The 56,727-nt window shown below is 45.1% G+C and overlaps 2 protein-coding genes across 2 annotated transcripts; one reads left to right on the forward strand and one right to left on the reverse strand.

Annotated features, from left to right (window-relative positions):
• Nucleotides 1–1,086: 1,086 nt before the first annotated feature.
• On the reverse strand, nt 1,087–3,297 carry LOC133222449 (cygnin-like). Its single transcript, XM_061372137.1, has 3 exons — nt 3,176–3,297; nt 2,414–2,501; nt 1,087–1,301 (listed from the first exon to the last, which is right to left on the reverse strand). Exons 2-3 carry the CDS (start codon nt 2,469–2,471, stop codon nt 1,168–1,170), a joined length of 192 nt encoding a protein of 63 aa, XP_061228121.1. The 5' UTR covers nt 2,472–2,501; nt 3,176–3,297; the 3' UTR covers nt 1,087–1,167.
• Nucleotides 3,298–18,190: 14,893 nt separating this feature from the next.
• Nucleotides 18,191–42,935, forward strand: MTMR9 (myotubularin related protein 9). Its single transcript, XM_061372236.1, has 11 exons — nt 18,191–18,269; nt 18,767–18,956; nt 21,801–21,909; nt 23,562–23,687; nt 31,644–31,817; nt 33,391–33,608; nt 34,429–34,590; nt 37,031–37,172; nt 37,769–37,989; nt 40,280–40,431; nt 41,130–42,935. Exons 2-11 carry the CDS (start codon nt 18,772–18,774, stop codon nt 41,279–41,281), a joined length of 1,641 nt encoding a protein of 546 aa, XP_061228220.1. The 5' UTR covers nt 18,191–18,269; nt 18,767–18,771; the 3' UTR covers nt 41,282–42,935.
• Nucleotides 42,936–56,727: the final 13,792 nt, after the last annotated feature.

The following is a 56,727-nucleotide window of genomic DNA, read 5'->3' on the forward strand; positions in this document are numbered from 1 at the left end:
TCTATATGCAAGGTTGTACTGGGTTTGTTTGGTGAGATTTTGGTAGCAGAGGGGGCTACAGGGGTGGCTTCTATGAGAAGCTGCCAGAAGCTTCCCCCATGCCGACAGAGCCAATGCACTCGGCTCTAAGACAGACCCACCACTCGCCAAGGCTGAGCCCATTGGTGACAGTGGTAGGGCCTCTGGGATGATGTGTTTAAAAAGGGGGAAAAAATGCGCTGTGCAACAGCAGCTGAAGAGAGGAGTGAGAATACATGGCAGCTGCAGTCCTGCAGACATAAGGGTCAGTGAGGAAAGAGGGGAGAAGCTGCTTCAAGTCCTGGAGCAGATATCCCCCTGCAGCCCCTGGAGGACCCCACACAGGAGCAAGAGCATGTCCAAAGGAAACTGTGACCCTGCAGGAAGCCCGCGCTGGAGCAGGCTCCTGGCAGGACCTGTGGCCAACACAGATGAGGATGGACAAAACCATCACAGCAGAAAAAGCTGCTGCAGATAGCCCCTCTACAGGCCCAACTATGGCTGCTGTATCCATAGGCACCTGTAAATGACTCCAAGAGATGCTGTTGTGGGTTGTCTCAACAGAGAAGTGTTTGGGAACTAGGGGACAGGAATTATGTTCCCCCAGAGGTCCTTCTAGAGAAGATCTTTGTAAGATTCTGAAGAGAATATGTAAGCACTGCAGCCACCCCTTCCTGCTCGTTACCCAGAAATGGTAACAAGTGTCTTGCCTAGATCCCAGATGGATACTGGTTTCTTGAGACCCAGGTCTAAACCAGGCTTCTTCCCACATATGAGACCCTTATGTTTTGCCATGAGGCTCAGGGGTGTTATTCCAACCAGACCTTTTTCAACCACCATTGACAGAATCCACTCTGAGAACCAGAGGAGAACTCTATCTGTTTAGCACTTTTCTGATGACTTCTGTGCAAAAAGAACAATGAAATGTGCTGCTAATGGGCCTCTTGGGCTGTGTTTGCAGAACCTGTGCTAAAGCTTTCTATGGGATCACAGGACACCAGTAACCACACCACACACAGAAGTTCCATCTCCTTTTTTTCTCCTTTTATTTATAGAGAGGAGGGGGTGACAATTGGGTTGGACAGGTGAAGAGCTGCTCCCAAAGCCACCACGGTGCCTCCTCTTCCCCACGGGCTTCCTTTGCAGCTCCTATTTTGCCTTCCAGCCGGGTGGGAGGCAGCAGTAGTACTTGCAGTCAGAGGAGAAGGACCACACATCCACCTTGGAGCACTTGCTGGAGCAGTAGCCCACCTTGGGGCAGTACTTCCTGATCTGCCCATAGCCTGTAAGGGGAGACAGAGGGAGAGTGGTTGAGTCAGAAGTGCCTCTGTGTCACTGTCTTGCCCTCCCATCACCTCTGGGTATAAGTGTGCCACAAGCCCAGCCCCAAAGCAGGAAAGGACCTTGAAGAGCACAAGCCTGAGAAACCCTTGGTGCATCCCTCTCCCTGCAGCTGGTGACTAAGGGCTGGTTGGTGACACATATGTAGTTTGGGAAATAGGTGCTTCCCAGGAGAGCACATTCATTCCCCTCCTGAGAGACAGCCCAAAACCAAAGTTCATAGGGATGCTCACCTATGCAATGCTGCACAGGTGTCTTGCACCTGTCATTCAGAGACAGGATTAGAGCAAAGGAGCAAAACCAACACCAAAATAGTTTCAAAAAACAGAGTTGGTGATCCAAAATGTATGGAGGGTGTCTCAGGTGGCAGCTTCTGTGGTAACCAGAAATCTGACCTGTGTGTGTTGAAAGAGGCTCAAGTGCCAAACACTAGGCGCCAGGTGGGAAACTGTTGTCCTAAAATTGCTGGGAAATGATGCCCAGTGTGAAGGGATATTGGACTGGGGACCATTTTGAGTCCCAAATCTCCCTTTTGTTCATTGAAGAGGGAGGTGAGAACCAGAAGTGGAGGGCTATTTGTCAGCTCTGCACTTTAAAATTACTGGGAACTGGACTGAAACATCCAAGCAACTGGTGTCTATAAAACACCCAGTTCTCACTTGATGCTCCATGGCTAAAATCACTTCAGTAGGACTCAGCTCACCTTGATCTAGAGGCATAAAAAACTTCTAAAACATCCTAAATGTACCCCTGACAGTATTTTAAAGTGATTTTGTTTTTCTTTAAAGATTCATTTTCTGCACATAAACATAGAGCCCAATGTAAGATAACCTAGGGGTAACCAAGTCACCTGCATGCTTGCAGGAGGCCAGCACCCATCTGCATATAGAAAGGTCTAGACACATTTATACAGGGAACAAAATCACAGCCTTTAAAGGCAACGGAAGATCAGGTTTCTTGAAGCTGCCTATTGAATGTGTCGCACTCTGACCCCCATCACTCTGGTTCTCCCACCCTTGTCCATCTCACCTTCCAATGCAATTCACCCCCTTACCTGGGACAGCCAGGGAGACCAGCAGGAAGACAGCGAAGACAAGGCAGAGGAACTTCATGGCTGGAGTTGATGCAGGATCTCAGCGAGGCTGGAGAGAGGAGGATTGGAGAGAGCCTGAGCTGGACTCTGCTGAGTGGCAAGGCTGGGGATCCTCACATTTATAGTGTGTTTCTGGGCAGAGGATGGGGCTGGGGGAGGTCCTGTTGCGCATGGGACCTCTCAAGGTTCACTGCACACCCACCAGCCCTTGCACCCTATACCTGGGTATGTTATCAAAACTCTGCTCTCCCCACATCTGGTATCAATACCCAATTCAAATGAAAACCATTGAGTGTGACAGGAGCGAACCGTGAGTATATAGAACAGATCTGCTGGGGCAGAGGGACCTCTTAAGAAACAAGATCAATATCAAACGGCTTCAGGCCTTTCTCAATCTTTGGCAGGGATGCAACTGCATGTAATAGAGCTGAGCCATGGACACAACGTACTGATAAACTCTTCCTTTGTTGCTTAGGCCTGTCTCCATGAGGGGCTGGACAAGCTGAGAGGGGCCCTGGTGTGAGTAGCCTTGGCTTGGGATGGACCTGGTGTCCACGTATCACCCTTTCAGGAGCCAGGACTGAAAAATCTCTCTGATAAATTTAGCAAACACCATGTTCAATGTGGCCTGTTCTGTCAGCCCCTCTCATGCCACTGAGGAGCTGAGAGCCTTTTCCCAGGAGCCTGGATGAGCCAACCACTTGCAGACACTTTGATCATCACCTCTTCTTCATAAACCCTCCAGACAGACCTGTGGTCTCAAGTGTTCTTAATTTCTGGGCTGGAGATAGGCTGATCCCTGCTGCCTGGGGAGCTCTGATACTGACAGAAGGTTATTCAGTGAAATGAAACCTGACTGCACTGGGTCTGCAAGGCAAAAGTATCTCAGCATTGAGTGGCAGCATAAGGAGATAAGACCCAGTGATGGCAAGCTTACTTTCACCTTCCAGGAAAGAGGTGCTCCCAAAGAGCACTTCAGACAAAAATCACCTCTGTGTACAGAAGCAGTTGGGAAGTAAAACTGAGTATTAGGATTTGCTAGAATGGGCGCTGACAAAATCAGTGGGTCGCTGTAGCAGTTTTGAGGGTACTTCATGCTATGTACTGCGCATGCTGCTGGTGTCCCTGTCTCCACACACATAAGCAGGACAAGAAGAGGTACAAAGGATGGTAGCAAGGATGGTGAAAGCTGGAGACTTATTTTCAGACAAAGAGATAGTAATTATGCTGGGACTGTTCCACTATTGGGGGAGACGAGTGTGTGGAGACAAGTGACAGCGATATCAAAACTGTAAATGTCCTTGACTAAGACAGAACTATGAGATGACATACAAAAGTATGATGCATTGAACAAAGAAATTATTCTTTCATACTGCATACAAGATGGTGCAATTCATTGCCATGGATATTGCGGAGGAAGAAATTGTAAAGGTGTTCCAAATGCAAGAAAGGCAGTCAATCTATGAAGTTTGCTCTGCTCTGAGCAGCTGGCTGGACCAGATGACCTCCAGAGCTCTCCTCCACCTTCTATTATTGTATACGTCCATGGAATCCATAAAATTAAATGAGGGGCATTCAGCACAATGATATGGATCCACCAACTCAACAATACCCAAACCTCAGACTGCTGGAACTGAATGCACTTCCAAACACATGCTAGTGCATGTTTGCCATGTTCTTCCACTCTTCTAAGCATCAGATCTTCACCACTGTCAGACTAAAGACACTTGGCTAGATGGTTCCCTGCTACACAGGGAGCAACAAAGTTGGTAAAGGGTCTAGGGCACAAGGCCTATGAGGAATGGCTGAGGGAACCAGGGTTGTTTACCCTGGAGAAAAGGAGGCTCAGTGGAAACTTTATTGCTCTCTTCAACTGACAGGAGGTTGCAGTAAGGTGGGGGTCGGTCTCCTCTCCCAGGTAACAAGCATAGTTTGAGAGGAAACAGCCTCAAGTTGTACCAGGGGAGGTTTCAGTTGCATATTAGGAAAGATTTCTTCAATGAAAGGGTTGTCAACACTGGAACAGGCTGCCCAGGGCAGTGGTGAAGACTAGAGTGGAGTTTAATACTAGGGATGTGGCCAGTTATGCCCACTGGCCTCAGGACCACACAGTGGGCCCTTGTACCATTCAGTTTACCAGCAAAAACACAACCATAATGATTTATTCTGTCTTGTCACCAAAAATGCAGGGAACTGTAGATGCCCTTGTGAGAACTGCAAGCTGTCCTCTTCCCGCTATGTGGATAGTTGAAGAAGAAGAAGAATCGCTCATAGTGCACCTGGGTCTTGAGCAAGCCGGGGAGTATTTGTGTGCATGGGTGCAAGGGCGGGCTGGGAAACAGCCTGGGGAGTGATTGTTTATAGAACAGAATTTATAGTGACTGTAGACAGTCTGCGACTGATGTGGTCTCTGTTTGGCTTCATAGTTCAGACCTGTATCTGTATGCTATATATTACCATGCTATAGTGAATAAAGAAGAACTGGAACTGGAACTAGAACTAGTTGTGAAAGCAGTGTGTGTGCATGTTTAGCCCCTTTCTTTACAGATGCTGCAGTCCTCAAAATCACTTCTCCACATCCCTAAGGCAGAGCTCCTTACAATCATAAATCACCCATCTCAGAAATGTTAAACCTCTTGAGGAATATCACCAATAACTGGTCCTCCATATCATTCCACCTTCTTCAAGATACCATGCTCCATCCACTTGAAATGCCATCCTATAAACAACACTGAACTTCACTGTTGTGGTTTCAGTCCACTGTTTCTCATCTGAACCTCCCTAGTCATGGGGAACATATTATTCCCTCCCCATGTACTCTTTATTCCAGATTTGGGGCATCACGGGTCCCCCTTCCCCTCCCCATCATCTCAATTCTTCCAGATTTTTGTTACAGATCATATTTTGTTGGTCTCTTAACAATCTCAGCTCTAGGCTCTCCCCAGCCATCATCTTCAAGTATGTTGCCCTAAGCTGTAAACACCACACTACCTGAAAGTCTAGCAGTATGGAACAATAAATGGATTAATTTAAGTGCCTGACAAGCGATTACCCGTTGTTTGTTTTGTGTTTTAGAAAGAATGATTTCTGCCTTTTCCATAACAGAACGACATTGTACCATTATGTGTAACTTGCTGCCCGCTGCAGCCCCATACCTTTCCTGCAGAATCTCTGCATTGCCAGATATTGCTTATTCCACCTTCACCAATTGTTCCTGTCTTTTGCAAAATAAATGCCAATCTCCAGTGTTTTCCCAAATGCTGCAGCCCCTTTCAGCGTCCTATTTACAAATGCAGTAAATAACAGTCTTCATTCCATTATGCAATTTGTTAATGAAAACCCTGTATAGTTCAGAACTCAGAACAGCCTTCTAACATGTCCTTCTACCATCACCATGGTAACTGGAAATTTATTAAATCCTGTTCATAAACCATTTTCTCTTTCATTTCCTTTAGGCCATGATCAATACTGAAAAGAAAACCAAAACTGAGAGAAAAATACCAAATGAATGTGATGAAAATGTTGCAGAGTACCACATTTGGGGGAGACTCTTGAGGAATCTCACTGCCACCAGTCAGGGATGGATGCACCCTGAAAACTAGTCCCATGATGGATCTATTCCCGCTATTGTTCATTGTGTCTGTGCCTGGCAGACAGTGTCCAGGGCTTATCAGGAAGGTGCCCAGACTGAATCCCTGCACCCCTGGGCAGCAGCTCTGCTGTGGGCAGCCTCAGCTGGCACTGGGTCAAGCAGAGCTGAGCCTGGTGGCTGCGTGTGCTGGCAGTGGAGTCCCGGCAGCCGGATCTGGACAAGGGGGAGCTATCCCGTGTGTCCGGGTTGGTGAACATGGCTGGCAAGTTGTGAGGAGAAGCCACTGGAGCATGGACCTGGCTGCCAGGTGCCTTTGTGAGCAGGACCAGTGGGTCGGGGTGACATTGCACAGACCAGCCAGCAAGCAACACCTCCTAGGAGATGGGTTTGCTCAAGCTTCTCCTCCTGCCACACTGCTCAGGCAGGAGTCCATCTCTAAGCACCACACGTCTCTATCTTCCTTTTGGATGAGCATTGTTCTTTGTTCCCATGCACCAAGATCTTCCCTGCCCTCAGACATGATCATTTTCTACAACACTGTTGTTCTACTGATCCATGGCCACCCAGGATACATGGCAGCTAGGAAGCCATAGAGGACAGAAAGAACTAGAATGTTAAAATCAGGAAACACAACCTTCAGAGTCTTTTCCTGGACAGTCTGCAGTGGGTCAATTTTGAACAGAGACTCCAATGGCCTTAAATGTTGTATGTTCAGATTTCTGAAGAGTAAACCGGAGAAAGACTCTTCCTAGTCTCTCATCTGTCACTCATTTTCCCCCTTTCCAGATTTCTCCATTTCTTCTCTCTTTTTTGTTCTTCTCCCCAGCTATTTGCCACTACATTCATACCCCCCTAGCCCCCTCCTTCATTCTTTGTTTTGTTTTCCTTTGCACTTTACTCTCTCTTTTCTTGCTTCCCATGACCACTACAGGGAGGTCATTTCTGCAACTGATCATTCACAACCTTTTAAACTCAATAAATTAATTTACTGGAATTTTGAAAGAAAATAAACTGTTACACTAAGCATCTTCTTTTTACTCTTGACAAGCAACCAGGTTTTTTCAGCTGCAGAGTTTATTTTATAGCTATTGAACGTGTACGCTTCTATAAATGTTCAACAGGGAATCCCTTGTTCAAGCTATTCACATTTGAATTCAAACAAACACCACCACTCATTGCTAATGTTGGCTCAGCATGAAGAGCTGCAGTGTTTGTGTGGATTATTTCTTTTCTGGATGCAAAACCAACAGCTATAATTTACTCCTTTGAGTTAAGGCACAAGGATCAGAAAGGATGAGCTCGGATGAGTCTGCAGACACACGGAAGAAACCAGTGCCGGGAGATGCTGAAGCACTCTGCACCACAGGAGAAACAGCAGAGCTGGAGAAAAGCCAGGAGAGGAGGGGAAGGATCTTTTCTGTCTCTTCACAAAACATATTTTTTACTGTATTTTTGCACTGGTATGATCTACCCTTGATGTATTTACTTTTTTCCCCCAGAAATTCTAGAGCCATTTGTCCCCAAGCAGATCTGTCACCTTTCACAGATGTTTTCATGGGGCTTATTTCTTTCCAGCTTTTCCCTGAAGAGACCTTTGTGCTCCTTGTGTTGTTTACCCGGGCTGCCCCTGTACCAGCGCATTAAACATTCTCAACAGAGGTAATAAGGAATGAACAGTCCATCATCATGATATAAATCTGGATTTATTTTCCCTTATTTGTTACCTTGCAATTACCAGTTTTTGCAAATCTTTCCTGGTATGCTTACCAATGAACATAGACTTGGTCTCGCCTACTTCATAGTATCAGGAATGAAGGATTTTTACTTCACAGCAGTGGTAACTGCCATATGAATTAGACTCATGATAGTGCTAATGAGGTGCTCCAGGAAAGGGACATGCAATGGATGCAGCTGTAGAAGGTGGTACCTTGACAACTAAACAAGAGATAAATTATCCAGCAAGGTAAATAATTATGGTCTTTGCTGTTTTTTCACCTGTATTAATTATGTTGGGCACATTCTCAAGGGGGAAAAAATGCAGTATGGAAACTGCCTTGTCGTACCCCATATCCTATTGCCTTTCAAGTGATTCAGATAACTATGAGCTATCTGTGAAACTTCCATTATAAATTTTCATACAAGCAGATGGAAGTCCTCACCTAGTTCTTCCAAAATGCGTTTTGGTTTTGTGCCTTATGGTGCCCAGAGGACCTCCCTTTTCCACTGCTCTTGGTTCATCCAGAAGGGGGAAAAGACAACAGGGTGAATGGCTCAGACAGTGAGCCAGCAAAGGAAACGGAGACCTCCTGACTCCTCTGGCTCTTTGCGGTTGAAAATGTGAAGCCAAGTCCTTGGCATGTCTCAGTCAGCTGAGCCTTATGCTGTGAAGCAAGGAGATGTCAAAAGTATAACTTAGCTCATCTGTGGAGGCAAGGACATTCGCAGCATTGGTTCATTTTGCTATCTGTTTTTCTGCTGAGCTGCTCTTCACTAAAGTGCATTTGATGATACCTGATGCTTTCTCTTCGCTAAGAAACCCTATTTCATCAGGTTGGTCTGTTGAAATATATTCAGCACAGAACACACAATGCATTTTCTTTTGTGTCCTTGCTCACCTGTTTGTTCTCAAAGCCTTGCATAGTACTGAGATCAGATCATAGTCACCTGGGTGATTTTGGTTTAATCCTCTCTCTGAACTGTAACACTGTGTTTGCTGTTCTCAAGATTGACAGTGCAGTCACTGACTGAAAAGATTCCTGAGAAGTTCTTGTTATTCTCACTAAGTATCCCACATTTATGGACACTTCTCTGTATCTGGGGAAGGATGGCGTGGAATAAGGCTCTTCCCTTCTGTGGGACTGGCTTCCACTGTGACCATTCCCGGTTGTTTTAGATTTTCTGACCCTACTGATTCCTGAAGAGCACAGCAAAATATTCATCTGTTGGCTGTGTCAATGCTCTCCACGCAGCCATTGTATTACAATAGCAGCTCCGCTTTGCCTCTAATCTTACTGCAAAAGAGACTTTTACTCTGCTTCAGCACCGTTGGTTGGTTATAGCACAGCTTGACTTTTCTCCAGTGCTCCCTTTCTTTGTGTCCTTTTTGATTTCTGACATGGGAAGTCATTGCTTTAAATTTATACCACTATGTACAGCACAGAGTGGAACAAAAGCATGCACAGGAGCATGTCTGACCCTACTGGGCTATCCTATCTCTAATCTCTTAGTCACATATAAGCATGGGTACTCTGGCCATTTGTTCTTTATTAACTGGAGCCATTAATTGGATCCTGAAGGAAGAGATTTTCACTTCTGAATGTCCAACAGAGAGAACACTTACTCGCATGCTGAGCACCCTTTTTCCTCTCACAGGCAACGCTTTAGGCATAACCTCAAGCTACTCTAGACACTCAGCCTAGCAAACCCTAATTCAGCCTATTCATATTTGATCTTAAATACTCAGCACAGCCTAAGCAGTCACTCCCGAACTGACAATACTGGCGTGTGGTACCAGCTCCTCACATTTAAAACCATTTTCTATGTTTGAGAGGCTCATGGGAGCTGTAGACACACAGTGAAGAGTACAGAGGTGCCTATTGTAACCCAGTGTGCACAGATCTATGGATTTTGTAGGGAAATGCAGCTGTGGGAAGCGTGGCTGATACACAGAACTACTGCCTCAGGCTGGCTTGGTGGCCAAGGAGAGTCCATAGAGGAAGAAGGTGGTTGGCTGTTGATGCTGCTCTGCCCTTGTTTTCCAAAACAGGCTGTTTACTGCTCTTTCTGCATTAGACATAAGCTGCCTCATATCTCTGTTACCTCTCTTTGGGGAGGCTCATATGGGTCTATGAAACCTGTAGCTCCTCAAGTCCCCAGCCTACTCACCCAAAACTTTCTAAGCCTTTGATTCATAGAATCATAGAATAGTTAGGGTTGGAAAGGACCTTAAGATCATCAAGTTCCAACCCCCCTGCCATGGGCAGGGACACCTCACACTAAACCATATCACCCAAGGCCTCGTCCAACCTGGTCTTGAACACTGCCAGGGATGGAGCATTCACAACCTCCTTGGGCAACCCATTCCAGTGCCTCACCACCCTAACAGGAAAGAATTTCCTCCTTATATCCAATCTAAACTTCCCCTGTTTAAGTTTTAACCCGTTACCCCTTGTCCTATCACTACGGTCCCTAATGAAGAGTCCATCCCCAGCATCCCTATATGCCCCCTTCAGATACTGGAAGGCTGCTATGAGGTCTCCACTCAGCCTTCTTTTCTCCAGGCTGAACAGCCCCAACTTTCTCATCCAATCTTCATATACTTTCATGCAGTGGGTTTTCAGCATCACAAGGGCATCCTGGAATTGGTTAAATGGTTCTTCAGGTCCTATTGGTGTTGCCTGTTTAGCTGACTGTGAAATGTGGTCTGCGGAAAACACTTTAGTTGGAGACTTTCCTCCCTGTTCATCAGCGCTTTGATGAAGAACCACTGCTATATCAGATGTATCTGCAGCATAACCACAGTGCTGGATAAAACGAGAATACAAATAGGGAAGAAATGAATTCTAAAGTCCCTTTACACAACCATGACAAGCCTGTTCACTGTGTAGGGATGAACTAATAGGTACACAGGCTGCAATTATTTATGGGGCAACTTGCCAGGTTTCACCTGTTCTGATCTTCCTGCATAAAACCCTTTGGGTTTTTGAAGCAGCAGCCTCAATCAAGTCTCCATCAAGTCCAGGGGGGCTGGTTTTGAAAATATATTAATTTGCCCAGAGGTTGCCCAGAGAATCTGTGGCTGCCCCATCCCTGGCAGTGTTCAAGACCAGGTTGGACGGGGCTTGGAGCAACCTGGTCTAGTGGAAGGTGTCCCTGCCCCTGGCAGGGTGTTGGAACTAAATGATCTCTAAGGTCCCTTCTGACCTAAAATATCCTATGATTAATTTATATTTTTCATCTTTCATGATGCAGCTTTCTCAGGAATGATCTGGTAATTTCCTAAATTTGGTCAAACTCCCTGAGCTGAGCTTTGAAGTCATAAAGAATTACCCCAATGTAAGCACCTCCTAAGACACAGAGAACCCAACCCACATCTTATGGGAAAACACCCAGAACTGTATTTTCAGAGCACCACAGCTTTTAAATAGTAATATTAAAAAATGAGTTCGTAAACAATTTGTTTCATCACCTCATATTACCCTCATTTTCTCCTTCAGATACAGTTGGAAGAAAAGCTCTGTTCACTTGGATGACAATAATGCTTTCTTGTGGTTCCAGAGAAACCATAGTTGTCTCAATTGCAAGCTGTAGTCACTGTATAAATGCCTGTATGATTATTTGTCCATTTAAAACCATGTTAAAACTTAAACAGGGGAAGTTTAGATTGGATATAAGGAAGAAGGTCTTTACTGTAAGGGTGGTGAGGCACTGGAATCGGTTGCCCAGGGAAGCCGTGAGTGCTCCATCCCTGGCAGTGTTCAAGGCCAGGTTGGATAGAGCATTGGGTGGCATGGTTTAGTGTGAGGTGTCCCTGCCCATGGCAGAGGCATTGGAATTTGATGGTCTTAAGGTCCTTTCCAACCCTAACTATTCTATGACTCTACAATTCTATGATTCTATGTGCTGGTCAAGATAATTTCATTAATGCCCCCTTTTTGTATGCTGCTGTCAAATGGAAAACCCTTATAACAGCATGGGTTTCTCTTATCTGTCACTAAAATCTCTTTCACTCTATATTTCCCTCTCCACACTGACAGACCTTGGGGTCCCCAAAACATTAAGTCACATCCAGAGCTAAACTTGCAAAACCATCCATACTTCCACCTAATAAATCAGGTCAGAATCATAGAATCATAGAATAGTTAGGGTTGGAAAGGACCTTAAGATCATCAGGTTCCAACCCCCTGCCATGGGCAGGGACACCTCGCTCTAAACCATATCACCCAAGTCCTCATCCAACCTGGCCTTGAACACTGCCAGGGATGGAGCATTCACAACCTCCCTGGCACATCAGCACTTGAATTAGATATCAGACACCTACGCAGTGGCCTAAGTTGATGTTTTCTTCAGAATTCAGTATTTTTGAGTCTATGAAAAAGGTTGGGTTTTCTCCTAGCAGTTTCTGGAAAAGCCAAATGCAGACAGTATCAGGTATCCTGCCCTTCCCACACAGGTAGCAACGGGTGCTAGGGCAAGTCTGGGGAACAATTGCACCTTAGTGATTGTTCTCACTCACTCAGAATAATTGCACTGCTTTGCTATCGAGCTGTCTGTGTGCTTCAGGTGGCCAGCACTAAAGATACTCCAAGAGCACAGAGACCTGTAGATTTGCCCTTAGTGAATGCTTGGCTAACTCCATGGCAAAAACCCCGACTTTCCCAAAGTGAGGAGAAAAGAAACGCAGAGTTTCCTTTTCATTGTTCAAACTTCTCCCAGGTTGACAAATAAAAACTAAAAAAAACCACCAAATTTGAGATGGAAAAGCTCTGCAAAATATGTTCTGGATATTATACAGTGTCCCACCTTTCCTTATGACAAAATGGAAAACAATCACCAGAAACCAGCTATTCCCTGGAAAACAAAACAAAACAAATATGTATTCTGCTAAAAATAATTGATTATGGAAACTCAGGTCTGAGGAACACTTGTATCTGCAGTGCTGGGTATGTATCACATATCTGCTCTATCACATCCTGCCAGCATCCTTCTTCCTGTGATCCGACTTGCCCACTCACTCTCTGGTTGATCAGTCTCCAGTCTGATGCTGTTTTGGTTTCAGTAGAGCTAATCAGGAAGCTCTCCCACACCTGCAGGCTCCCTCTTCCCAGCTGTCAAGAGGATGAACCCGATTTGCAGGAAACCATGTGATTCAGATAGGGTTTAGTGAAGAAGTGTGCATGGTAGCTCTTGGTATACTGACAGATATTAATGGAAAACAACATACCTGACTCCTCTGTTATTGTAGCAGATTTTGTATAAACAGAGAAAATAATCTGATTCTTTATGGGAGGGGTTTGCTCTCCACCTCTTTCTCTTCCAGACCCCATGGCTACATCCACACCAGTAAATGGGGCACTGCCAGCACCAGCGAAAGAGATAAAATTTAGCACAGCATACTTGGTCTGCACAAGATTGGCTCCTAGGCAGAGCTCAGGAATTAGCACATTATCATATATATTATTTATATTATTATGTATCTATTATATATATATTAGCTTCCTAATACCCAGGAAGCTGCCTACTGCAGATCCCTTTTTGGGAAGCCAGGAGATCTTAATACCCTGTGTATGGCTTGGCCATGCCAGCTGGCCTCACGGCTGCCTTGATTTTACCCCTATGGTTGTGGTCACTGCAATTACAGATGATTTTCAGCTACAAACAACATCTTTTACCCTGTGCTTGTGGCTCTTTCACTCCCCTTCCTAGGAAAGTATCAGAGGGTAAAGCCGCTGGCTGTTTGGATAATAAGATCACAGTCTATTTCAGGAACAAAACCAAGCAAATAGAGAGCCCTAAAAAATCCTAGTGCTTGTCCAAGAGACAAATGGTCATGGGACTGCAGCATATGGAGGGTGATTCTCTGCTATTCTGCAGCCAATTACTTCTTGGATGTCACAGACAAAACCCTGCTGGTGTGAATGCATGTGGTGGTGGAGGAGAGCTTGCTTGATAAAAAGCCTAAAATCTTGATAACCACTTCGGATTTGGGGATGTGGACTCATCAGGGAGTCCAAACCAACCACATACAACCAGGGAGAGGAACCTATGGCCTGGGGTCCTTCAGGGTGATGCAGGAGGAGTGGACAGAGACCCAGACAGTTTCTGATCCTGCTCTCCAGCTGGGAAATGAAGACTTGGGAAGAGCCCCTTCTCCTGCCGAGGCCAGACAAACATCTTGGCAAACCTCTTCAGGACACGTTATGAGGCAGAGGAAAGCAGATGGACAGGCATTTAGGGGTCTGGCAGGAGGAATCTCTGGGTATTTGGCAAAGAGCACTGATTTAGCAGCATTCCCTTCTGCTTGGACACTCCTGCATGCTACTCCTGCTTGACAGGGATGTTGTTTCTTAGGAGACTTTATCAGAGCAAGTAAAAGCATACGGTGCATGGAGCTACCTTCCAGAAGCTGGCAAACCTTCATTACCCTGTCATCTGTTATCATGAACCAAATATATCCTCACAAACACCCATGTAACTTCTCTCCCTTGTGCAGGGAGGTCTGTACCCCCTTGCTGTAAGGTTATATTAAAAAAGGTGCAGTGGCAGCTGTGAGTTTTGGAGTGGGAATGCAGGACAGGATAATTTGTGCAGGATCAACAGAAAAAGTTGTCAGGCCAGTGTGGTTTTATTGCACAAGAGGCATGTTGTACTCTTCATGATGTCCTGTACATCTTGTGTTCCTCAGAAGACTGTAGTCATGTTTACTGACTGATATCAGGGCTGTATTGTGCCAGGCAGTGTTGAAATACAGGAAGGGAAGGAGCCTGCTCCAAGCGCTACTGATCCTTATTTTACAGGATGTTCCTTTGGAAGACATGAGATTCGAGTCAATTTTGTTTTTGAGTACAAGCCCTTCATCTTTGCCACAAAGCAGTTCATTTTCCCTAAAGCACATGGCAGGAAGACAGAAAAAGGCAGGCACTGAAGCCCATTTGAGTGCCAGTCACTTATCATCTTAGGCACCCCTTATTCCTTTCTCTCAGTGTAATATCTGACATGGTCTCAATTGGAGGACTATTTCTGATGCTTTTTTCCTCTGAGCTGGTAGAGAGATGATCCACTTCCACACATGGGCTGGGGGTTGCAGGGTCATCAAGACTAACATGAGAAAGCACCAGGTTTATTAGTCCTGCAGCGCACAGCCACTGCCCAAAATTTCCCTCCTTCACAGAGGCAACAGTGCCATTTCCCTGCTGGCCACGAGGCTGAAGCCTTTGCTTTCCTTTACAGGCACTCTTCAGCTGAGTATATCCCACCCCTGGATAAACATTCAAGGCCACGTTGGACAGGGCTCTGAGCAACCTGATCTGGTAGAACATGTCCATGCTTACTGTGGAGGGGACTTGAACTAGATGATCCTTAAAGGTCCCTTCCAACCCAAACCATTCTGTGATCCTACTGAGGATGCTCTTAATAAATATAACTCCCCACAGCACCATCGGTGAGATGGAGACCACCCCTCACAGAAAGAAGCTGCTCCTCGGTCAGTGGGGTCTGACTGTGCTTCATGAGGATTGTGGCTGTGGTACCATGGGGATGAACAGGGTGAACCACGAGAGTCCAGACAGTGTCTCCTAAGAGGTTCAGTGTGGTTAATACCCGTAAGTTGATGGCAAGGGAGCTGTATGGAGACTCCAGGCAACTCTCCTGACGATATCCTAAAGCACCAGCCTTCCCTATGCAATCTCAGATGGATGTCCACCACCACTGTGCATGGTGAGGGGCAGTGAAACAGCTTTTTATCTTCAGCCAGGATGAAACACAAAGATGAGCAGCACTTTAACAGTCCTGCTCATGCCCCAAAGGTGTGAGTTTATATTTAGTTCTGGGTTCATAGCAAAGGCTTCCCAGTCTGAATGGCAAAATGCAGAGAGTCCTGTGCTGCTTCCAGGATATCCCAACACTGAAGTGAAAGCAGCAATGTAGAATTGTTTTTATTGTAAGTTACATATGGGACTCCCATGCCCTGGTAGCTCCAGACCTAGGGGATACCCCTCTTCTCCTTTGGAGGGGTTGATGATACGGATCAGTGCAAGCTGCTGTAAGGGGGGAATTAATCTTCCTTATTATGAATCTTTGCATGTATCTGTGAGAATAAAATGTCATTAATTAGACTTTCAAATCACTCCCAGATATTGAAATCACCTAAACTGCCAGCATTAATAAGACATAAAAGTAACAACTTAGACAAGCTCCAAATGAACTCACCGCCAGAGGTGAGTATCATAATTCAGGTCACTGTACCCAAACACCTATTCAACCCTTCTCTTGTGCAATTGCCTAGAACAGGATGTCATGAAAAGCAGCCTCTTTGCATCTGCACAGATAGTTCCAGGCTGTTTCCATCATGCAGGGACTGAACAATCTTGAACTTGCACCATCAAAACAATCATGGGCAGGACGGTACCAAACAGCTATTCATCTCCTCCAGAAAGAGCCCTAAAAATGTCCGATGACCTGATTTTCATGCTTTGTTCTTCTTCAGACATAAAGCAGATGGAGGATAAGGAATCAGTTTCTCCAGGTGAGCAAGACCTGGGGTTCTGCATCAGAGCCCACATCTGCCTCCTGGTGTAGTGTCCCCTTTTGGGAGGTAGCCACGGCCAGCGCAGCTGACAGAGCCCCTCTTCAGGACATGTCTGGTATTTGCTGTCAGCATGAAGAGTCTTTCATCTTCTCACCACTGCTTGTAAGTTTGATTTTGCTCAAAGCACAGGGATTTGCAGGCAGCCCTTCAGAGACTCACCAACACTCTCAGGGTAAATGCTTCATTTCAGTGTTACAGCTTTGAATTTAGTTTTTAATCTTGCTAACTTACTGGTTTAGGGGAAACCCCCTGCTAGTGAGCCACAGAGTTTAGGTTGGAAGGGACCTTAAATCTCATCCAGTTCCAACCCCTGCCACGGGCAGGGACACCTTCCACTAGACCAGGTAGCTCCAAGCCCTGTCCAACCTGGCCTTGAACTCTGCCAGGGATGGGGCAGCCACAGCTTCTCTGCACAACCTGTGCCAGGGCCTCAGCACCCTCACAGGGAAGAACTTCTGCCTAAGAGCTCATCTCAGTCTCCCCTCTGTCAGGTTAAAGCCATTCCCCCTTGTCCTGTCCCTGCAGGCCCCTGTCAAAAGCCGCTCCCCAGCTTTCTTGTTGCCCCCTTTATGCACTGGAAGCTGCTCTAAGGTCTCCCCTTAAGGAGCCTTCCCTTCTCCAGGCTGGACACACACAGCTATCTCAGCCTGTCTCCATAGTAGGAGTGCTCCAGCCCTCAGAGCATCTTTGTAGCCCTATGCCAGGGTCTGTTCTCTGGACCCCAACTTAGCCTGGCCACGTGAGCTGCTCTCTGGCATTGCCTAGGTCAGTACTGCCTGCTGCAGACCACATCCCTGCCTGCACCTCTGCCAACAAATTCAGTGTGGACACTGCAGTTTCGGCTGTGCCCAAGCTCTGTGGCTTTCCTGACGGGGATGTACTTTACAGTGATAACCCAGGGAAAAGCTCTCGAGCTTATACTGGTTCTCTGCCTCCTCACCCTACCTGTGAGGTGTTGGCAGTGTCACAAGGGAAGTTCAGGTTAGATGTTAGGAAGAAAGAAGTTCTTCCTGTGAGGGTGCTGAGGTGCTGGCACAGGGTGCCCAGAGAAGCTGTGGCTGCCCCATCCCTGGCAGTGTTCAAGGCCAGGCTGGACAGGGCTTGGAGCAACCTGGTCTGGTGGAAGGTGTCCCTGCCCATGTCCCATTTTAAAGAGCTGCTTCCCAGCCGGGCAGATCCCAGCCTGTGCTGCACTCCTGGGTTGTGCTTACCCAGGTGCAAGACCTGACACAGTGGTCACTGGGATCCTCGTTGCGCTGCTGGGCCTCCTCTGGGAGCGGGGCTGCCGCCTTTCTCCCGCTGCTGTCTATAAACGGTAGAACCCTGGTGATGCCCACATGGAGGGTGCTCTGCGGGCATCCCTGCAGAGCGGGGGGCAGCCAGCTTGAGTGGAACACCGCCCCTGCCCGGTGCTCCTGGAGGAGAGCCGCCTGTGCTGCTGAGGGCATTCACAACAAGCGGGGGGGGGGCGGTAGGTCTGAATCTGGGACCTGTTCTATGAGCAAGAGAGGAGCCGCGGCAGGCACCTCTGCACAGGCCGCGCGTCGTTCCAGGCAGGTTCTGCCGACTGCCTTCGTGTGCAGCCACTGTCACCGGAGTGCTTCAGCGACAGAAACACCCCGGCTCTGCGCCCCTACCCAACCCTTGCCTGCACCAGCCCCGACTCTTCTCCTCTGCCCGCCCCCTCCCTCCGCCTGCGCTGCCCCCTCCCTACTGCCCGCCCCGGCCCCGCCCCTACCGCCCCGCCCATTCCTCTAGCCCCCGCCCCCTCTCCGGTTCCCCATCCCCATTGGCTCCCCTCCGATGAGGCCCCAGCCCCGCCTCCGGCCCCGCTCCTCCCCAAACGCCCGGTGATCCCTCGGAACGGTTGCGGTGGTGCCGCGGGGCGCGCCGGGCTTTCAGCGGCAGCGCCCTTTCCGGTAAGACAGGCGGGCCCCGGCGGAGGGTGGGGATTGGCCTCGGTGCATCACGTGAGCCCTCAACTTCCGGCGGCGGCCCGTGGTCTTCCGGGCTGTGCTGCTGAGGGAGCTCGGCGGGGCGCGGGGAGGCTCTGGGGCTGCCCTCCCGCCTCGGCCTGCCCGCAGGCTGTCCTGCCGCTGCCTTCCGGGCACCGAGCGGCTGCGGGACCCCACAGCCCCCGCTCTCGGTCCGGCACTCCGCCGCCCACGGGGAAAGTGGCCCTGTGAGGGCGCCGGCCTCCTCCGAGCGGGCTCGGAGCTGTCCCTCGCTCCGCGTTTCCTTCTCCCCGCAGCGTTTCCCCACCCTGGGAGATGGGATCGCTCTGCGCGTTATGCCGGTGCTTGCCCGCGGTGGCATAGCGCTGCGCCGTGCCCCTGTTCTCCCTCCTGCTCCTGTGCGTGTTGCTGGGGTTACCCCCATTCTCCCCAGCACGTTTTTGTCGCTTACCGTTTGCCAGCAAGCATGGAGTTCGCGGAGCTGATCAAGACCCCCCGAGCGGACAACGTGGTCTTGCACCGCCCGTTCTACCTGGCGGTGGAGGGGACTCTGTGTTTGACTGGCCATCACCTCATCTTTTCTTCGCGGCGTCATGATAACGCCGAGGAGCTGTGGCTGTTGCACTCCAACATTGATTCTATCGAAAAAAGGTATGACTGCTCGTTTCCCTGCCTGATCGTTTTGTGTCTTGGGGCTGAAAAGTGGTTGTCAGGACTGGCTTGCACATTGGCTGTCTCAAATCGAGGTTTAGAGAGAAAAAAGGACGATCAGAGCCCAGGCCAGAATACTGGCATGGGCAGTTAATTAATTCTTATTTTGGGGTATTGTTGCTTGACAGTGTTTTTTGGTCACAGTCAGAATTTTTATGCTTAAACACCTTTGTCAGCAGTTCTCTGTGTTAATTGCTTAGTGGATTTCATCAGTAGATCTTGAAACACTTGATAGAAGATGCATCTTTACCACTGTTCAACGGAGGTGGAAGCTGAGGCACTGATGAAGTGATTTCCTTGGGTCACTCACCACAGCTGATGGCTGAAGTGGACTCCAGACTTTCCCAGCCTGAGATTAGTCTCCTGCTGCTCAACAGCATCATCCCCTTCTCCAACTGCTCATGGAAATCAGTAATGTTTGAACAGCATATTCCTAATGGGAACAGTGTGGGAGAGCTGAGTTGTAGCTGCAGCACTCTACATCCCCTTTTGTTGCAGGCACTTATGGATTAATCTTACCAACACTTCTGCCTGCTCTACATGTACTGTTGCCCCATTGTGCTTATGTTGTTGAGTAGCAGTCCCACCCTGCCTGGTCGTTGGCTTTGCTTCCTTGTCTTGGTCCTTTTTTAAGTTTCATAGAATCCCAGAATGGCTTGAGTTGGAAGAGACCTCATCCAGTTCCAAGCCCCTGCCGTGGGCAGGGACACCTTCCACTAGACCAGGTTGCTCCAAGCCCCATCCAGCCTAGCCTTGAACACTGCCAGGGAAAGGGACAAGTCAAGCAGCATCAATTAAAAATATCAGGTTGCCTCAGAATCTGAGAATGGGTGAAGTACTGGGTGCTGATTAAATTTATTCCAGTGTTCCTGATATCTCTGTGCGTTTCTGAGAAATACTGCATCTTGGCCTGAGGGTGGAGAGAAACAGAGCGGTGGAAGCCTTGGGAAATCTGTTCCTGTCTAGTGCTGCTCAGTCATCAGTGTGGTTTGGCCTCATCCTCCTTCCTCGTGATAATAAACCAGCTGTAGCTGTTTTGAAAATTAATATGGCCAAGCTTTTCTTTTATTTTTATTTTTGTATGAGGTTAGTTAACAGTAGTAATGTGAGTTAATACCAAATAAGCAGATAACACTTGTAAGTTATGGTGAGGGAGCAGCACACTGCTAGCTCAGTATGTGATTTATAACAGGATTAGCTATGCCTGCAGATGCTCACAGCCTTTATTACCAGCCCTGGTTTCTAGAAGGTTTCTAGAGTAGACATCTCCCTCCTTGAGCGGAGCATTGTGTGTAACCGAAATGAAGTTTCCTATATAAAAGGATTAGAATATGTTCTTGGTGCTGAGGAGGGTAGAATAACAAGACTCTTAAACTAATAAAGGTTGTAGAATGGTCCAGTTTGGCACTACTTCAGGTTATTAGTGATGTTGTGCCAGATTCATAAAAATACCTTCTCCCTTTCACATTATGAGTGTCTTTTGTACAAAACAGTGTTTTCCCTGATTATCAGATGGTCATCAAACTGCTTCTTAAATGTTTGTAGGTTTTTAAACAAATATGACTTGTATGGTTTATTAGGGACTGGAGCAGTCTAGTGATTTCCTATAGTGGTTTTGCTTGAAGAAAACACAGCCCTGTTGGTGTGTTGTAGCTTCGCTGTCTTATTTCCTTGGAGATGTGTTAAACAGCGCTGAAGCAAGGGCAAGCCATGTACAGACTGGCTCTCCTAGAGCTGCAGAACCCTTCTGTCAAAAGGCCTGTAGTTCTTCCTTCAGCACTACCCAAATTATAGTTGGTTCTGCATGTTAACCTTTGCCTGCACAGGACAGGTAATAACCTTTCAGCTGTAATAACAATTCCAAAATAAATTACAGGCATCTTCTGTAGTACAGGTGAAGCAACCCAAAGCTTAGCAACAGGTCTCTTGGAGCGTGCACAGCCCTGCCTTTCCCTGTGCTGAGGGTCAGGCCACAAAGGACGAAACGTTGTCCTTCAGGTCTTGGCTGCTTTTGCCTCTTGCATCACCCTGGCTGCTGCAAGCACTGCTGTGATGTCTGTGAGACTCTGGTCCTTTTCCTCAATTCACTGCTTTATGGTCTAAAAGCTACATCTTTCCTGCAAATGCTGGTAGCTAGTTAATGTAAACAAAACACTGATGCACGGGCATCATCCTTTCTGGTTTGTAAGGAAGACTGGTGAGAGCATCTGTAAGCTGTGTTTGCTCTGTAACATAAAGCTTTTTCTGGGTTAACTTGTTTTGTAACCAGCAGTGATAAGACCTTAAGGTCTCTGAGGTCTCCATAGTACTGCAGGTATCAGAAATCAGATTTTCTTGTTAAAGACATCAGAGTGTAATGTAGCCAGACTGAAATGTTACCTTGAACATTAAACTCGGATGTTTTTAGCAATCCGCAGAGTTTCAGTGCATTACTTTAATGAAACTGGAAACTGCCAGCTGAAGCTTACAGTACTACCAGAAAATAACTGAATACACCTTTTCTCTTTCATCTTTTAAAGAAAAGCTGGTAGAAAAACCTGTCTCATAATACTTACATTTCCACTCACTGCTGCATCGAAGGATGGAGTTTCCCCCCCTCAAAAAAACTTGCAAATACCAAATAAAGAGTTGGTTTTGTTTATTTTTTGAAAGATTATATTGCAGGCAAATTAGTACTAATGGAGTTTTGTCTTGTAGACACATGTTGTAGGAAGAGCTGTAATACCTCGTCTTACCTTAGATGATCCTGTTCTCAAGAGGTGCTTTCTTTGTGTCTTGCTATAGGTTTGTGGGCTCATTGGGTACCATCGTGATAAAGTGCAAAGATCTGCGGATTATTCAGCTGGATATACCTGGAATGGAGGAGTGTTTGAACATTGCAAGCTCTATTGAGGTAAGAATTCATAATATTAAGTAACACCTGGGTTCTGAGATCCTGGTCTGACCTCAACCTTAACAGTGTAGCACAGGCTGGAGAGGCTCCAGAGAAGGGCCACAAGCATTTGGCAGCTGTATGAGGAAAGGCTGAGAGAGCTGAGCTTGTTCAGCATGGAGAAAAGAAGGCTCAGGGGAGACCTTCTCCCCATATTCCAGTATTTGAAAGGTGGCTACAAGGAAGATGGAGACTCCTTTTTACAAGGAGTCACATGGAAGAGATGAAGGGTGATGGATGAGGAGATTCCGCTTGGACAAAAGAGGACAATTTTTCATAATAGGAACAGTCAACCACTGGAATAATCTCCCCAGGTGGACTGTCCAACCCTGGACATATCTAAGATCCAGCTTGACAGTGTGCTGGGCCATCTTGTCTACCTCATCCTTTGCCGAGAAAGGTTGGACCAGGTGATCGCTGAGATTTCTTCCAACACTGAATTCTGTTGTCATAGTTTAAGCCCAGCTGGCAACTAAGTACCACACAGCCATTCACTCACTTTCTGCCCAATGCCCAGTGGGATGGGGAGCAGAATCAAAAAAAGATAAAATCCATGGTTTGAGATAATAAAAGTTTAATAATTGAATAGAAATAAAATATAATAATAGGAAATATAAAAAGGAATAAACAAATGATGCGCAGTACAATTGCTCATCACCTGCTGATCGATGCCCAGCTCATTCCTGAGCAGTGATTGGCCCCTTCCAGCCAACTCTCCCCATTCTCTAAATTGAGCATGATGCTCTGTGGTATGGAATGTTCTTTTGGCTAGTTTGGGTCAGGTGTCCTGTCTCTGCTCCCATCAAGTTTCTTGTGGTCCTCCTCAGTGGCAGAGCATGGGAGACTGAAAAGTCCTTGATCAGGGTAAGTGCTACCAAGCAAAAACTGTGTTATCAGCGTTATTCCCAGACTAAAGCCAAAACATGGCACTGCACCAGCTACTAGGAAGAAAATTAACTCTATCCCAGCTGAAACCAGGACATCTGTGATTCTATAAACTTTTTTTTTTCCGGGTAGGAAGGTTTTTACTGATGTTTTGGAAGCAAAATGAGAAAACAGCACAAAATACGCTATAGAAAAACAGTCCCCCCAAAAGCCCCAACCCTACTTTTCTTGATCAAATATTTTGCTGTAACATTTGGTAAAATGAAGCTCAACTTTATTATGTTGGAGCGTGAGGATGCAAACTCAAATCAGACCAGTTGAGTTTCATGTGTCTCAATGTTAAGTGACTTCCTGAGTTTAAGCTATGATTATTTAAGTAATCAGGTAAATATCATGTAGGATGTGTCTCATACTTGTTCAGTGTACATCTTTCTCATCCTTTGGGGTGTTGTTACATAGTGAAGCCTACAGAAATTATATCCTGTACAGACCTCCAATTGCAGTTAGATTGTTATAACCGGCTTTTGTTTGTGCTACTGAGTTTTATGTGTTTTAAAGTACCTTGCTGGTAATTTAATAACTCGAGCTTAATGGCTGTATGCTTTTGGGTGTCTTAAGTTTGCATCACTGATATTAGAGGAAAATACTCTTTGATGTATGGGGTTTTTTTTAAATACGATAGCAGATTGAATGAATTAAGTAGCTGTTTATTTCTCTTCCCTGCACAGGCACTTTCCACCCTGGACTCTGTCACTCTCATGTATCCCTTCTTCTACCGGCCCATGTTTGAAATCATTGAAGATGGCTGGCGCTCTTTTCTGCCTGACCAAGAATTTGAGCTGCTCAGCTCAGTAGTAAGTTGGATCTTAAGGGTGTGTGTAGGCACTAGGATATGCTTGTGCAAGCAGTGTGTGAAGTTTTTCACCCAGTAGTGCCTAAACTGGAAATCCTGGATGTTAAAAACAGCTATCTGGTGTCTGGGCGAGATGTGTGTTATTCAAATACTCTGTAAACAGCAGACGCTTCTGTTTATGTACTAAATATTCCTATTTAGCACTTGTGTTTCACCTTGTACAAATGGAGTTTTGAGGCCTATTTTAAAGTTCCAACCTTCATGTCCTCCCAGGTAAATGTTTTTGTCCTTTGGAGATGGCCCTCCTTATTGTGAGAACAAATCTAAGACCTCTGGCCTGGGTTTGTTGTACTTAGCTTTCATCCCACTCCGCTTCAGATGTAATCTTTGTCAACCCCTTAGTTGATATGAGGCTGTTCTTAAAAAAATCACTAAGGATCTCTTGGCTTTCTAGGAAGATGCCTAATTTGAAACACTCTCAGCTCTGCTTCGTGCTGGGGAAATACTGGGAGGGTTTAGACAGCAGGAAATTTCCAGTCCTGTTCTTCCAGGTGCTGTAAGCAGTTGTTGGTATTACTTTGGTACCTGTAGGGTATGAATTGTTCTTGTGGCATTGCCTGTTACATCTGTTATTCAGACTTTCCTTCTAGGATGCTGAATTTGGTGTAATGGGAACTGAGTCGGTGTAGGAGCCAGTCTGCTTCAGTAGCGCTCTGGGTTAGCATCTTTGTGTTCCAGGTCTTTGTTTCACATTAAATATGTGCACTTGCTGCATCATCTTAGGTTTCTGAGACCACATCCATTAGTACAGCACCAAAGAACATTGATTTTCCTTTTCTTTCATCTGCAGCCCAGCTTGTCTGCAGCATTTATCATTTCCTGTTTATGACTAATAACTGAGTAATATGATTAGCTTGACCAGATTCATATGACAAGATCACTAGAAAATTAAAGGAATTAAGAGATGTTTCTATTTTTGGCTTATAATCAGAGTGCTCTCACATGGCCTATCTTCACCTGCTGTCAAAAGACGTTCAAACTGACCTGTTAAAATAGCTAGCACCACAGTTTACCAGTGCTAGCATGGCTTAAAAATGCATGGGTACCTTATTTGTAAATGTCTTGGCTTTCTGGACATACACTCCTTGGAAGGCTTGCATTTAAAAACCCAGTTACTCTATAGCTCTACATTTCAAGGGCAATAATTTTAAAATATGTATGTCTAATGGATATTGGTTAATTCCTGGCTTTTAACCCAAACTTCACATGTAACTCCCTTTTTAACGAAATGGTGACAACAGCCATCATAGAATGGTTTGGGTTGGAAGGGACCTTAAAGCTCATCCAATTCCAACCCCCTGCCACAGGAAGGGACACCTCCCACTAGAGCAGGTTGGTCAAAGCCTTGTCAAACCTGGCCTTGAACACTGCCAGGGATGGGGCATGTTCACAGTATCACAGTATCACAGTATCACAGTATGTTAGAGATTGGAAGGGACCTCAAAAGATCATCTAGTCCAATCCCCCTGCCGGAGCAGGAACACCTAGATAAGGTTACACAGGAACGTGTAATGTTCAAATGATTTATGTTTCCTGAACAACAGATAAATGTGTTGTTGACCAAATATTTCTTCTTCTGTAATTAAATTGTCATATGTGACAAGCTAGAACAAGCAAATGGTTGATTTATCCTTTTTCTCCCATAAGTCAGATGAGTAGAATACAGAAGGTTACTTCCCTCTCCATTAAATCATCCATCTGGATGTGTTATTCCTTACCTTCCCCAATATGGTAATAACTTGTTAAAAACTGCATTTCAGCCACACTGCAGCTGTAGTAATGTATTCATTCCAATTTGTGTGCTACAGAAGAGTTGTTTTTAAACTGACACATTCTATAACGGCAAAGTAAAACTATAAAAATTAAAAAAAAAAGTTCAGTAGTACATTAGAAATCAGACAATATATTATGTTGTTATAATTTATTATTATAATTTATATGTTTATCTCTTGTGTTACCTAAAGGGAGCTTACAAGAAAGCTCGAGAGGGACCTATTATAAGAGTAAGTAGTGATAGATAAAGAGGAATGGCTTTAATCTGACAGAGGGGAGATTTAGGTGAACTGCTTTTTGGGTAAATCCAACATATCAACAGAGGCGTTCAGCTGAGAATTAAGTCATATTAAGAAACTGGCTCAATGCTGTACTAAATGTCACAGCAAAACTCCACCGAGCATGCAGGCTCCAAGTTACTGTACTGTGAGACGAGACTTTAATGAAACTACAGACAAATACATGAATGGAGTAAAAGATGCATGGGATAGTTCATGTTTGCTCATCCAGCTTTATATTGCCTTGTGTTTTTCTTGAGGCACTGGGTAGCACATCAGATCTGGATTCATTATAGGTATGTCAGCTCTTCCTGGACAGTTCAGTTCAGCTGTGCTCTACTGCACTGCAGCTTCTTATTTGTCTCTTATAAGACAAGCATTAACCTTTGCTTGCCTCTGTGGTTGTTTCCTGTCCATGCACAATCTGTTGCTAACAGGTCTTGTTGCCTTCTGCCTGTTCCTTGAAAATAGCTTCTCTCATTTCTGTTCTGCAGGATGCTTCAAGGTCTCTTCTTTCCCAACTCTTCTTTTAAGGCTTACTAGTAGAGCTTGAATTGTTTCACACTGTTTTGTGGAAAATGACGTCTCCTAGCAACTTCAGCTTTTAGAAGGAAGGATAACTGTTGTTTTAGCCTTTCAGTGACGTTTGAAAATCTATATATCTAAACAAGTACTAGGACAAGAAAAGCAGAAACGTAAGAGTTAATTTTGCACTGCGTTTAAGAAAATACTTGAGGCTACTTTCTTTTTTAATTGAAGCCCTCTCTCCTTTCTACTCTGCCCCAATTCTTTGCTGCTTCCAGCCTTAACTGGAATTAACTTTTTCTGATCCTGTAAAGTACAGATTTCTTTCTGGGAGAAGTGTTAACTGTGTGCTTAGAGTTTCCCACAGCATACTGGTGATATCTGAAGATGAGGTCCACCTCTTCTGCTTCACTGCAGTCCTTACTGCTTTGCATATCTGCATCTACTGCATGTAGCTGGATTGCTATTGCCTTGCTCTTCCAGTTGGTGATGGCAATTTTTGCTTTCAAGTTGCAAGACAAACCCCGAAGCAAAAGCCAAGAAGAGACTTGGACTATAAGGCTTTACTATCATCTGATGTGTGTTGTAGTGTATTTTAGTAGTCTGAAGCTGGCAAGGTTAACTGGGTCTCTGCAAAAGTAGCTGTGATACAGAAGATAAATGGTGCTGATTGTTGCTGTGCTTTTCCTCCTTCCTACGTAACAGTAAACTATCCCTGGGTGACATAACAGTCATCTGTCCTGTAGTTATAAATGGTGAGGAGGGGAGGTTATGGGCAGAGTTAAATTACCAAAGTGGGAATAAATCGGGATAATACTCTTCCATTCACAGAATGGTTTGGGTTGGAAGGGATCTTAAAGATCATCCAGTTCCAACCCCCTCCCACAGGCAGGGACACCTTCCACTAGACCAGGTTGATCCAAGCCCCGTCCAGCCTGGCCTTGAACACTGCCAGGGATGGGGCAGCCGCAGCTTCTCTGGGCAACCTGTGCCAGGGCCTCACCACCCTCACAGGAAAGAACTTCTTCCTTGTATTTAACCTGAATCTCCCCTCTGTTAGGTCAAAGCTGTTCCCCCTTGTTCTGTCCCTACAGGCCCTTGTCAAAAGACCCTCTCCAGATTTCTTTTTGGCCCCTTTTAAGCACTGGAAGCTGCTCTGAGGTCTCCCTGGATCTTTCTTTTCTCTGGGCAGAACAACCCCATCTCTCTCCATAGCAGAGGTGCTCCAGTCCTCTTACTATCTTAATGGCCTCCTCTGAACCCACTCCAACAGGTCCATGTCCCTCTTGTGTTGAGGGCTCTGGAGCTGAATGCAGGACTGCAGGTAGGGTCTCGCAAGAATTTCTTCTTATGCTAGTCATATCGTTGGCTGCCAGTGTCTCAAAAAGCATACCACGGAGTTGTGATTTTTGCCTTCTCTACCTCCTGTGTAGCAGTGAGGTATTTACCAGTTCTATATCCATGCATATTTTTTGCATTGTAAAAAAATTGCACACCATTGTATGAAATTTTCTGTTATTTAACATAAACACCCTAAAAAGCTAAAAAAAATATTACTGGGGAATTAAAAGTATGAGCTTTTAATGTAGGACCAGTTGGCCTCCCTTATGTGATCCAGAACTACTTTCATCTCCAGCTGTGACATGATTGCCAAAGGCAATTTAACTTTGCATCTGGGAGAACCTCTGCTTTTTATAAAACATAGATGTTCAGGGAAGCTGTTTTGAGTCTTTTGAATAATTAAATAAACTTACAACAGGGACAATGCAAAACTGCCTAGATAGGCTCCTGAACAGAGGTAGCAACATATGTTCTGGCTGGATGGCCGCACACAAAGAGTTGTGGTCAATGGCTCAATGTCTGGCTGGAGATCAGTAACGAGTGGTGTCCCTCAGGGATTGGTGTTGGGATTGGTCTTGTTCAACATCTCTGTCGCTGACATGGACAGTGGGATTGAGTGCGCCCTCAGCAAGTTTGCCAATGACACCAAGCTGTGTGGTTCGGTTGATACACTGGAGGGAAGGAATGCCATCCAGACGGACCTTGACACGCTTGTGAGGTGGGCTGATGCCAACCTCATGAAGTTTAACCATGACAAGTGCAAGGGCATACACCTGGGTTGGAGTAATCCCAGGCACAGCTACAGGCTGGGCAGAGAAGAGATTCAGAGCAGCCCTGTGGAGAAGGACTTGGGGGTGCTGGTTGATGAGAAAATGAACATGAGCCAGCTTCAATGTGTGCTTGCAGCCAGAAAGCCAACTGTATCCTGGGCTGCATCAAAAGGAGTGTGACCAGCAGGTCGAAGGAGGTGATCCTGCCCCTTTACTCTGCTCTCGTGAGACCTCACCTGGAGTATTGTGTGCAGTTCTGGTGTCCTCAACATAAAAAGGGCATGGATCTGTTGGAACAAGTCCAGAGGAGGGCCACGAGGATGATCAGGGGACTGGAGCACCTCCCATATGAAGATAGGCTGAGAAAGTTGGGGCTGTTTAGCCTGGAGAAGAGAAGGCTGCGTGAAGACCTCATAGCAGCCTTCCAGTATCTGAAGGGGGCCTATAGGGATGCTGGGGATGGACTCTTCATTAGGGACTGTAGTGGTAGGACAAGGGGTAACGGGTTAAAACTTAAACAGGGGAAGTTTAGATTGGATATAAGGAAGAAATTCTTTCCTTTAAGGGTGGTGAGGCATTGGAATGGGTTGCCCAGGGAGGTTGTGAATGCTCCATCCCTGGCAGTGTTCAAAGCCAGGTTGGACAGAGCCTTGCATGACATGGTTTAGTGGGAGGAGCGCATGGCAAGGGGCATGGAACTAGATGATCTTAAGGTCCTTTCCAACCCTAACAATTCTATGATTCTGTGTTTCTTGATGACTGTAATGCACGCAGTGTGTGCCTTTCTGAGTATCTTTTTCTTAGACTGATGGCAAAAGGTACACTTTTGCTATCTCCTATGCCACACTTCCCATGTTTTGCATCTACTGATGATGAAAGTGTTGTGAATCGGTTCAGCTTGTCTGTCTGATGGAAGGACTTTGCCAGCAGACCTTTCCAAATTGATCCTGGTTCTCCCATGGGCCAGTGACCAAGTCATATTTATACAACTAGGTACCAGTTAGGAGCTGTAAGGCAAGATGTTGTAAGCCTCTAGAAGAAAGGAAGGGGGAAGATACACGTATTTGTGATCAAGCTATGTAATTAATGCCTACTAAACCAACCTTCCCAAATTCATGTGGGGTTTTGTGTATTCTGTTACTTCATAATTTAACTGTTGCGCTCTTCTCTTACTTCCTGTGATATCTGCTTTATCCTACGTTTTTTGTCTACCTGAAGTTTTCTTTGAACAGAACTGAGTAGAGTTTTTTATGACAACTGAGGTATCTGCCTGCTGCAGTGGCATGTAAATGTTTTCTGGTCTGTACCAAAACACTTCAGCTGAGGAGCGAGTTAAGGTCTCGTTTACTCTGTCACACTTGTGTCATTTTAAAGCACAGGAACTAAGAGGAAAATAACTGAACTGCATTGAAAATAGCTGCCTGTTCCCTTTTCAAAAGATTTTTATGTTTTCTTTAAGCTTCATTGTTCTGGAGCTTTTATAGGTAAATTAGACTGCTATTCTGATGCTACTTCTAAGAATTTAATGCTGCTGTTAAAATCAAAGCATGCTGTAGAGGCTTCTGGGTCATTCTCCTCACCAAAGCTTCTGCTAGCAGGTTCTGTTTGCCTTAAGAAATACCTGATAAGGATGCACTGACTCAAGGACCATGAGCTAAGTTCACTGCCAAACTTTAAGCAAGGTTTTGCTCTGTGATATGCTCCTCTGGGAAAAATATATGCTTGTGGCCATCTGATGTACTTGAACGATGTCCTTAATGCAGGAGACAGTGGTGTGGTACCAGCCCAGAAGCAGCAAGCCTTCCACGAAGGCTGGGCCTGTCTGAGGATGCAAGTTAGGGGAGCTCTTCCAGCCTGTACTTCAGTAAGTGGGGACTCATATCAGTGAGGCTACTAACTGACCTCTGGTTTTGCCTGAGATGGGGCGAAGTCTTGTGTCTGACCTTGGGTATCAAGTAGCCCAAGTTCTCACACCAAGTGCTTCTGAGGGTGCAGGGTGCCAATATTCACTTCTTTCATGAGTGTTTGACTATTGGAAATAGAAAAATTATACAGGAGTTTATGATGACACCTTTGTGCTTAGATGCTGTGCTTGGTACCAGGAGGTGCATTTGGATGAAGAGCCATTATGCTTTACTTAAAGCAGAGCCCATAGAAGGAAGCCAAGCTAGGAATGTTAAACTGAAATTTTAAACTCTAGAGCTGCTTCACTCGTCTGGAATTGTTGGACATTCTTGCCTTTTTTGGCTATCTTTGTCTTTTGGGTAGTGTTGCCAACTCTGCTTTCAGCACAGGTAGAGGTTTGAGCCCATGTTACCCCAATCTAAATCTGCTGATGTGGCAATACATTTCTGTTCTGGGTTCTCTGAGAGACAGACATACTGTGTTCTTAATTCCTATGAGATCGAAGCTATCTGCAAATGCAGTTATGTTGTAGTGTGTACTGCAGACATGCTGCCTGCTGTGTCTGAAAGAATTAAAAGCCACAGTCACACATTTCTGACCAGGTGGAGTTACTCTGTGCTGTTTGTTGAGGAGGTGGATAAACCAGATGGGGAATGAGCCACTGTTCAACAAGTCCTGCACCTCAAGGAGCAGAGCCACCTGATAACTTCTTCCACTGCTTTTGGGCTTCATCTGCACACTGGGTAATGAGCTTCTGGGAGCTGCTGCAACAAGCCGACGTGGTTGCAGGCAGCATCAAGAAGTATGGGGAAAAATAATCACTCAACAGACCTATAAATTGATACTAAAAGGATTAGGCAGGAATATACCTTCTAAAATCTGTAATACGGCATCTGAGAGATAGGGGATGAGTGCACCGCAAAGACTGGGTGGGCTTCTTTGTTCTTGAACAGCTTCTCTGCCAGGTTTTTTGTTGGAGACAGGACAATCTAGGTGTTCCTGCTCCGGCAGGGGGATTGGACTAGATGATCTTTTGAGGTTCCTTCCAATCTCTAACATACTGTGATACTGTGATAATGGTGCTGGGTTTGATCTGACCGGTTAGGGTGGTTATGGTATTACAGGGGATCCAGGTTCTTGCATGAACAAACATGGTTATGCCAGTAGTGACAATTGAGCTTTCATCCGTGGTGCAAGTGGAATAGATAGTTGATAAAACTCTGAACATGGAAGGTCCTGTTCCCTAGGATGTTATGCTGTAATAACATTTGTGACCCAAAGCCTGTATGTTCTGATTTCTTTCAGACAGATGAATGGCGTCTAAGCTGCATCAATAAGGATTTCTCTGTCTGTCCATCCTACCCTCCGGTTGTCATTGTCCCCAAATCCATCGATGATGAAGCGCTTTGGAAAGTTGCCATGTTCCGCCATGGCAGTCGCTTCCCGGTCCTCAGCTATTACCATAAGAAGAATGGGATGGTAAGCTGCATTTGAGTAATGGTTCTACCAGGAGGAAGTATGTGAATCTCATTGTTTAATGAAAACAAACTTACCCTCTAGACTTAATATAGTTCATGAGATGTTCACTTGATTTATTTTCCAAGTTACTAGGTGCTTGCAGTGAAACTGGTTCTGAGTGATGGAATGAGTAATCTCCATCTTAGTAATAGCTCTTAATCCACTTGCTTATGGAGCGTATGTGGCATGAGCTTGCTCACAGCAGTAAGAGCAAGAAGAGACTTGTAAAGCTACTGCTGACACCCTTACTTGCTTTGTCTGCCAAGAGGCTTCATGCTGAAAGGATGGCAGAAACCACATTGTCCTGTCGCAGGGTGGTGGGCTGTCTCCTTCGTAATAGTCATGATGACAGCAAGCGTGCCCAGAGCCAGCCCCGCTTCTGCTGTGTATCTGTCTAAGGAGTGATCAGTACAATCTGTTCCTGAGCCTGTCAGTATAACATGTTTCAGGAGTAGCAAACTCTTGTTGTTGCACAGACTTCACCACCTTCTGACAAGCCAAAATGTAATCGAGTGTCTGATACGCTATAATTAGGAAAAGCACTTTATGAAATTGTTGAGTAATTCTGTGTATCTTTTGCTGAGGTAACCAGTTCTGAGGATGTTAGGATGTCCAGCCTGCGGCTTACAAACTTGATCCAGGCTTCTGAGTCAAATACTCTAATGTCTTCTCTCCTCCTGTTGCCAAGATTGTAAAGTTCTGAATTAGAAGACATCTAGTCTGACCTAGCAGTACCTTTGTGCTTTTATTGCTTTACTTTAAAATCAGCCTCTCACCAATTTCGTAAGTTGTGCTTTCTGCTTTTTCTCAGCCTGACTGAAAACCATTAAAGGAAGATTTATTCCATTATCTCTCTAGATTGTGTACTTTTCAAGTTATGAGGAATATAATAGAATTTGGCTAGAAGTGCTTGAACCTGTGACAGTAGTGCTTCCGTCCCTGCAAAGGTTGCGCTTAAAAGAACTGAAGGATTCAGGGCAAGGGAGAACAGCAACTCTAGGAAGAGCTAGAGGGATGTTTCTGTGCAGCAGTCAGTGCAGATCATGGTGTTCACTTGTCTGTGTCCAGTCATGGTAGGTTGAACTTGAAGCAGACGGAAGCAGGAGGTGCAGTGGGGTGAGAGCTGCACTTGCTGGTGCAACTCCACAGAGAAGCGCTGGACATCCAGGAGGACCCCACTTGGATTTTACCTCTGAACTGATGGAGGAAGCTTTTTTTAAGGTTGATCTATCTCACTCCTATAAACATTGTTACAATGGCCTGAGTTTTAAAGGAAAACAGGAGCATGCTGTATGAATTTCAGCAGCGACCTTCTCTAGGGCTGTTGTCCATGCCTGGAATGGAGACTTGGTGAGGTATTTCATCAGTTTGCAGTCTACATTTAGAGCCCCCTAAGAAATCCTCTGGTGGAGGGGTGCTCTTTGTATAGTGAGCTTAAATCTCTATTTTTGGCTTGGAGCCCAATTGATCAATTTCTTTCAGTCTTAAGTCTCTCCATTTCCAGTGCCTGATTCACGGTTCTTTGTCTCTGCAGGTCATGATGCGAAGTAGCCAGCCTCTTACAGGTACGAATGGGAGACGGTGTAAAGAAGATGAGAAGCTTATTAATGCCACCCTACGGCCTGGCAAACGCGGCTACATCATTGATACCAGGTCCCTGAATGTTGCCCAGCAGGCCAGGGCCAAAGGAGGGGGCTTTGAACAAGAAGCGCACTATCCCCAGTGGAGGAGGATTCACAAATGTATTGAGAGGTGGGTGAAATCACACGGTCTTGGCTTTGTAGGGTTATATTGGCAGATTCATGCTAGCTCCATAAAGTATTTGCTTCTGTAAGAAGTAGCTCTGAATCCTGGTTCCTGTCAACAGGGTCGTGTTAGGTTTTTTTTGCAAAATCAGGGTATGTGGATGATTAAAGTATTTGGCTTCAGAAAGCTGTGTTTGGTTTCTTGTTCTGATCAGCCTGATGCAGGTTTCAGACATTAGGCAATTTCCTTGTGCCATCTCTTTCTCTGACCGTCTGCAGCTGCACTCCAGCCTTCCTGTGTTTCACTTTGCATTAGTGCACAGGAATGAGCAAGTACCTTGTAAGAAAACTTCTGCAGGTGAGGATTTGTTCTGTGGCAGTCACCTTCCTCTTATCCAGTAATTTTCTCTGGATGTCTAGTTTTGTTTAGTCGTTTTGGGACAAGGTACTAAGTTAAATAGACTTTTAGTCTGACCTCATTCAACTGCTGTTAAGCCTTAGTTCTAGTGAATCCTTCTACACAGTCATGCATTAATATTACTGGAGCTGTTGGAAGGCCCTAGTGTTGTAATGCCTTATGAAACAATATGTTCTGAAAGGTAAGAGGCTGCTTCTGTCCAAAGAGTAGTGTTCTGCTGGCAGCTAGCCACAGTGTGGCATTACCAGCAGGAGCATGTTTGCTGACTGAGGAGATGTGACTTCTATGTAGGGTCAATTTGAAATACCCGTATAAAATCATAGTGCTTTATTTAGAGATCAGTTAAGCACATTGTCCTGATTGCTATGTTACTGCTTACATTTTCAGTAATATTTTGCTTTTCCCAAAGGTTTAACATTCTGCAGGAAAGCCTCATCAAACTTGTGGAAGCTTGTAATGACCAGTCGCACAACATGGACCGATGGCTCAGTAAACTGGAAGCATCCAACTGGCTGACTCACATCAAGGAGATACTAACTGCAGCTTGCCTAGCTGCTCAGTGTATTGATAGGTAAATCTTCAGAAAGCCTTGAGTTTCTCATTCACTCAATACAGATTGCTTGTTAAATACCCCTGTTTCCACTTTAAATATTAGTGATGACCACCATGAACTGCCTTGTACCCATGCAAGATACTGTTTCGTCACGATTAAGGAATGTTCCTCCAGTAAATCCTGCTTGCATTTTTAGAAGTATAAGCCTGAGGGAGGAAATCTTGACTAAACATATGAATATAGATAATCGAGTTAACGAGTGTTCCTAATGTCTGATGCAACCAGTCTAATTTAGTTAGTTCTATGGAAGGTTTTGATTAGAATGTGCCCATCTGAAATGCTGTTTGGTAGCCTAGTAAAGTGAGAACACAGAGGGTTTGTTTTTTTAAAGTAATCCGGTTTTAGCTGAAAGTTTCCAATACCTGACTTCTGGAGATGAAAACATTGGTGTTTCCTATCTAAGCAATCCTGTTCATCCTTTGTAAGTGCTTTTGACTTGACGTTTCATTAATAAATACTGCTGACTTGGCTGTCTTGTCTTCAGACCACAGGCTGGAGAGCAAGAGCTGTCGGGTGTCAGGGTTTCTAAGACCAAATGTAGGGCTCTAAATGTTGATTTCTTTGTGGCTCTGAGGGGAAAGCCCTTTTCAAAATACAGGGAAAACTTAGCTTTTCGTACCAGCTAGGGAGTGTGCTATATGGATACACAAATAGGCTGAAAAGTATCGTTAATGCAGTCCTGCTGTTTTACCAATAAAATAGGAGCTGCTGTGCTTTTTAAAAGCACTGACAGTGCCTGTTTAGTTATTGACCCTGTCAGAAAAGGGTTGCTCTTGATCAATTTTATCTGTAATTCTTTCATGCATGTGTGTAATGGAAGTTGTGTATAAGGAGAAAGACTGGTGATGAACTTATCTGGTTTCTTTGGGCAGTGGACAATTTCATCATTTTTGTTAACCTCAGTTTTGCTTTTTCTGTTTACCTGGAGCTATGGCAGGCCAGGTCAGCACTGGTGCCTGGCCTGCCTCTCTCAGAGCCTCGAGATCATAGCTGAGCTGACAAGGATGGGTCATTCATATTTGCTGCAGGGAGGGAATGACCGGGACAAATCTTGCAGTATCTTAAAGGTGCAAAGCCTGAAAGATGAAAGGTGAAAACAGTGTTATTCTGGTGTGCCCCACTTTGAGGAGAGCATAGGCTTGCAGTTAGCCTTTGCAATTGTGCTTGGCTGCTAAGCAGCCTCTCTGTCTGCCACCGCCTGGAAAAGGAGATAAATTATATCTGAAGATTATCTATACCTTAAAGGCACTGGGTTTGTTTTAGACATAGGACTATAGACAAAGATGTTGCAATGCTAAGGTATAGATTCTTAGGGTTTTCACTTCAAAAAGCAAGTAATACCTGCAGGGTTACTTGCTTGGTATAAAGATCTTTCTTACCCATGCTTTGTTGCATACGCTGGATCTCTGCACAAAAACAAATACAATCTGCAATTAATTTCCTTTCTAGATGTAAGGATATTTGTGGAACTGAGATATTGGGTCAAGGTTTGGGAAGAGTAAGAAGGATGAAAGGCGTTTAATGCAGTTCTTCCTTCTGGAACATACAGATGAGATTCTGATATTGTATCCAAATACAGCCTAGGATAGAGAAGAGGGGAGGAAATCGGTTGTCCTGGATAGTCCCCACTGTAGGGAGTGATGGAATGTGGGGCCCTAGCAGTGCACAAAACCTTCCTGCCCCAAACTGTCTTAGCTCCTTTTGCTCTTCACATTGTTCTGCTTCACTTGCACTGGCTAGTGAACCTTTGGCCTTGCCTCTTCGACAAGCTTTCTTGCTCAGCAAACTTAACTCAGCTGCCTTTCTGGAGGCCAGACTCTGCCTTTTCTTTGTTTCTTTTTCCTGATCTTTGTTATTGGTTTATTTTTGTTTCAGTAAAACCTATTTGAGACCCAAATGCAATTAAGATTTGAGCAAGGATCTCATAGTATTGTTTTGCACCTGGGGGATATGTCTTCATTGCAATGCTTATGGGAATATTTCAGAGTACTTAGCAAAACAGTAAGTGACATGGGCAAATTCTGAGATGCATTTCCATGCTATAACTCAAGGGGTTACCAATTCAAAAGTGAGAACTGCAGAAGAGATTTGCTGTGCATCTTCTGTCAGCATGGCAAAGGGTCTCGATTTCCAGGATGCTTAGCAAGAAACTAAGACTTAAGTGATCCAGAGCTCTGGTTAGTTTTGGCGAAGATCTTGAGTGGAGAAGGTGGTACAGTTCCATGTAGGGCAGGGAGTAAGCTTATGGGAAGGAAGACTGGGTAAAGAGCCAGCAAAACCTCAGCATTGTCAGGGTAGCAGCACTGGTGTCTGTGGGATGTAATGTCACCCATTGGCATGCATACGTCCTTGGAATGTGATGGGCTCACTCATTTTTTCCCATTTTTTTCCTTCTCAGGGAAGGTGCGTCAGTACTAGTCCATGGGACTGAAGGAACTGATTCGACACTCCAGGTAACTTCTTTGGCACAGATTATCTTGGATCCAAGATGCAGAACCATACGTGGCTTTGAATCTCTTGTTGTAAGGGAGTGGCTGCAGGTAAGACATGCCTATGGACAAAAGGCAATCTATTCCAGTGACAGTTGTATTGAGAAATAGCTTGAGAGGCAGCAGACAGGTTGGGCCTTGTTGCAGCCTTGCTAAGTGTGAATGGCTCTTTGTCCTAAGAGCAACATCATTAACTGCGTCATTTGCACCTTTATGGGGCTGCTGCCTCTCATGATGATTTGGTTTGGGGGAGCTGCCTGTTCTGCATGCTTAGGGTGAACAGCTCTTTAGAAAACACTGTTCAGACTAAACCACAAAGCCTTAGTACTCGGTGTACAAAGAAACTAAAAGACTCCTTGTGCTTTTGCAGCTAATATTCTCAGCCTGGTGCTTTGAACCTACACCGGTTTGTTCTTGGTAAACTTCTCTGATCAAATACAGGGCTCTTTACATAGCCTGAAACAGGCAGCAAAGTTGGTCATGGTTGCTAGCAGACTGTTATGGAATGCTTGATGAAATTACCATTGTAGAAAAGAGTAGTAGTATTAGTAGTACAGTTGCATGGACAGAACTAGCTTTAAAGTTTTTTTGCTACATGTGCTCACGTCCCACTACTTTGTGATGCTTTCTCTGATTCTTACCTACAGGCTGGTCACCCTTTTCAGCAGCGCTGTGCCCAATCAGCCTATTCAAATAGCAAGCAGAAATGGGAGGCCCCAGTGTTTCTTCTCTTTTTGGACTGTGTGTGGCAAATCCTTCGTCAGTTCCCTTGCTCTTTTGAATTCAATGAACGGTTCCTCATTATGCTCTTTGAACATGCTTATGCTTCACAGTTTGGGACTTTCCTGGGAAACAACGAAAATGAAAGGTTGGTAAGGATGCTTGCTTTGAAACCCTTAAATATTGGGCTGTATTGGACAAACCCAGAAAAGTTTCTTAGTTTGAAAAAGTGTGAGGGTGCTTGTGCAGTCTCCCTTAGCACAGGTGAGCTTCTTGTGTTGCAGTTACGTAGTCTGATGCAGTATTAGAGAGCTTGTTCCTCTTACAAGTGTTTCAGTGTGACTAAAGAAATCTGAGGCTCAGTGTCTTCCTGGAAACCAGTAATGAGTGGTGTCCCTCAGGGGCTGTTGTTGGGACTAATCCTATTGAACATCTTTGTTGCTGACAAGGACAGTGGGATTACACAGTAGCACACACAGTATGTTAGAGATTGGAAGGGACCTCAAAAGATCATCTAGTCCAATCCCCCTGCCGGAGCAGGAATGATTGAGTGAACCCTCTGCAAGTTTGCCGATGACACCAAGCTGTGTGGTTTGGTTGATACGCTGGAGGGAAGGAATGCCATCCAGAGGCACCTTGACATGCTTGTGAGGTGGGCTGATGCCAACCTAATGAAGTTTAACCATGCCAAGTGCAAGGTCCTACACCTGGGTCAGAGCAATCCCAGGCACAGCTACAGGTTGGGTGGAGAAGAGATTCAGAGCAGCCCTGTGGAGAAGGACTTGGGGATGTTGGTTAATGAGAAAATGAGCCAGCTTCAGTGTGCACTTGCAGCCCAGAAAGCCAACCGTATCCTGGGCTGCATCAAAAGGAGCGTGACCAGCAGGTCAAAGGAGGTGATCCTGCCCCTTTACTCTGCTGTCGTGAGACCTCACCTGGAGTATTGTGTGCAGTTCTGGTGTCCTCAACATAAAAAGGACATGGAACTGTTGGAACAAGTCCGGAGGAGGGCCACGAGGATGATCAGGGGACTGGAGCACCTCCTCTATGAAGATAGGCTGAGAAAGTTGGGGCTGTTCAGCCTGGAGAAGAGAAGGCTGCGTTGGAGATCTCATAGCAGCCTTCCAGTATCTGAAGGGGGCATACAGGGATGCTGGGGATGGACTCTTCATTAGGGACTGTAGTCCTAATAGATAGGGCAAGGGGTAATGGGTTAAAACTTAAACAGGGGAAGTTTAGATTGGATATAAGGAAGAAATTCTTTCCTTTAAGGGTGGTGAGGCACTGGAATGGGTTGCCCAGGGAAGTGGTAAATGCTCCGTCCCTGACGCTGTTCAAGGCCAGGTTGGACAGAGCCTTGGGTGACATGATCTAGGGTGAGGGATCCGTGCCCATGGCGGGGGGGGTTGGAACTTGATGATCTTAAGGTCCTTTCCAACCCTAACTATTCTATGACTCTATGTTTCTATGGTCTGAAGACCATGTTCTATGGGACTGAAGACCACTGAATGAGTAGAAGGGAAAAACAGAACTAATATTACAGATACGGAAGGCAATTTAAAACTCCCTATCAACCTCTCTGCCCTTAAAATAATCTTTGCTGAGAAGAGACTCTTCTCCCTTCTGCAGGGCTGCTGATCCAAGTTAGACTTGAAGCTAGTAAGATGAAATTTGAGAGTATAGAATGTTACATGTAATAACCTGCCTGTCACATCTGAACATGTCAGCCTGTGATGACAGAAAATGTTTGAAGTCTGATGTTAAGCTTGTGCTGTCTGGAGCATTCACAGGGATGGTGAATCTCCTGCCTGGTGGCAGTTCAATTTGCTAGCGTAAGCAGAATGAGGTCTGCCAGAATCTTGAGTATTAGAGACCCCTGCGTAACCTTCTGGAGATGGTTTGACCAAGGGAAGCAGCGCTGCTCTGTGCTCTGATGTTTTCTGCCACCAGAGGGACCTCCTCAGACGTGCCCATTGCACAATTCCAGCAGTAACACTGCTTTAATGTACTCAGAATTGCACTACCATCCTTCCCTGATGCAGACCTATCACATCCCCCAGCTCTGTGGTTGAACACAGGAGTGTTCATCCTGTGGTTGAACAGAAGAATGCAACCCCTTTCCAAACATGGCAGTTGAACCACTCTGGGGAGGTGACTGTTTCTTCATCTGGACAGAAGGCAGCTGACTTCCACCTAGCTTATAAATGTTTTTTCCCTATCCTTTTCTTCAAAACTAATTGTAATTTGCCAGGTTGAGTAAACTGTTTTAGGTTTACACCCTGTGCCATGTTGGTGAGAGGTATTGAAGGGATAACCCTGAATTGTCAGGGCTAGTAGAACATGGAAAAGCTTGAGGCCTTCTAGGTCATTGGGGTTCTGACAAGATGAGTCTTTACAGTACAGAAGTGAAAACTAACTTGTTCCTGTGGGTTTGTTAGGTCTAAACTGAAGCTGCCACAAAAGACTATGTCCCTGTGGTCCTGGGTGAACAGTTCTGAAGAGCTGATAAAATTCCAGAATCCTCTTTTTGAGGCCAACAGCCTTGTCATCTGGCCCTCTGTTGCCCCACAGAGCCTGCAGCTCTGGGAAGGTAAGCCAGGCTGGCTTTTTCTATTACAGGCAAATATATATTTTGTGGCTACTTGTAAAGCTTTTTAAGGGTTTTTTCCTGTTGTCTCTGCTCTGTGTGTAGTCTGTCTCAAGTGATGGAGGTCTTTGAAATCTGTTCCAAAGTAGTTTTGGCATGTGCCATCCCCAGAGGCATGATGCTTTTTCCTGTTGAGGTTTGGTACATGCTACTCTTTGCCAGGGAACCTTACAAGTACCATTTTACAGTACAGTATTTCTGCAGTACCTAATCCACAGATGTTCTGCAGACCTCATGCTTTTGTTCTGTATCAACCAAGACTTTCCTTTCTTTGTTACTGGCCATGTTGGCCAGGATAATCTATGTGCAGTGGGTTCCCTGCTGTAGAAACTTCCTTCATCCCAGGCACAGAGAAACAAGCAGGCTGTCATGGCAGGGTGGAACCTGAATATGGATTGGTCTGATCAATATATGAGGAAAAAGGGAATGAAATAACCTCTTTTTTTTTCCTTTATTAAGCTTGCTTAATAGAATGGTGAACTTGGGGAGTATTTCTTGGTCAGTATTTCTGAATGCTGTTTGGAGGGAAGGGTAAAATGCATAAACTGTATGAACATTACTTGAGAGCTGATGGAATATGAATAATGATTCTTCCTTGTAACAGGGAAACCTTCTGACTTGTGGTGTCTCTGGACTTTCAGGTGTCTTTCTTCGGTGGAACAGGCCTTCCAAGTTCTTGGATGAAGCCCAGGAAGAAATGATCAACATCATAAAATACAACAAGCAACTTCAGGCAAAGGTTAATGCATTGAGGAGGCAGATAGCAGAGATGGGAACAGATGATAGGATGTAGGAGAACCTGTGAGCTGGCAGGGCTTTGCCTCAGGTCTTTCCTTTCCAGTCCCCTTTATGTTAAAGACTAAACATGGAAAGTGCATGTATTGCAGAGCCCTCTGGGTACAGCTGACCCTCAGTCCTCCCACTGCTGAAACCTCCACTTCACACTATGTACCTCTCTGCTTTTTGGGAGGGCATTTTGTTTTGTTTACAGCAGACATACATGACTGGGCACAGCATCCTCCTCTCTTGACAGCTTTTGTGTCTCGATGTTGTGTACGGTGTCAGCAGAAGCTGGAACTCTTACCTCCAAGCAACTGTGGATGACCAGGATGGGCCAAGAGATGGGATGTTTCAGATTTATTTTGGACTTATTCTGGTCTTGTTGAACTCTCTAAACACTCAGCAGGATGAAAATACAAAGTTATGTGTAGATAGGTAAAGGCGTTTTGTCTGGAAGCACCTTTTCTCCAAGAGTAAGTAAGGCAGCTTAGTTCTTTAGTTTCCTTGAAAAACTAGAGAATGGTACAATCTATCTACAGGTTCTACCAGTCTATATGATACCCTCGGTAGCCTTCACATCTAACACTTGGGGTTTTTGTGTTGGTATTGGCTCGGGAGCAGTAAGTTGAATACCAAACCAGAGTGAGAAGTTTCAGTGCAATACAAAATTGAAGTAGGGATTCTGCTGCTAATGTTTAAGCCATGACCTTCAGGTAGAATTGTCTGGCATGTATGAATGTCTAAGGAATAACAAACTTCTTTATTCTACCTGGAAAGCAAAAGGGTTAAGTAGTTGGCAGAGGTGTTCACTTGCAAGACAGTGGCTCAGAGTTGTCCTTTTAACTAGAATCAAGCTGCCTTCTTGAAACTTTGAACTGCACTGACTGGTTTTCTACACTTGAACAGCTTCTCAGCATTGCTGGGGTGCAAGAGCAGGGCTTAACCTGCAGCTCAGCAAAACACTTTTGCTCCACCTGGTGTGCTTTTTCCTTCATGCTCTTGCAATACATTTTATGAAACATCAAAAGCAGAAGTCAGAAGTTAAGGTGATCTGGCACACCAGGTAGCTGCTGCAGAAGAAAGGGCCATCACTACAAAAATGCTAATGATTCAGATCATTTGTAGCTGCTAAAACTGCTTGAAGACTTTAGGGATAAGCTTTTTTGCCAAGTAACTGTATTTTGTAGCTGGTCTTTGTGGTTCTGTGACTGAAGTCTGCTTTTATAAAATCAGAGGTTTTGCTAGATAGTTTTTTCCCTTAAGAAAATAATACAGGTAAGAGGGGATCTGAAATATTAACTCACCTAGGCTTTTGTTCAGCTTGATTCCATTGGTAGCTGTACATGACTGCGAAGACTTGAATTAACGAAAGTGCACATGGGACTGTCTAAAAGGGCACTTGCTGTTAGCCTGTTCTACTGAAATGAATGGAGCTGCATCAGGTCAGCATTGATCTCTTTGGAAACTGTTGAGCTTCTGTGACAGTTTAATCTGCTTTTGGAATGAAGCCGCCTTTATTTAAAAGCCACTTCATATAAAGATAGATATACGTGAGAATGCAGCATCTTTAGCTGGCGTAGAAGTATCTGGAGAGTAATTGCAAAAGTCATGTAACCACTAAATATATTCTAAGACAAGTTCTATAACCAAGAAGCTATGTAAAGTTATGTGAATAGTGATTGCTACCTTAATGCCTTTTGCTTCAGACCTTATTTCTTTGTTCTCTTCTCAACTAACCTAAACTTAGGCCTAAAGTCATCTGGCTTAAAAAATAAAAAGATCCCTTTTAAAGTGATGTTCACTTAAGGCAGAAGAGTAATTCCACTACTTGTAATACCTATTTCTATGTAGTTTTGAAGAGTGACGGTCTTGCTCACTAAACCCAGTCTGACATTGGGAGCGCTTCCCAGGGTGGCTGTACTGCGTAACAGGGGAGGCATAAGTTGGCCATGCTTTCCTCCAAACTGTCTTCTGGAGCTGCCTTCTGGGTATAATGCAAATGTAAGCCCCTAAAATTATTCCTCACCCTTTAAAATTATATCTGTGGGATCTGCACCTGCCTGGGTGCTGTATGCATATCCAATTCAGAATTTCTACTGTTCTTGTACATCTGAAATGCATTCTCGCTAACCAGATGGGAAGGATTCAGAAGGCGTTCTTTTCCCCATAATAGACTATACATGAAGCACACTTAAAGGTTATGCAATTTCCTAACATAGTAATTATGTATTGAGCTAAATAATAGAGAAGCAAAGAGGGTTTTTTTTGATCTAATTGCTTGGCTGCTCTAGTCTCTCATGCAAACTGCAGGCATCTGAGGAAATTGGGTAACCAGCTGTGACAGCTAACAAAAGGCAGCAAATTCTCTTTGAGCTGGCATTTCATCCTCCATGGGTGTATCAGGACTGAATCCACACCCCAGTGCTGTGTGCTTGCTCAGCTTAATGTGGTTCACAGCCTCCATGTGAAAATGCTGGTGTCAGTCTGAGCAGCCACACCAGTTTCTTCCCTGATCCTCTGCTGTATAGGCACTGCAAACAGCAATGTAGTGCTTATAGGCACTGCAAACAGCAGGAGCTGGAGGCTTGAATTAACCTGCAGGTCACCATCTTCTTGAGATGTTACCTGGAGCAGTCCTGCAAGGTATTGCACATGATGTGTGGGCCCTTGGAGGTAGTACTGGGAGAAGACAGTTCACAGACCTCTTGTACCAGGCTATTTGCATGTTCTCTTTTAACCTTTCTGTTCCCAGTGCTTTCTAGGCTCCAGTCTGGTGGCTACAGGTATAATACACAGTGGAGCACTTCAGAGCTTTGCTTACCTGCGTGTCCACCACATTTATTCACGTATTTAATGTTGATGATCAGCTTGCTTCCTCTTGGAAGGGCATATCTGCACTCTGCCCCCTGAAGTCACTGACACCTTATTTGCAGGTCACGTCATCTTCCTGAGCCATAAGTGCTGTGGCTCTGCAGCCTGACACTGCCTTACACTCTTGCTAACAGCCGTGCTTCTGCTCTTTTGCACATAGCTGTTTGTGTAATAAGCTGGACACTGAGGGCCCCCTTCCCCAAATGCTGGGGTAAATCAATGCAGACACTCTGCCATTTACCAAAATTAAAAGCAAAAGGGAAAAGGAACTAACTTGCACAGTGTTCTTAAGGGAATATGTACCTTCAATATTTTGATTGTATTGATCTAACTCTTGAATGTGGCGACTGGTTTAAGTGCACTATTGTCCATGTTGCATACGATATAACTTAAATTGCACTGTACAGCATATTGGTGTCTAATGTATGCTTTGCTAAAGCCTTGGGAAGTGCTGCCGTGTACAGGTTCCTGTATGAGGGGAAAACATCTCTGCTAGCACTCCCTTTCTTTGTAACTGTGTGACACTGAATAGCACTGTGTGATGTGTGCTATGTATCTGTTAACTGCTACAAACTTCAGTGATGAGTGCACTTCTGTCCAAACATCTGGAATTGCTGATTGGACTTGGCTGCTGCATCAGTCTTGATATCATTTTACATGAAACAAGTAACAGGGCTGGGAGTTGTGTGCTATTATTAGGTGTATGCTGTATGTGTGCGGAGTCCCAGCTGCTGTGGTGTTGAACACATTGCAAAAAGAATCACAAATATCAGAAAAAACTACCATGGTTGAAACTGGGGGAGAAAAACAGATGCAAAGTGATGTAAAGTTTGCTGTAGATATCTTGAGAACACAGTAGAAATGTCTGTTCAAATTAAAACCTTGAAGACTAAAAAACCTCTTTAATTACAGCGCTGAATCTTCTTTATTAGTACTGCCTTTGCTTTCTGTTGGAGGGATGTGTGTGTGACTTGGACGTAAGCTCTGCCTGAAACGTAGTGTCTTTTCAGCTCACATGTGTTCTTTTACAGCGGAACCTATGCTATGAATGTAGAAGAGGAGTTTGTACTGCAGGGCTGCATGGAAAGGAGAAGGTTGAGACCCTGAGGCTCTGCATGGCTTGCAGAGCTCTGCTCACAGGGACTGGTCTTTTGACACCACCTATGCGTGTGATGGAGCAGCAGTTAGCTAAGACTTTATGCTTGTATTGAACTCTAAAGGGGGGAGGTAGGATGGTGTGTTCAATGGGAGAGTGGTTTGGAATGAAGCAAAACTTTGCAAGAAGTCTGTCAGCAGGCAGGGGGTCATGGTTATCTGGCTTTTTAAAGGGAGGTGGGGTGCTTTAGTGTAATTGCTAGGGGAAGGAGTGAAAAAAGGACAAACCACTCTTGGGAAGCAGAGGCTGTGAACTGTGGAATCTCCTGGATCTCTCCTGGCTGGTGGCTCAGGGGCTGTGTACCTCTGGGCTGTCTGCCTGCCAGCGGCATCATTCTTGGTCTCTGCAACTCTTCTGGAAGGTGAAGAGTTCTTGTGGATTTTGATATTTCACCAGATGGAGATGTGTGTATCTGTGCTGCCCTGTGCATGTGCAGTCCTCTACTAACACAGTGAGGGGTACTGAAGGTTTTGATGTGAAAAGATTGATTTCAGTCCCTACTTGAGCAAAGTGCTTGCAAAAGTCCAAGCTGAAACAGAGTGAATCTATTTTAAAACACTTTTATCTGCTATTAGAGCAGCCTGATTTGGTTTAATCTTGCTTTCTAGAAGGAAGAAAGTCATGCCCCCATATGTTGATATTTCTTTCAATTTAACATTCCTTCTTACGTTTTTATTTGAGCATGGGTCAGAAGGCATCACTAGTCCAACAGTTTAAAAACAAATACAGAAAGGCTCTGGAATGTTTAAAAGGATGTAAAGCCATGTGCTGGATTCAGACTACAATTGAGATGCCACTCATGAAAACACAATGACTTTGAGAGCTTGTATGTGCAAACAGGTGGATCAGGGCAGCTGTGATGGATTTATTGAGCCCATATTATCTGCCTGTAAGATGCCATGTTTTGATTCAATGTGTGGAAACACCTGATGAGGAGGAGTGGGGAAGACAGAGGCACAGTCTGCTTGGTGGCCAGTCAGTGACTCACTTGAGCTCTAGCCTGGCTTTCCAAGGCTTTCTTTAAGTCATCTGGCACTGGGTCTGCCACATCTTGCCCCTTTATAACCTGTTTGCCACCTTTGACAAGCTTTACAGGGTAAGGGAGGTAATTACAAAGCAGCCTAGCAGGGAAACTATGCCCACATGTCCACAGTTCATGTGGATGAAATGTCCATGAGCTCATCTTGTGAAGTGCTGGATTCTTCTGGCTGGTGGTGACTTTGCAGCATCTAAATCACAGTATCTTGTACATGCTGTGGCACAAATAGATCTGGAGGAAGCTAAAACTCAGCAGATTGAGGCCAATGACAACCCAAGTGTTTTTGCTTAGTGCCATTGTAGGGTTCTCTTCCATGCTGCCAATTGTTCACCCAAGCAGGAAAGAAAACAGTAAGAATAAACTACTATTGTGCATTAAATGTAACTCAAGGATGCTGGACTATGTTGGGTTGCTCACAGTTTCTCCTGCTGTGTAAATGTCAAGACAAGCCTGTGGCATTTGTGTGTTAGAGCTTGAGATGCTGATCCTTTGATGCGCTGTTGCAAGAGTGTTGCTGATGGCTTTAGATTACTTTATCTGATGCTGCAGGTCACGCTAACTGAGGGGTTTACTCTTAAAGCTCAGGGTGAGAACAGCAATCTAGACTACAGCAGGGTAAGTACAGGGCTCTGCTTCCTCCATTTCCCTACGTTTGGGAAGGAAAATAAATAAAAGGCCTTCCTGGGAAAAAGGCTTTCTTCCACAGATTCTCAATGGATACTTGCACAACATCAAGTACACAAAATACCCTGGCTGTGCTGCCAGCAGTTGGCAAGGCTGTCATTTCACCATGGGAAAGGCTTTTGCAATGCTGAATTCAAAAGCTGCTGTTCTCCTCCACCTCTTTTTCCTCCTCGCTTGTGCTGGTTCATCTGTTTGTGATTCCACATGGTACACTGGATTGGAGAAACTGGTAAGGAGCCCAGCCAAAGGGAAAAGCCCTGCAGCCTGTGTCAGCATCTGCAGTGTTAAACATTGTAGTTTAGATGCTTTTAGTAGTTGAGTCATAGGAAAGATGTGTAATGTGGCTTAATGAACTGTCATCTAAGGCTCTGTCACTGCAACTGTATCCTCATGTAGACTGGAAGGATGATTGATTTTTATTTCTTTTATTATTATTTTTTATAGTTTCTTAGACGTTTGACTGGGGTTTGTGAGACCCAAGTCCTGGTCCTACCACTGCCACAGATTGCTGGTGTCATTTGAACCATCATCTGCATCCGTCTTGGCTGAAGAAGTGCGTTTTCTGAGTTAAGTGCAGGCAAAATTCCCTGTTCTCATGTGCCTCTTGTCTGTTTACTCTTTGGGACAGAAACTGCTTGGCTATTGTATAGTTTTGATCAAAGCTCTAGGCACTGACCCACCTCTGCACTATCAGGCATTCAGTAAAGCCAAGGTAGAGCTAAGAGGGGAGAAGAGAGGGCATACCTCCATCCTTGCTCACTGTTCATCTTACAGCAAGCCATGTATTTAGTATCTGTATGGTTGTCAACAGCACTAAAGGTACCTGGTCTGCAGAGCTACCATACTCTGTGGGCATGAGCCTTGTACCATGCAGAGCAGCAAACCAAGGGGCTAGCACGACTCCATGACAAGAGCTCTGCTGTGTCTCCAGGTGTCCTGCAAGGCCAGGAAAAGCTCCTGTGCTCAGCTATCCAGGCACAGCGGGTTGTGGTGGAATAGAATAGGGAGAGTTACAAGAGCACTCCTGGAGCCATTGGCTCCATGGCACTGTGCTGCCTAAGGGAGGATGGATGGTTCGTTGCTGCTGGAGACTCCCAACAGCAGAAGTCATTCCCTGATCCTTGCCCTGGCCCTTTTGGCAGTCCCACCTCAGAGGAGTGCCTCCCCACATGATGTGCAAAGGATGCTCCAGAGCTTGCCAGCTTCTGTGTTTACAAACCAGCAATGGTTTGTACGCTGCAATTGCTGTGCTTGCATTGTACCTGAGTGACACCATGCTCAAATTGTTGCTGTTTTGGAACAGCTTGAAGGGGAAAAGAGAAGAAGTAGGATTAACTACTGATGAAGCAGATCCCTGTGGGGCTGGTGTGTGTATTGTTCGCCAGATTGGGAGGATACTTAAGTCTGTGACTTAGCTGCCATTACAGGATGGCACCTCCTGTATGAGTGAGGAAGACAGGGTGATGTGCTTTGTGAGGACCAAGCTGTCCCCCTTCCTGAATTAAAATAGACCTTTTGCTCTCTTCTCTCCCTTCCTTCAGCTCCCTGAATTTCTTCCTAATGAGAACGTTGCCTTGACACCCGGCCCAAATCTGACTTTCCCTTCCCTGTCATCACGGCCTTGAGAGGCAGAGCAGCTTGTTGGAACATGTCCTACTCTCTTCCCCTTGGCTCTTTTAATTTGCATTTCCAATATTCCTCCTTTTGCATGTTTCCGAACTTCAGACTGGCTTTTCTTGTTGGCAGTCTTACAGACATGGATTAAAAAACCCAAATCAACAAAAAAACACAAACCTCAAACAAAACAAAAAAACAACAGGAAAACCCAAACCCACAAAACCTGAAAACCCAGATACAATGGAAAATATAAAACATACAAGCATCTCAGTAGTTTGTAACTCTCCCTCTCTCCTTGGAGTTGTTTTGGGGCATCTTTTATCATAGACAGAGACTGTGAGTGGGATACAATACAGGTGAGGACTGAGCTACAAGGCTGTGCTGACCACTGAGAAAGACACCCAAAGTGTGTCTACTCATCAGGCAGGAGGGTTAGCCTCAGCTGCTTGCTGGTATGGAACATCCATGCTGCTGAGATGCCATCATCTATCTGGGGTTGCATTGTCACCCCTTCAGGCTTTTCTGCCTTCCCATGTTGAGGTTTTTCCTCTTGCACCGTGGAGCTGTTACCTATCAGATCTTGACAATCCTACCTCTGTCCTTGGTTTTACCTTTATCTCACAGGGCTCTGTGCTCTTTCTCACAAGCTGGCAGTCTCCTCGGTTCTCAGAGGCAGTGTTACCCAGCTGGGCTGTATCAGGGAGGCCTTGGATCACAGCTGAACCTGGAGGACAGATTGGTTTCAGGGCCAGCTTGCTGGAAGCTCCATCTAGCTTGTGTGTGTCCCAGTTTAACGCTTCAGATGGTTGCCTCAGTGCTGGAGGAGGTCACTGGGTTATTAAATCATTCCTGCTTCTTTGTCAGTCTGATGGATCTGCCATCCTGGAATGATACTGGTCTAGAAGAGAGATTTATAGAGCCAGGCTAGCAGATAGAGCAAAACCACCACTGCTTCATGCATTATCCTTCTTTAGTGGATAAGGCTATTTGGCCTAACTGCATGCGTAGATCAGGGCCTTGGGGACAACAGGATCTTTCCTTTTTACCTCTCCAGCATGCAAGGTGAGGTCTGTTTGCCCTCACTGCAAGGCTGGATCCATGGTGCCCTTCCTGAGAGCAGCCATGGAGTCATGCTAGAGGCTTTGCTCTTCCCTCTCCTTTGATTTGGTAGCAGATTCTTTAGCCTGGAAAAGTGACTGCTGAGGTGGTGATATGGAGGTCTAAGATACATTGCCATGAAGAAAGTAAAGGACAACAGTTTGCCTCACACAAGAGTTAAGGTGCACCAGAGGAAATTAGCAGGTGGCACTTGGAACAACCACTGGTGCCATTTGGCAGGGTGTGTGGTTCAGCTGGGGAGCTCACGGCCATTGGACGTGGCAGATGCCAAGCATGACACGGGTTCAAAAAGGAGCTAAACAAAGGAAAGAAAAATCCATCAAGGGTTATTTAACACAAAGACATCAGCTGTGACCTGAAGTCGTGGAGCAATATGGCATCAGGATGCCAGGAATTCACAACTCTTAGGTTTCCCTTTGTGTACTGTGCCCTGGCTGGCTGCTGCTGGCCTTTGAGTAGCATGTGGGATTCAGATGACCCTTTAGTTTGTTGAAAATGCCACTCAGTCTACAGCAGGTGGAGTGATGCTGCTGATACTCCCATAGTTTTGCTTCCCCAAGGGCTTTCAATGCCTGTTTTGAGGCTCTGCTGTCCAACAAGAGAGCTCTTTGTGTTTATTTTCCTACTGCTGCTTTCCCTCTTTTAGAGACAGCTGGTTTTGTGAATGGTATTTAACAGTTCTTTCAAACCCAATTAGGCACTTGGGAGCCGGGAGTTGTGAGTACTCAGCTTCTATATCCAGCAAAGGATTTTCCCCACCTGCAGCCTCTGTTACACCATTTTCCCAAGGCTTCCACGCTTTGTGAGGTAAGCTTTTAAAACTGGCCATTTTTTAGTGCATGAAGGCCTTGAGAGGAGTGGCCAGTCCTGCTTTGTTTGCTCTCCTAACTTTGTGATGCTCTGAAACAATATCATTCATCACTTCCCTTTGGAGGAGGGTGGAATTAATAAACTCAGGCTCTGTCCCACCCCTGAACTTCATTGAATCTTATACCTATAACAAATACCATTTTCGGCACGCTTGACAAAACCCATTTGAAATGGCTGGACAATGAAAATGCATGGCTTTTTCCTTCTATTACAAGTGTGTACCAGGGTAAGGTCTCCTGCTCATGCCCTGTAGCTGTGCCCATGTATGGCCTAGCTAGGCATTCAGTGATGGGATTAATGGCTGTCGCATGTGGTTGAGCCTGCCTCTGATCTCTAGGCTGGGGAGATCTCTGTGTGCAGTGGAGGGTTTTACTTTGCTCTATTAAAGGCTTTTCTCTCAGGAAATTGTTTCTGATACTTTAATGCTGGTCTTTGTCCTGGCTGAAAATCAAGACCTAAAAATAAAGCATACACACATAGTTTTGTGTGACACCTTTTTTCCTTCATTTAGTTCGGCCTGACAGAGTGCTTCCTTTAGGTACCTTTAACAAAGGCATTTTAATGTAACAGGATTTCTCTTTGGGCTGCTGAGCTGAAGGTTCCAGCTCAGTGAGCCATATGCTCAGAGGGGCCTGGGATACTTTATATGTTGTATTTTCATGCTCTGGACTCCTGCCCAGACAATGTCCCCCAAGAGGAGGATACTGCCATGGGAAACAGCTGAGTTGGCTTACTGCAAGCATATAAGAATGACTGTGCTGCTCAGAGTGGAGGTATGAGCATCTCCAAGCTTGGTCTCCAGCAACCAGCATCAGTGAATATGTAAGGAGGGAATATAGGGAATGGGATATTTGCCAGACTCCCATCAGAAGCAGTTCAATGACTGCTTGAGGCAGAACTTATATCTGGATTGTCACGTTTAATACTCACTATGGAGCTATCCTCTGCAAATTGCTTCTTGAATCCATGTTCCCTTTGGGGCTTGGTAATCAAGCACGTGGCTTTCTTGTTTAATTTGGGAAGGCTACAAGTGTACAGCACCCAAAGCTGCAGTCCCAGCAGGCAAACAGTGGCCTGAAGTCATGCAGCTTAACACTGGCATGACTTGGAACGCTTTGGATCTAGCTCAAGAAAATGCTGACTTTGATTTAAGTGGAATGAAAAAAAATAAGTTGAATGATTTAGGCAAAAGCCCCTTTTTGACCCCAGAACAATTTTAATACTTTTTTGCCTTTTTTTTTAATTTTTTTTGCTGAGATTGCTCTTTTTGTGGATGGAAAATTCCCAACCTGCTGGAGTTGGCAAGCTCTTGCTTTTAGCTAAAGCATATGCTGACGTACATTTATATCTTCCTTCAACAAAAAGCTGAGGATAAATACAGAGCTGAAGGCAGCGTGCAGTTCCCTTCTCCCTTCCAACAGTCCCCATACTGCCAGTCTGGGGGGATGGAAAATTGTCAATTCCAGCTCAGCCTGCAGGAATGACAACAAAATTATACTAATTAAAATATGAACATGTAGTTCCAACTCCTTCACCTCTCCTAGAGGGGACTTTACTGTAAACGCTAAAAGATCCCCAGAAGTTGATCTACAGCACCCATTGCCTGAGAGGCATCAATTGAGAAGGAATGAAAAGCCTCTTTTTCAATCAGAGGACTCTTAATCTTCAAGAGCAAAGGTTTTAGACTCATCATGCTAGATTATAAAGATTATTTAATGGCTATTTATGGAAAATGGGTTTCTTAAATGCCTTTTGCCTCTCCCTCGCTCGTAACACGGCGCCTCGTTACCCTCCAGCAAAGGCAAGAAGTTCTTAAGCCGATTTTTCACTGACACTCTGCATGCTGCTGGCTGCTCTGCTGGGTCTGAACAGCTGCGAGAGGTTGGGGAGGCTGTGGGAAAGGTGTCTGCCTGTCTGCAGATGCATCGAACACGCTCCTAGCACTTGATAAATGATTCTGCAGCTGTGGTAGCGTCTCCATTCTGCAGAGATGGCTGGTTTAGATTCCATCTGAAATGCATTTCAGCTTGTCTGCCCTGAAGCTTCCCTCCAAAGGTCTTCAGCCAAAAGTCAGCTTTGTTTTAGAGTGAAAGTTTCGAGGTTAACTGAACAGCACTTTGGAGGTGGGGGATTTAAGAGATTTAAGTCATGAGACCTTGCAGATTGCATTAAATGCACTATGTTGTGTTGGGTTCAGCTGTAACAGTTTTTTCTCTTGTTTGTAGGGGCTGAGGCAGTGCTGTGTTTTGACTTCAGTCTGAGAACAGTGCTGATAACTCACTGATGTATTTAGCAGGCTTTTTGCAGGTCAGTTCATGGAGGTTGTGCTTTTCAAGACCAATGAAACCCAGTGGTTCCCTGGACTTATTGAGCTACATGGTGCAGTTGTGCCACTACTCTCAGATCTGGCAAGTCACAGATTCTGGAGCATCTCAGCCCGTCAGGGAAGATTTACATTACATTATCAGATAAAACCCGAGTGCTTTTCATAAACCCACTATTTATTCTCTGAACATGCTCAATAAATAGAATTGGGAAAGTGCCTTTAACTTGGTTACACGGGTTTTCTCCTCTGTTTTGCTTCCTTACAGAAAATGACCCTGATGAATGGTAGATTGCTTTTGCTTAGCTGAGAGTCCCATCAACTGCAGTGGTTACTTCAGCTGCCAGCTTCAGATGGACCCTGTTTGGTTTGGAAAGTCCTTTCCAATGAATTCTCCCCTTTCTTACGGGGCTTAAAACCTTGCTGTGTTTTTCAGTATGCTTTACCTCAGGTACACGCTGAACAGCCCAGCTATTACCCTGGAAGACCAGGTCCAGATGAACCTTGATAGAAAAGAACAATTACATTAATTGCATGAATGACCATTGTTTTTTGTGCTGTGTGATAAACTTGGTGTGAGGCTTTGTCTCAATTTTAAGTCTGGTTTTCATGTCTCACTGGGCACATTCCTTACACTGCATTGCAACATCTGCTCACCTCAGAGACCTGCGTGAGCTTGTTTTCATACCAGGTTGTGTGGGTTTTAGAAAAGCAGACCATGATTTGCTGGACAAAGAAGATTTACTGTGAACAAACTCTCTTCTACTTGCCTGGTCGTCGTTTGATGTGCTGCTCCTGCTTAGACTGGAAACTTGTCATTAACTGCACTATTTTTGCATCTTGTTTCTATAGCCTACTTGAAATGCACTGTCAAGGCCAGTAAGGGAAGAAGAACATTGTATGCTGCGTGCACCCCAGATACTGTCAGTGGGTTGAGTTCTGTGAAACCAGCTGTGGAGGGTATATAACATGTCCATTCTGCCTTTGGTTTTGGCTGTGGTCACCCATGTTTGTTACAGGATGAATGTATTAGGCCTTTACAGAAGCTGTGAAGAGCAGCGAGATTGGTTGGGGCTTACTGTTTGTGTCCGAGCTTGCCATGTGAGCTCTACTGGAAAACCAGGAACGTCAGCAAAAGAGAAGTGAGTCACTTTGAATGAGTGCACCTGCCTGCCCCTGAGATCTCTGCGTATCCACTCCGAGGTGTGAAAACCCTGCTTAAGGGCAGTCAGATTGATGTGGGTTTCTTAGCAACATTATGGCCCTTATACCAGGCAAACGTCCATGAAGGGTATGTCCTGGCCCCTGATTTTCCCCTGCTTGTCTTGTTGCCTGTACATGCAAACATAAATCATTGTTCTTATACCTGTGATGTATCCTTCATCCATTTGTTTGTTTGGATGTGAAGCTGCAGGACAGTGGGTAAATGGGCACATATAGGAAAGCCTTCAGGGAACAAAAGAAGCCGCTTCCTTCCCCAAAATAACAAGCACATCTCTTTCCTAGATCTAGGAATTCCTACTGGCCTCTTGCAGTGCAGGTCAGGGCTCCTTGAGGATTATGTAATACTCAAAACTTGAATCAATGACCTTATTGATACATTTTCAGGATAAACAACTGTTCCCTTATTGTTTCTTGGGTATTAAATCACAGACCGGTCTGTGGGTAACACCAGAACTGGAGGATAGCTTTATAAGTAAACAGAGCTAAACGGCAAAGGCTTCAGAGCTGCAGAAGTAGCAAGTAATGGGGAGAGATTCAGATGTGAAGTATGAAGAGAGGAGGTCTTTAAGCATCTCTTTTTGCCCTGAGACAGGATCCACTAAAGGTACATCTCTGTTGATGGGGCTTACCTAACCTGCTCTTAAATGTCTTAGCAACCGAACTTCTGCTCCTTCTGCAAGTGACCTTTTCCAGGGCTAGAACTAGATGAGGTTTAAGGTCCCTTGTGACTCAAACCATTCTGTGCTTCTGTGATAATCATAGAATCATAGAATAGTTAGGGTTGGAAAGGACCTTAAGATCATCAAGTTCCAACCCCCCTGTCATGGGCAGGGACACCTTGCTCTAAACCATATCACCCAAGGCCTCATCCAACCTGGCCTTGAACACTGCCAGGGATGGAGCATTCACAACCTCCCTGGGCAACCTATTCCAGTGCCTCACCACCCTAACAGGAAAGAATTTACTCCTTACATCCAATTGAAACTTCCCCTGTTTAAATTTTAACCCATTACCCCTTGTCCTATCACTACAGTCCCTAATGAAGCGAGGACAATCCTGCACCTTTCCTGGGGAGCAGTGAAGGGCTTACCCTTGTAAGTTACAGTGCAAGATGCTGTACACCCCTCTTAAGCAGAGAAATGTGACTGCAATCACTAAGACATGTGCACCCACTGCTGCAGCTAAACCTGCTGCAGAAACTGTGGCTTTCTCTGCCTGGATAAAACATTACCTTCCAGTCAGTGATCTCACGCAGCGTTGAACAGGCAGTGATCTCACACAGAGTGTTGACCAGCCAGTGTGCACCTCCTCAGCCTATCCCAAGGGCTGACATCTGTGTTTTCACTTTGTGGGAGCTCACAAGAACTGGAACTTTGCAGGTGAAAGATCTTGAAAACAAGCCATCCATGGTTCACCCAGTGCTTCACCCAGTGCTTCACCTCTCGCCTAAAGAAAAAGAAAAAAAGACAAGGCACATCTAATTGAACCAGAGCATCAAGCTCACTCTTTCAATTAAAATAATGACTTCTAAACCACAGCTTCCCCATTTATTCTCCTCCAGAGAAATGGTGACACATGTTTGGGTGCAAAAGCAATGCCAATCACTCACAGAGGGAAGAGTAAAACTGACTTTGATCAGGACGAGGTTCTCCTTTGCCTGCCAACACAATGTGACGCCTTCCTGTGCATAAGCACAGCCCGTGTCAGATCTACTGGGGATGATGAGCGTCAGAGCGTCATCAAAGTGAAGTTCAGTCTCCCTCCTTTGTGACTCTTTGTGGCTACATTGGCAAGTTTGGGTTAGGAACAGCTCTAGAATCGACAATTCACTCAGTAGGACTGGCTGCTGTGGTCTGAGGGGCATAAGAACATATAAAGTCAAGGCAAAAGTCCTTGGTAACCTGTCCCTTGACAGCGGGCAAGGGCAAAATCTTGTAGAAAAAAGCATAAGAATATAAGAATACAACCGGCTATACAGTGATCTTATAGTACTATGTGCCTCTTGTCCTCTGGTGATCATGTCTTATTACATTCTCCAGTTCATGTGAGTCTTCTGAGGTAACCTCCCAGCACTACTTTCAGATCAGGATGATCCCATGTGGTGACATCCCCAGCAACATTATAGATTAATATATTATAAAATTAAAATTATAAGGAGAAATAAAATAAATCAGGCTGTATCCCTTTTTCCTTGAGTGGAGACTCTGTAACTTCATTCCCTCATAACTAAGCTGTGCTATTTTGTTTTGGTTTGATTTGATTTGTTTTGATTTGGTTTTCTCCCCAAGTTGCATGTTATAGCCTTCAACTATACATATACTTCAACTATACGTAGTCTTCAACTACAGGTATAACATGAACATTCATCTGTTGCATACGCTGTCTCACAGTTATTACATCTACTTGTCTGAGGGCAGAAATGGTCCAAATCAGTATTCATCAATAAACATGGTGAATCACCTGCCATTCCCAGTGAGCATAGATCAGATGGCTCTATAGGTTTACCCAAGTGAGTGACCTAGTCATGGAAGAATCTGCTAGCATCTAAATTGTGAT

Source organism: Neopsephotus bourkii, unplaced genomic scaffold (assembly GCF_033783945.1).
Source record: "Neopsephotus bourkii isolate Nb327-2 ecotype Australia unplaced genomic scaffold, CSIRO-AGI_Nbou_v1 NB_1600, whole genome shotgun sequence".
In the NCBI taxonomy this organism is placed as follows: domain Eukaryota; kingdom Metazoa; phylum Chordata; class Aves; order Psittaciformes; family Psittacidae; genus Neopsephotus; species Neopsephotus bourkii.

Coding starts and splice junctions, on each gene's coding strand:
- MTMR9 (XM_061372236.1), top strand. CDS start 18,772: ATGGAGTTCGCGGAGCTGATCAAGACCCCCCGAGCGGACAACGTGGTC. Junction 34,591..37,030: donor GCTGCTCAGTGTATTGATAG/GTAAATCTTCAG, acceptor TTTCCTTCTCAG/GGAAGGTGCGTCAGTACTAG. Junction 37,173..37,768: donor TTGTAAGGGAGTGGCTGCAG/GTAAGACATGCC, acceptor TCTTACCTACAG/GCTGGTCACCCTTTTCAGCA.
- LOC133222449 (XM_061372137.1), bottom strand. CDS start 2,471: ATGAAGTTCCTCTGCCTTGTCTTCGCTGTCTTCCTGCTGGTCTCCCTG. Junction 1,302..2,413: donor GGTCTCCCTGGCTGTCCCAG/GTAAGGGGGTGA, acceptor CTCCCCTTACAG/GCTATGGGCAGATCAGGAAG.